Below are 72089 nucleotides of genomic sequence, written 5' to 3'. Positions count from 1 at the left end.
AACATTTCATGTTTGATTTCATTACCATAATATGGTTATCATATAGAATTGTTCACATTAAATTTGTCAGGTGAAAAGTATGAAACCAGTTCTGATCAAAATGTGTGATTAATTTGATTAATTAGATAATCAACTTCAATGTGTGAGTGCTCCGTAAAACTTTGATCAAACCGTTTCAAAAGCTGTAAAGGTGATAACAGTGATGCAAGAGAGTGAATAATCAAATCCTTGAAACCTTCAGGCAGTTTCATTTCTTGCTTTGACATCAGAGGGAAATAATTCAATCAATAATTGAACCTTCTGTGAATAAGGTATGCAACTATTTGCTCCTTTCACTATTAATGAATTCCTAATAATTAACATTACTAAGAGGTCCGTTGACGTAATGAGTTTGTTCACGGATGAGGGGAACCTCAACCTTGAACATTCATAATAAATATTCTTCCCCGTAAAGGACATAATTTACAGCCTGTTAAATAAACTACCTGAAAAGAAAAGCTAAGCCCTTACATCGAAATACCGTATATTAGGTTTATTCGTTTCTCCCACAAAACACACCCTGGCCATAAAAGTAGGGTTAAGCTTCCTCCCTCTACCACCACAAAAGCTCTAATTACAAGAGTCTAACAGCCGACCCCGCAGTAAATTAAGTTAGGCTGTGAACCGCGGCCATTTTACAGCGACATTAAGCCTTTTACAGCAGCCCCGGGCCGCGGTCCGAGTTAACAGCACTCTAATATTTAAACTTTTATAGTTTTACAGCTTTTTTAACGGAGCTATAATATAGCGGTTCGGAGACCCGTGACGACTGCACATCTGGGCGTTGGCACCGCGGCTTTGTGAGGAGGATCTAGGAGGAGAGATTGGTAGAGGTTATACTCCGATAAATGTTTAAAACACAAGGAAGGTGTACGCTACAACACGTGTCGCGTAACAGGATTCAACAGCTTCCAAATTTATACCTTATTTCAGTCCTGAGATCTGTGGGGAATTAGATAAACGTACAATCATACAGAAAAGAATCTTTTACATCCTTCCAAAATTAACTGTTTTATATTTATTCTAATATATGATACTCAGATATAATAATCATCGGTACTTAACTCAGATTGTATCATCCACAATGATATCATCAAGCGGTTACTATAAGGTAGTAGTAGTGCGCCACACAACGTAACCGTCTGAGACTGCATGCAAAATTTCAAGTCTAAAGCTACATGTCATATTATTGTGCGCACTACGTTTGTAAATTTATTTCCTCTACAATCTCGTTGCTATCATATTATTACATATGAGACCAATGTAAAAATGTTTACTGAAGGAAATTCCATGGAGTAACATACACAATCGTCAAACTCGATATTGCTTATATAGAAATGAAGCTTTGTGCAAAATTTCAAGTCTATAGTTCAGTTGGCTTTGGAGATATCGTGCGGACAGACAGATAGAAATGGAATGTTTTCATCCCCTCGAGTGATAGACTTTGCTAACGCTCATCCAATAACTTTTTTAATGACTACAGAATATGAATACCCAATTTCATTTGGATAATTCAACCAAATTCTCAAAACACACCCCAAGGATGGGCGTTGTGTAACAAAATACGTCCACCAATATTGAACTTATTGTGAAAAGCAAAACGCAACGAATTGGAACAATCCTATTTGGGGCTTTTGATACTCAAGGTGTGAAAAATTATTTTACCACGTCGAGATTAGCTCCCCCTATGTTGGGAGCAGCTGGGAGTCTCTTCGGCGTTGACTCCCCACCTGGATCCCGACTATTCAACAACGAGCATGCTCGGTGGCCTGTGGGCGTGGTTTCTTCAGTACTCACACGAGAACAGAACACAGAAAACATCAAGCGGTAAAGAAACGAATTTAAAGTCTCGATTATAATAATTGTCAATATCATTTCCCAGTAGCTATTGTCAGCCATTTCAGGCAGTAGACTCGCAGTCGACGCAGACGTTTTGTTTCCTCGATTCTTTTAGCTAAACAATTAAACCCTTAAAATCGCAAACATATTAATGTTTTCCTCGTCTTATTCCTCGTTTATTTGTGCATGTGTCCAACATTTTGTTGCCAAAATTAGTTGCAGAAATGGAAAAAAAGCATAAAATTTAACTTATTTTTACCTTGCATCAAACTTAAAGCCATCTTTTAATTCCTATTGAAGGCGTAATCACATCGCATTTCAAATTTAATACCGAGCTAACAGGATTATTTTATTTGGAAAATTAGAAATTTAAAGTAATACATTTTGTAGTTTCGCAATGTCTTTTAAGGCCATAAAACTTTTTCTTGAATGCTTGAACTGTTTGGTAATTCATAGTTGCATTTAATGGGGCCAAATATTTTAAAATAGTTTATATTGATATCACGGAAATGATGCAGCAGCTGGACTGAAACGCGACTTCAATGCAAACAAGAGTACAGCTGAGTGGAATAAACCTGACCAAGTCTTCATGAGTTTTTAGCGATTTCTCGAAATTTTTAGCTATTATGCTTCTTTTATTAACTTTCCTTTGGTATAAGTCCACCAAAGCGTTAAAGGGTTATTACAGCATAATTTTAGAAATAAATGTGTTATTTTAGAAATATACAATAAAATTTAGATTTTCAAACGGACCCTTCATCTTTGTCTCACATATTAACCATTTAATATTTGAAAGATCAGTAAATAATGTGAAATATGATGTGTGGGAATCCAAAATCTCGGATATGTATTTAATATCCAAACTTCTTACTAAAATTTGATTCATTTGTTTTCCTTTTTACCAGTATTATTTTTGACATCTTCCTGCAGGTTGGTGTACTCTGATTGATCAGTTATGTTATCTGGTTATAGATTGCAAGCAATGTTTATGATTTATCCTCTTTCTGGTCTTAAAACGAAAACTACTGTAATTTAGGTACTTTCTGATTAAACGGAGGCCAACGATAATAAACGGTATTTAGCAACCTTGGGTGGACAGTTACACAATAAATACTAACGGTTAGATCAGGTTAAGTTATGATTGGTTAGGTTAGGTTAGGCTATTTAAGTTTCTAAATTTATTGCCTAACCAAAACAGCAGCAGCGTGCTTTGAATAGGTGGCCTCCGTTTAATCAGAAAGTACCCTAATTACAAAAGAGCAAGTAGCTCTGCTTGTGCTAATCTTAGTTAATAGTTGTACTAGTTTGTATCCGTAATCTGACCAAAACAAGAACAACCACGAGAGGCCATTAGTAGTCAGGTCAGATGATAAAGCCATAAACCCTGAGATAAGGCAAGAATCGCTTACTTAGGCTACGGGCACAAAATAGCCAGTTGATAGGGCTGCCAGATTGTTATTTAAATCTATTCAAAGCCTGTTGTTGGGTGATAAAGATAAGAAGCGTGGGCCTACACTTGTCCGATTGTTCATAAACTGTGTACAATGTGACTACCGAGCTCTAATCTTATCAGACCCGTGTCTGAATAGTCTGACCATTAGGAAATGGTCCCCTCGTACAGTCTGTTCAGGTAAATATTGCTCATATAAAAAAATCCTCTCTGTAAACACATAACACCTCGGAAAATGCGATTCAATTGTTACACAATGTTTGAAGAAGCGAAATTCACTGTTACTAGGTTTTGACCAAGGTACAACGTACAGGAAAATCGTCTTTTTGAGTTCCATCTGGAATTTAGACACGAAATTTGTGATAAAAGTGATAACAAATGATATGACAACCTATTTATCTTTTAGTCTTCTTCATTCTAATTGATTATTCAACATTATTTCTTGTTGACAGTTCATTTATAAAAAGCACACAAAAGTCCTATAGCCAATTTTAGAAATAAGACATTTCCTAAACACTTTGAGAATAAAATGAGGGAGTAACATTTTTGAAAGTTGGACATTGTTCTTGCAGGGAAATGGTTCACCATGGCTGTACTTCAAGAAGAGTTGTCTAAATAGTATACCGTCATATACTTACCGATTATTTGGCGAACAGTGGTAACGTCTAGTCTTTTTATCTAGTTGTATGTGATGTGATAACTAGGAGGAGTTCGTTTATATTCTATCCTGTTTTTGTGTCTAAAGCTAAAGATAGGTTTTAATAGTGTTAAAGAAAGAAAGATCCGTCCAAGCGTCCATCATCAGTATTTTTGACGACTCGGACTTTTACTTAACGTCATAATAAAAAATGTGGATGATAAACACTCATGTCTTTAAACTCATTTCCCGACGCTAGTACTAATCAAAACGCATTCTAACATATATCATTCGAAAGCCCATGAGCTTCTCTTTACGTTTAGTGGTCTTTTGATTTCTAGTACTCTAATATTAGTTTTCTGTACCAAATATTAGTCTACATCATTTTCATCAGCTGCTGTTTCAGCGAAATGTTGCATAGTTTTTTGTTGCTAAGATACGAATGTGCGAATTTCGCAGTTTACAGTCCTCGTTTTCGTTTATATTCGTTGTTATGTAGTAAATAATTGTTAGAAATTATATTATTGCATGTAAATATTGTTTTTGTTTTTCATTTAAAAATCACTGTTTTGACTTTCCTCTAGATTCGTAAATATTAAGAATCGCTAAATAAAATTACAGCAATTATTGTGTCCACTGCAAAATATTCTACAAGTAGGCTATTCTAAATGTTGTATTACTATTATATTTAATATAATATAAAAAGAACATTGTTATATCAATGTGTTAATAATTCGCAAGTAGGAAAACATTTTAATTGTGCATTTCAATTTCATAAAAATATGTTTAAATAAATTATTAATGTAAACAGTTCAACAATATATATTTCTGTCTTCAGGACAAAATTTCCTACAATGTGGCTATTCTGAATTTGGAATATGTGTAATATTTCAAATACATGTGAGTATTTTATCGTAAATGTTGTTTTAATTTTAATTTTTTTGTTTAACTTTTTTTATTTCCAAACAAATAAATTGTTTTTTTTTCAAACTTATTAGTTACACAGCCTGAAAGCACAGTTCTTTGCAAAAAATTTCGTATATAAAATTTTATACTTAAGTTATTATTTTGATTTATTATAAATTGTACAAGGATGGTCTGCAGAATGTCACAAAACGGATATGCATTTTACAAAATATGATGGACACTCGGAGGGTTAAATAAATTGGTATCCACCAAAGCTGGTACGTCTGAGATTAGTTACTCTCTTAGAAGAAATTCTCCATCGATTCAAGAAAAGCCATTCTGCGTGGTTATATTGTGCGAATGGTATTTGGCTCTTGGACTGTTAGGATTGGTAAATTGATGGCATACATTAAATAAGAGAGAATAATTCTGAGATCGTCAATTTTAGGTATACAGCAAATGACGGATCTTCGTCATCTAGATTCTTTTCGAAACAAATCTCAACTACCAATAACACTACTAAGGCCGGTGTGTGTTCCGTACCCTACTCAGCCCATCTGAGGGCGCCATCCACCACCCAAGCGGCGAGGTCAAACACAACCCCTATAATTGGATTCCACTAAGTGTCTTCAGCTAACAGGATTATCAGTGTTTACCCAGAGGATCGCTTCTGAGAACCCGGACAAAGTGACCGGTGGTTTTGTCACCACGATGTCGGCACGCATCGCTGGCTGTGCCCTAGAGCCCTTCTCGCACTCGGCCCTGAGTGACAGGGTTCAGACCTGCTCTTCAAAGTCCTTCACAATTTCAGCAGAAGAGTTAGCGTTTAATACGTAGGGCCAGAATAGGGCACATACCTTGTCACATTATTTACCGAAACATACAGTGTTTGTTATTGTTGAAATTCAACTGTAGGAAGTCATCGATTTGTTTGAATTGTTCTGAATTTTTAAGTAAACATTTTAAATTTTTACATACATTTTATGCAGGTGCGGTGTGTGCTAATTTGATCACTTAGATTGCTATAAATGATACGAATTCCATAACAAATGTTGTAGTTTTAAAACACTTTGCCTTCAGACAAACGCCGTTATGTTGTGATAACATCTTGTTATATACTAAATAAAAAAATCTTTTCAAAAAAGATTCTGTAAGTTTTCAGAAAATTGTTTGTACTACTACTAAGAATTAAGATTAAAAATATATGTTAAGAATGGCTTTACGGTTTATCACATTTAAAAATTTAAATTGTTTTTTAACCAATATGTATGCAATAAAATCTTTAAGTAAGTCTTTCGGTTAATTCTTTTTCAATAAAATGATTTTTAAACATAATTTCGTAAACAAATTTATATATATATATATATATATATATATATATATTATTTATTTATTTATTTATATACACGTATTCACCAATTACAGTTTTAATAAGCCTATCATCAGTAGGATAATATAAAATAGTTGTAAAATACTTAAGACAAAATAATGTTTTTCTTCTTCCTAAATACTACCTGTTTTTTAAGTTGTTCCATGAAGCAATAATAACTATTTTGGCTATTTTCCCATGACAAAACCTATATAAACTAGATATATTAAACTCATAATAAATTTAATTATATAGATATATATTAAATTTCAATATGGTATATAATACTACTAGTGATAATCAATATTCATTGACACAATTTCTGGTAGACACGTATTTAATGGTATGACTAATTTCAATTGATTAACACGAATGTAATATGTTTAACTTTCTTTTCAAATACGTATAGTATACAAATATTAGCTTTTTGTTAATGGAAAAAGTTTTTAAAGTATGGAATCCATAATTTGTCATTACTGCTAAAGTTTAAGTATAGCTCAATTACCTAACTTTTGTTGAGTTACGGATTGTTTCGAATGTGTAGATTTTACCCATTCATATACACATATTTAAAAAAAAACCCTGCATGTAGTAAGTTCCAAACTTATAAATTCAACTTCATATCTACGAGTATACCATACTAATATAAGAAAATTGTTGTTATTGTGATATTCCAATGGACCATGGCAGCTTTAAGGAGAGGTTGATTCCCTGTGATTCACTAGGAATTTCAAGCGATTTAACTGAGAATTGGTTAGGAATTTCAAGTAATTTCACTATGAATTGACTAGGAATTTCAAGTGATTTTGCTAGAAATTAATAATTCAACGTAATTTTAAAGCTCATTGCTTATACCACTTCAAAATTGAAGAAGAGATTTCTCAAAATAGAATTCGCTATAATTTTTCTAATTCTCATTTTCATTTTTTAAGCTTACTGTCATAAATTTAACTGAAATAATATATAGCCTATAAATAATAATATATACATTTGTTGGTTCCTGTTAGGTGAGGTTCTAACTTACTTATTTTCGTGTGTATAAATAAGTAAATAAATATTCCCTCGATCTTTTCACAGCTACAACAATAAGTAAATACAGACTTACAGAAATACAGAAATAATTCATTACTTTTAAGTTAAACAATCCATTACAAAAAGTGAGTGTTAATTCAGCCTGTTACCAGGCAATATTTCGACATTTAAAATAGACTGATGTCAGATTTAACTTTTTTTGTTTTTAAAGTTTGAAAGAACGACCCGTTTTTAAACGTTATTTTGCCCGTCCCCATGGTGCACTAGCCTGTGCGAGGATCTTATCAAACGGAATATGAGGGGAAGTTGATACAGTACAAGGTCGATAGTACTGATAAAAAATGCTAAGGTAACAGATATGATTTGAACCTGCGCTATCCAAGGTCCAACGGCTTAATCCGTGCAACCATCGGTTCCTCTATTCTTTTAAAATTTGGCTCATGGTAGCTACCGCTTTTGTTGTGTTCAAACATCCCATGAATAAAACTTCCTTTATTTGATACATCGTTTAGGTTGGAGTTAACCTAAACAACATTAATGCTGCAACAATTTTGGTCATACGGTTTGTAAAGAATTATGGCGATTGTTGATAATTAATTGTTAATTTCTCAAAAACGGCGCGTTTGTTCAATATATGTAAGTTCAGAATAAAAATACCTTTAAAAATGCACTCCATTCCATTATGTCTTAAAAATTTACTTTGTTTAATATAAGTTTAATTTATTTTCTTTCGGTTTAGTTAACAAAAACGTGTTAAATTCTTTTCAAACTTTACAACATTTTATTAAGAATTTTTAATATTTATTGCAAGATTACATCTTGAGCACTAACACGTACACAGGTTTACCTTTTCAGTTACTCACAACTTGTTTTAGTAACTTAACCTTTTCTTTCATAAGAGAGCCGGTGGCCGAGTGGTCGAAACGTCTTTCAAATCAAAGACGCGCAGATTCAAATCCTGCCTTTAACCGCAGCACCTTTTATCAGTATCGTCGACCTTATTCTGTATTCCACATTCCTTCTCCCTTATTCTGTTTGATAAAATCATAGAAAGGTCAGTGGTCCATAAGGACGGGCAGAACAAAGTATGAAAAAATATCGACATTTGTTTAAAAGTAAGTAATAATAATGAAAGTTATAGAATCAAAGTTATAAATTTACCGAAACTAATTTATTAATAATGTCGCTTGTGTATGATGCAAATAAAACTAACCCAAAATGGATTAACCTTAACTAAAATATCAACGATAATCAATATGCATATAATGTATTAACAAAGAAATTGCTAATTGGCAGCACATGTGTGTGTAAGGCTCCCGCCTCCAACCTGATAACGTCCTGATAACACCTGCACCTACCTTGCTTCATGGGATAACGGGATACGATTCATAACAGATTGATAAGTGCAAGCCTGTGTAGTTCTCAACATCCCACCTTCCTGACAGGCTGGTTGCCCGGCACCTGCGCTTCTGTGCGTGGGCAACTACCAGAGCTTCTGTTTGCCGGTAGTGAGAGATCATTAGTCCAGGACTTAAATGTTCAGAGCTCAAGCCTCGAACCTGATCACATCATGATAACACCTGCACCTACCTTGCTTCATGGGATAACGGGATACGATTCATAACAGATTGATAAGTGCAAGCCTGTGTAGTTCTCAACATCCCACCTTCCTGACAGGCTGGTTGCCCGGCACCTGCGCTTCTGTGCGTGGGCAACTACCAGAGCTTCTGTTTGCCGGTAGTGAGAGATCATTAGTCCAGGACTTAAATGTTCAGAGCTCAAGCCTCGAACCTGATCACATCATGATAACACCTGCACCTACCTTGCTTCATGGGATAACGGGATACGATTCATAACAGATTGATAAGTGCAAGCCTGTGTAGTTCTCAACATCCCACCTTCCTGACAGGCTGGTTGCCCGGCACCTGCGCTTCTGTGCGTGGGCAACTACCAGAGCTTCTGTTTGCCGGTAGTGAGAGATCATTAGTCCAGGACTTAAATGTTCAGAGCTCAAGCCTCGAACCTGATCACATCATGATAACACCTGCACCTACCTTGCTTCATGGGATAACGGGATACGATTCATAACAGATTGATAAGTGCAAGCCTGTGTAGTTCTCAACATCCCACCTTCCTGACAGGCTGGTTGCCCGGCACCTGCGCTTCTGTGCGTGGGCAACTACCAGAGCTTCTGTTTGCCGGTAGTGAGAGATCATTAGTCCAGGACTTAAATGTTCAGAGCTCAAGCCTCGAACCTGATCACATCATGATAACACCTGCACCTACCTTGCTTCATGGGATAACGGGATACGATTCATAACAGATTGATAAGTGCAAGCCTGTGTAGTTCTCAACATCCCACCTTCCTGACAGGCTGGTTGCCCGGCACCTGCGCTTCTGTGCGTGGGCAACTACCAGAGCTTCTGTTTGCCGGTAGTGAGAGATCATTAGTCCAGGACTTAAATGTTCAGAGCTCAAGCCTCGAACCTGATCACATCATGATAACACCTGCACCTACCTTGCTTCATGGGATAACGGGATACGATTCATAACAGATTGATAAGTGCAAGCCTGTGTAGTTCTCAACATCCCACCTTCCTGACAGGCTGGTTGCCCGGCACCTGCGCTTCTGTGCGTGGGCAACTACCAGAGCTTCTGTTTGCCGGTAGTGAGAGATCATTAGTCCAGGACTTAAATGTTCAGAGCTCAAGCCTCGAACCTGATCACATCATGATAACACCTGCACCTACCTTGCTTCATGGGATAACGGGATACGATTCATAACAGATTGATAAGTGCAAGCCTGTGTAGTTCTCAACATCCCACCTTCCTGACAGGCTGGTTGCCCGGCACCTGCGCTTCTGTGCGTGGGCAACTACCAGAGCTTCTGTTTGCCGGTAGTGAGAGATCATTAGTCCAGGACTTAAATGTTCAGAGCTCAAGCCTCGAACCTGATCACATCATGATAACACCTGCACCTACCTTGCTTCATGGGATAACGGGATACGATTCATAACAGATTGATAAGTGCAAGCCTGTGTAGTTCTCAACATCCCACCTTCCTGACAGGCTGGTTGCCCGGCACCTGCGCTTCTGTGCGTGGGCAACTACCAGAGCTTCTGTTTGCCGGTAGTGAGAGATCATTAGTCCAGGACTTAAATGTTCAGAGCTCAAGCCTCGAACCTGATCACATCATGATAACACCTGCACCTACCTTGCTTCATGGGATAACGGGATAAGATGCATCACAAATTGAGTAAGTGCAAGCCTGTGTAGTTCTCAACATCCCACCTTCCTGACAGGCTGGTTGCCCGGCACCTGCGCTTCTGTGCGTGGACAACTACCAGAGCTTCTGTTTGCCAGTAGTGAGAGATCATTTGTACAGTACTTAAATGTTCAGAGCTCAAGCCTCGAACCTTATCAAGTCCTGATAACACCTGCACCTACGTAGCGTCATGGGATAATGGGTTAAGATTCTTCACAAATTTAGTAATTGCAAGTCTGTGTAGTGCTCACCACTCCATCTTTTTGCTTATTATTATATAATATGGGCTGAGCGTAGCTGTAGCTATATCTTACATGACTAAGCACCTCGTAAATGATATTTAGTACCATGTATCGAAACAATCCCCATGGAGTTCTTCATTAAAACAATTAAACCGCACTTTGTCATATATCAATTGCATATCAATTTTTTCTTATCAAAAAGATAATACTGTACAATTATAAAACAGAATCTGTATCTAAAACAAATTGCATTGATTAAAATGTGTATGCATTGTCATGCACTAAATCCTTTATTCTTGTGATAGAAGGCGGAATATTTCTATGAAGCCTGCTATAGACGTTTTCCAGAAACATACACTGCACAAAGCAGATAACACATGAGAAGGTACCAGAAACCTGTTGAAATACTCGGCTTCATGTAAGTAACAGAACCAACTGCATGGGGAAACATTGACTGCACAAAGCATACAACACATAAGAGGGTACCATGAACCTGTTGAACTACTAGGCGTCATGTAAATAACAGTACCAAATGCAAGGTGAAACATTGACTACACAAAGCAGATAACACATGAGAGGGTACCAGGAACCTGTTGAACTACTAGGCTTCATGTAATTAACAGAACCAACTGCATGGGGAAACATTGACTGCACAAAGCATACAACACATAAGAGGGTACCATGAACCTGTTGAACTACTAGGCGTCATGTAAATAACAGTACCAAATGCAAGGTGAAACATTGACTACACAAAGCAGATAACACATGAGAGGGTACCAGGAACCTGTTGAACAAAATTCTGAAGTGAGATTAACGTTTATAATTTAGTGCTAATAAACGGTTCTGCCAATCGGATAGTAAACAAATTACATTAACGGCTGCTCGGAGGCCGATTGGAAGCAGCCGTTTCATAAATCAGGCCGTCACCGCCCGTTCCTGTCCACACAAGCCGTTTAGTTCCCGCTTTAACCAGCCCGTAATTACACATATTTTATTATATTTGAACTTTCTGGCTTTAATTTGTTTCAAAGCTGTTCTAGAACGGGTCTAACTGGCCCCTTCACTTTCCTCCTACCCTTGTTATTATGATCCTGTGTTCTTTCCTACTTACTGATTATTCCACTGTATTACGTAGATTATGCTGAAATGTCTGTGGCACCTGATCCTTTACTGAATCCTTCCGAAAAGCAGCATTTGTGTATTGCGTCCACTGTTTTCAGTATGGTCAAAACTAATTTATAACTGAGACTACAACAGATGAAATAAATAAAGAGAAAGGTGTACTATTTTTAGCTTACGTTCCGTTACAAGACATCAATTATCCAAGAATGTTTACCTCATCATCCTAATAATATTATAAATGCGAAAGTGCTTTTGTTTATATGTTTTGCTTTCATGGGTAAACTATTTAACCGATTGTACTGAGACATTCTTATGATTCTTGATTTGAATATAGGCCTATTCTTATTTCGAAAATCCCTCAGGGCTAAACCCCTCTGGCCTCTAAATTAGCAAAAATCCTATCGTGGTATCTAAAATTACGAAGTATAAATTGAAAGATCATGCTAAATGTAATTAACTGTTCAGTGTAAGCATTGCTTTATAACAGCATGGCCATATGTTTAAATAATTTATCAATTATTCTATTATAATAACTGTGAATGCTATTGACAAGAATGCCTAGATACTCAAGTCTAGTTGGCTTCCTTGAGTTATTGATGTAGCGTCTTTACACTAACAAGCAAGAATGCCTAGGTACTTAAGTCTAGTTGGCTTCCTTGAGTTATTGATGTAGCGTCTTTACACTAACACACAAGCATGCCTATATACTCAAGAGTCTGGTTGGCTTCCTTGAGTTATTGATGTAGCGTCTTTACACTAACACACAAGAATGCCTAGGCACTCAAGTCTGGTTGGCTTCCTTGAGTTATTGATGTAGCGTCTTTACACTAACACGCAAGAATGCCTAGGCACTCAAGTCTGGTTGGCTTCCTTGAGTTTTTGATGTAGCGTCTTTACACTAACACGCAAGAATGCCTAGATACTCAAGTCTGGTTGGCTTCCTTGAGTTTTTGATGTAGCGTCTTTACACTAACACGCAAGAATGCCTAGATACTCAAGTCTGGTTGGCTTCCTTGAGTTTTTGATGTAGCGTCTTTACACTAACACGCAAGAATGCCTAGATACTCAAGTCTGGTTGGCTTCCTTGAGTTTTTGATGTAGCGTCTTTACACTAACACGCAAGAATGCCTAGATACTCAAGTCTGGTTGGCTTCCTTGAGTTTTTGATGTAGCGTCTTTACACTAACACGCAAGAATGCCTAGATACTCAAGTCTGGTTGGCTTCCTTGAGTTTTTGATGTAGCGTCTTTACACTAACACGCAAGAATGCCTAGATACTCAAGTCTGGTTGGCTGCCTTGAGTTTTTGATGTAGCGTCTTTACACTAACACACAAGAATGCCTAGGCACTCAAGTCTGGTTGGCATCCTTGAGTAATTTATGTAGCGTCTTTACACTAACACACAAGAATGCCTAGGCACTCAAGTCTGGTTGGCTTCCTTGAGTTATTGATGTAGCGTCTTTACACTAACACACAAGAATGCCTAGGCACTCAAGTCTGGTTGGCTTCCTTGAGTTATTGATGTAGCGTCTTTACACTAACACACAAGAATGCCTAGATACTCAAGAGTCTGGTTGGCTTCCTTGAGTTTTTGATGTAGCGTCTTTACACTAACACACAAGAATGCCTAGGCACTCAAGTCTGGTTGGCTTCCTTGAGTTAATTTATGTAGCGTCTTTACACTAACACACAAGAATGCCTAGATACTCAAGAGTCTGGTTGGCTTCCTTGAGTTTTTGATGTAGCGTCTTTACACTAACACACAAGAATGCCTAGATACTCAAGAGTCTGGTTGGCTTCCTTGAGTTTTTGATGTAGCGTCTTTACGCTAACACACAAGAATGCCTAGGCACTCAAGAGTCTGGTTGGCTTCCTTGAGTTTTTGATGTAGCGTCTTTACACTAACACACAAGAATGCCTAGGCACTCAAGTCTGGTTGGCTTCCTTGAGTTATTGATGTAGCGTCTTTACACTAACACACAAGAATGCCTAGATACTCAAGAGTCTGGTTGGCTTCCTTGAGTTTTTGATGTAGCGTCTTTACACTAACACACAAGAATGCCTAGGCACTCAAGTCTGGTTGGCTTCTTTGAGTTATTGATGTAGCGTCTTTACACTAACACGCAAGAATGCCTAGGCACTCAAGTCTAGTTGGCTTCCTTGAGTTATTGATGTAGCGTCTTTACACTAACACACAAGAATGCCTAGATACTCAAGAGTCTGGTTGGCTTCCTTGAGTTTTTGATGTAGCGTCTTTACACTAACACACAAGAATGCCTAGGCACTCAAGTCTGGTTGGCTTCTTTGAGTTATTGATGTAGCGTCTTTACACTAACACGCAAGAATGCCTAGGCACTCAAGTCTAGTTGGCTTCCTTGAGTTATTGATGTAGCGTCTTTACACTAACACACAAGAATGCCTATATACTCAAGAGTCTGGTTGGCTTCCTTGAGTTATTGATGTAGCGTCTTTACACTAACACGCAAGAATGCCTAGGTACTCAAGTCTGGTTGGCTTCCTTGAGTTTTTGATGTAGCGTCTTTACACTAACACGCAAGAATGCCTAGATACTCAAGTCTGGTTGGCTTCCTTGAGTTTTTGATGTAGCGTCTTTACACTACGCTGTAACGAGGCTACAGTGGGGTTAATAAATGATTACTGAAATGTTGCATATACGTTCTACGGATTTTCCCCTTATACCGGAAAATGTTTTTTGATTGTAATGGATTTCTCAGTTCCAGGTATGAATGGATATTTTTCTTCATTGGGACAGTGAGGCATACTCAACTATGGCACTGTAATTATATTAGACCGGAAGTTGATATCAGGAGCTGGAAATAACTGTTTTGTTTTAATTAAAGTATGTTTTTGAGACCTATGCGTATATTTTGATGATCGAGGTAATAATTTAAACTTAACTTTAACTATGGCATCAGAAACATAATTCATTAAACCAGAATTGCTCTTATACACGCAAATCTTTATATAAAAGCTAGCCCTCAATTTATGATCGTTGAGTACTTAAATAATATGTACTACTTTAGTTCTTACGTTTATAAATATCATAGAGAACTATCACAATACACCAGAAGGGCGTTGTCTAAGTAGGCTACGCGGCTTTGATTTTAAACATTGTCGTGTGAAGCCACTGATAACGGCTGATACTTTTAATAAAAATATACGTATGATATCGACGTAAATCAACGTTCGAAGTTTAAATTTAGGAAATTTATTAAACTATGTTCAATTTTTCGGTGTAATGACTGTGTTTATAATGAAAGTGTTTTGAAACTGAATTGTGTGGTGGATATTAAAAGATCCTATTGTTTTCTCAAAGCAAAAGTCAGGTTAAACCTTAAACTTCAATACTTTCAATTAATTCCCCAAATAACTTTTTTAAGGTAATCCATTTAAATTTAGCCTTTTGAAACCCACGAAAGTGTAAATACTCACTTGTAATTTTATTGATGATATATCGAGTTAATCTACGAGACCTCCCCACGTAGATTTTAAAAATTAAATAGGATAATGCAATTCAAAGACAAAAAAATAATATGTTGTTGTCGTCAGATATCAACCGACCAGTATAATAGACGGTACCAATCAAGAAATGCAACACCCAAATTGCAGAAAAATCAGGATTCTCTCCTAGCAGGTTCTTTCTGTTGACACATACATATTGCCATCATGTTCAGTTCATTGGCTTCGAATCGCTGTTAAAACAAGTACATTCATAAACTATTTCTGCTTTGCTGTGGAGTACCAACCATCTTGTCACAGCCGATTGCAAAGTAGTTGAGATTATAAACAGAAAAGTATTCAGATAGAGGAAAAAACTTAAGGAAAGCTCTGCATCGTAAACCACTAAATATGAGTAAAAACGAAGACACAAATTAACCAATAAAAGAGTGCGTAAAATTATCCAAATTTGAATTAACTGTTACGTTATAACACGTAATAACTGTAATTTTTTTCACTATTGAAAAATATTTACTTACTTCAAATTGTATGAATTCACACCTGACGATGGCATCTTCAATGATGAATAACCTACTAAAATAAATATAAAACTATTGGACAGTTGTGCATTTTCTTTTTAGCAATAATTAAACTTAGTGTGGATTAAATTATATGTAGCTATTTAATAACCGCTCATTTCGGATAGTATTTGAATAAGGATTTAATCTTTGGTTACAAAAGGCCTCTTTCCAAAAATAAAAATGTTATTGGAAATACGTGATTATTACTTCTTAAATAATTTTAGATACACATTTTTTGGTTGTTTCAAAATTATTGCCAATTGTTCAGCGTAGGTATGCAATAACGTAGCTACGTTAGGAAGTGTTGATTCAATTTGAGGTTTGCTCCAGTTCACTTTCCTCTTAATGCAGCTTCTGATATCTGACGCTGTCTCACTTTTGACTCCTGGAATCTGGAGTCATGTTCGTCTGAAGAGCTCCAAAGAAAGTCGGCGACGAAAAAGCTCAAAACGAACATTTACATCGACATCAGAGATACCTATAAATAGGTGAAATGGCATTCTAAGTGTCTCGCCAGATGCACAATTGAGTGCACTACGATGTGATAGACACGATCTCCTGCTTCTTTGGACCTCTTCAGACGAACATAACTTCAGATTCCAGGAGTCAAGTCTGAGACAGCGTCATTTACTAGACACTGCAATAAAAGGAAAGTGAACTGGAGCTAACTCAACATTAAGATTGTTCAAGTCTAGTTGTACTTAATAACCGAGTTAAACTTTTTCAATTTTGTAAAATGATGTGCTTATCCTGTAATTTCGTATCTACGCAGCGGGTCCAGAAATGGGCGGTGGGACAAGTAGTCTGTTGTGATGTGGTCGTTGCACACCCGACTAACGATGGCATCGATGTCGACAACGATACGGTCCGGACACACTCCGCCCGTCACCACTGCTCAATGTCCCCGGTCCTCGCCACTTCGAAACCAATTACAAAAAAGGTTACAATAAATTATTCGGACAATTCGGACAGCACGGTTTATCGCCCTAGATGTAGGAACGTGTTTTCCTCGTTTCTTTCTCCCGGATTGTTTTGTTCCCTCTCTCTCTCTCTCTCTCTCACTCCGCCCGCTTTGTTTATTTATCCCACTCGCCCGTATTTATTCTCCCACTTACCGCGTTATTATTTATCGCCGCGCCCGGTTTTATATATCATTCCGACATTATACTCCGATTTTATACATATGTTGTGCTTTAATTTGCGACGCCTCGCCCGCTGGCTGATATTTATAGCTACGGAGAGCCACCACCACTTGTTTTGTTCAAACACATTATGTTTTTCTCGGCCTTTTGAGTTATTGCCGTCTTAATGCAACCGACTACCTCCAGATGGCTCTATTGGATGATTGTTGCGACAATTACCTTTATTACAACACCTGAACTTATTATTCTCGCTAAGCTGAGTTTTGCTGTGTACTAATAAAACGTGTAACTGAGAAGCTAAAGCTTTATGTAATTTTGAATGCGAGTGAATTATTGGATTTTGTATTTATTTTATGTTCTACTAGTAATTTATTATTGAACCAAGACCACAATAATAGCTTTTAGGGATTAAAAACTATTTATAGTACTTCTACACTATAAATAGTTAGTCAAAGAGTTACCTGAACATTTAACCAGAAAGAGAAATTAGCACTTTTTAATAAGTCCCGAAAGAGTTATTGTAACCATCTAGGCGACCTCAAGATGACATTATTTAGTGATTTTGGCGATAATTACCTTAATTATTCCACCTAAATATTGTATTGCTAAGCCGAATTATGCTGTTTACTAATAAAAATGAAACTGAGAAATTACAACTTCGTGTGATATTATGAGATTATTGTTTGGATTTGGTCCAATTTCCTTAAAAATTAGTAAATAAGAAGCTGAAATCCTCTCATAGTACTTGGTCTTAAAAAGACTTTTGCGCTGGATTCCGGACTGACAGGATATCCAGGATGAGTAAGGTTTGGGCAGGGGCCGCCATCTGAAGAGATCCACGAAGAAGGATTGTAGGTACTACTCGTATATATAATTCTTGTCACCTTGGAAGAAAGTTAGGCTAGCTCTGAACCAGGCTTACCAGTCAAGTCGGACAGGGTTTGTACGCTCTTATTTTTAAGCTAGCAACTGCCCTTAACACTAAGGGAGCTCTACTAACTCCAACAGTCACCCTAAGCAGTAGACTAGACTAATAGAACTATACTTACACCTCTATCTCGACATACCGCTCCTGGATTTCCCCAGCGTTGTCCAGATTTAAATGACATCGGTTTTGCTGTACCCAGTGTAGGATCAACTGGAAGGTAAGAACCAGTCAAAAAGGAATCCTCCTGGGGAGTCTTTCTCGCTTAGTTAGTTCTTTACAGAATAACACGTAAATTTTAATTTATTAAACGGACAAACTGTTTGGTTTAGTAAAGAATGATCTTAATTCAATTCGTTAACGATCCAAATTTAGGAGAAAGGTTTAGGAAATTGGTTTTAAAGTTTACTTTTGGAAACTTTTTGTCACTCAGCTAAATATTGTTGCGGGGAAACTACGCTAACATTAAAGTCTTTATATCAATCAGCTTCCTTAACACTTCTATTTAGATTTCGAGGATCGGTTTAAGAACATTACGGTCTCCATGCTACAGGCTTTATTGGTATTGGTCTCGATTAAACAGGGACCAATTTTATTGAAGGCGACATTAGTTGTTTACTTTACATTTTCAACATCTGCCCGATAAAGTCTCCTTGATCATATGGTTTTTTAAAGTACGTGACGAGCATGTATGGATGGAATGCAACTCTAGGAAGAGGCAGGAAAGAAAAAGTGAATTTTTCGTGCATGGAACGTAGAATAAAGAAGGAGAATCGCCGTCGTTATCATCGGTTTTGATTAGGCTCTTTATAAATGTTTCTTGAGAAACGTAACCCAAAAATTTTGGTTTGGAAGTGAAACTCGGTGGGTCAATTCTTTAGCATTTGCTGACGACCTTGTCTTCTACACATACAGTAGCAATAGTGGGTAGGGTTGAATCAACGTGAATATTAATATTAGTTCAATTTTGCCACCCTTTTTGTGCATCCTTTGAAGGCTTAAAGGTGACTTCCGAACCACCACCACTGATCGGGCAGGCGAGTTGCTTGCAAGGGCAGGGTCGCTCAGCGGTCACCCATCCAAGCAGCAGCCACGCTCGCGTTGCTCGATCTGGTTATCTTACGATAACCGTTGTACCCGCTACATTGCGCCATTGGCAGGTTCTTAGACAGAGAACTCGTCCGTATGAAGATATGAAAACATGTCGGTGAAGAAAACGTTCGAAAAAAAATCTTTCCATCATTTCTACATCAAAGACACCTAGGCCACAACATAGTTTTGTCTTTTGTACCCAGCAGCCATCTAGTGTAATCTAGATGAAGAGATCATTGTCTCATCAGATGTTGAAACTATACAGAGCCCGTTTTGAACGTCTCTGGCGTTGTTTTTATCTCTTCAGACGGACGTAGACTCCAGATTACAAAATTCAAGTCTGTGACCGTCTTAGATTCAGACGCAGCACGGATCTTTTCATGTTTGCTGAGTCCGATCAGGGCATAATACTAGTCTGAATCAGGTGCACCTAAAATCGTTTTAGAATAAAAGACTAAGTCCAATTCTGCAATTGTCTCTAGTGAATCAAAATTATGAGGGGAAAATATGGTTTACACTACATGTTGGTAAACTTGCCCTTATCGTGTCAGATGAATCACAGAACTATTATATATTATACTTAATCCTAATAATGGGACGTTAGGCGTTGGGTACTTTATAGTGCTGCTATATGGTGTTTCTTTTAGTTAATTTATTATCCTTTTCACTTGCTTTAGACGAATTACTGTGCTACAACACATTATGTACAATTATAAATTTATTATGATGCAGCAGGCGGTCATTATCTTAGCGAAGCAAATTAATTATAACTGGCAGTGTTACACCTTTATTAATGGTGGGACAGTACAGTTACAGGTGTAAAGTGATGCCGAGTCATCATTTACATCCGCATGTTATTTGCATGAATAATGAATAATGGCTATCACAGTTTTTACATTTAATATGAATGATTTGGATTTACTTGTAAATTTTAAATGCTCTGGAGTTTAAATACTCGAATACTTATGTGTTTCTATTGAAAATAATAATATATACAGTGCATCCTAAACTTCCCAAACAACAAAATCTTTTTTCCCATTGTCACTCAAATTTCGATTAAATTCGATTCGTTACGACTAGAAATCTGCCACATTTTCAACCAATATAATTATTATTATGACTCTTTCACTAAAGATTTTACTTGTTACTCAATAAAATACATCCTAAAATCAATAAATACACCAACACCTTACCCCCATATAGATCATTCAGTGATAAAGTAACGTGCACGGTCAAATAGAAATTGCATGATTCCAAATTACTCTTAATAGTGCTGCTTTCAACTTTAAATGTTATATAATGGCAGGAAACATAAAGGAAGGCGGATCATTAAAAGCATTTCAAAAAATTTTAGGCGTATTTTAGAATAGACCGATGTAGTGCTTGGATAAATAATTTTAATACGCCGTAGTATATGTTGCATGATTAAACTGTAAATGGTATAATCAGTTCCTTTAATAAAAGACATTTAAGCAATTTTTTTTAATTAACCAATTATAAATAATTGTAAATAACCTATTATAATAATAGTTATTATAAATATCTTTTCTTGGACTGCTCAGCTATGAATCAGCCTACTTAAAGTTTTAATAAAGTTATGATATCATTCAGAAAAAAAGATTTGTGTTAAAAAAAATACATTTTAGATTTCTCGGTAACTTAATTCGTACGACTGAATATTAAATACAATAATTTGTATAATAAGAAAGGGATCATATCATAAATTATGCTTGTATTGTTTTTCCTCATTAATGAACAAAAACAATTTAACAACAAGTGGTTTGTCTGACATTACAACCCATTTTTATTTTGATTGTGCTAGCTTACAATGCAAAGTAGAAGAACATTCATAACCATGTTTTCAGTGAAGAAGAACATAATCAATGTAAAATAACAAGGAGCACGACAGAATGAAACATTGTCAACATTGAGACAGGCCATAAATCACCCGTGGTGGGGGGATAATTTATTCTCCTTTCCCAAAGGTAATTTGGGTTGTTAAGTAAAACATGGTGTCAGCAGACACAGGCCCTGCGTGTTGAGACTCACCTCACCTATTAATACACCTTCCATACTCACACCTGGACGTCCACCACCTCGAATTACCGCCTGTGAAAAGTGCTCATTATCACAAAGCCACGTGACCCTCCCCGGGGCAGGGGCTCTACAACTTTCTAGAGGTGAAACTAGAGCTGTTGGAATTTTACTTTTAGCTACATATTTTATTCAAAATCAGCCTATTGTGTCCGCAATTATACACCAACTCGTATACATGCAGAGGGTTGTGAGCGAAATTGTGTAACAATTCAAAATGGTGTATTGAATATAATTTCTTTTAGGTAAATTTAGTACAAAAAATAAGGCTATTTCAATTTTCTTCGTGGTAGCACTTACCCAAAGTGTCTGCATAACTTCGTATATGTAGAAGGCTGTAATCAAAATTGTGTTTAAATTCAAAAAGGTGTATTGGAAATATTTACTTTTAAGTACATTTTGTACACAAAATCAGCCTATTTCAATTGTTCTCGTGGTGGCACTTATCCAAAGTGAAGGTAACAGGGGTTTTCCTGACATGTTCCATCGTTCAGCGATACAAAAAAATCAGTAAAACCACGTTTAGAGATCTGCAATCTGATCTCTTCTTCAGTTAAATAACTAACCTAACACATCATAACAAACTTGGTTTAAAAACACAAATCATACCAGTCGTGGGTGGTTGGAAGTGAACACAAACCTATTGTGACTTTCATTCTGTAGTTTAGTTTGAATGATTAGTGTTGTGTGTTTTTTATTAAGTGCATGTTTTAGAGGTGGTGATGTTGACAAACACCATGGTGGTTGTGATTCGTGACTTATGAGCGTCACAACGGTCTTGTATAATTTGTTTATTTTAACCTATTTTATAATTATGCGTTAGGTTAGTTGTTTACCTGAAGAAGAGATCAGATTGCAGATCTCGAAACGTACTCTTACTGATTTTTTGTATCGCTGAACGATGGAACATGTCAGGAAAATATCCTGCTTATTTCACAAACCCTCTTCGCCAAAAACAAACTTTATCTAAGGTGTCTGCATAACATCGTATATGCAGAGAGCAGAGATCGAAAATGTTTTTTAATTCAATGAAGTGTATTGAAAATTCCAATTTAAAATAGTACTGTTTATACAAAGTGTAACAAAACTCTCTACACAATCTTAAGGGTATTGCTCTATGAACCAACATCACCTAAAAAATAAATGCTATCCCAATAGTTAGTATTCTATCTCTTTTCGTTTACCGTCTGTCTGTATGTACGTTTTTTTTTAGTTTTTATTTTATTATTTTAGAAACCAATAAACATATAGAACTGAAATGAACTTTTATTGTTATTTTTCTTGCCGTCTAAAATCAATAGAAAAATTATTTTAATAATATCATATCCTATTTCAAGATGGCGGACGATTTTGAAGTGTTTAAAGCTAATGTAATATAATTAATACGAACTACTAATATAATTATGAAACTTTTTTAAGAATACTAAACGTTGCTAAATCTATTTTAGAAATTTTCTGACAACTAAAACATAAAAATCGACCAAGAAATAATGAACATGTAAACTTTTAACTGGTATAATGCGCGGTAAAGTTTTCATCGTTTACGAGTTTACGGCATCATGAACCATGCAGTTTCGTGAACTTGGTACTCCACTTCGTTTCAGTGTGGAATTTCAAATTTAAAAAAAAACCATAACTCCTATATTTATTAACCTAGAGAAAACAATATGTAATGCTTAACACATTTCCTGCACTTTTTGTTATAAACAATGTCATTGTATCTCTGACAGTTTACCAGATATTGAAACATTTTAATTCTTTGAGAATAGTATTTCACCTGTCATAAAATCTACTTACTCTTTTCAGACTGACCTGGAAGGACTATTTTAAATCGGAATTTCCAATAAACTTCTTTGCATTTATACACAATCTCGGTGACATAAAATACCCTATCTGATAACAATAAAAACAATAATAATATCTTATGATTACTAAAGTAAACTTTTAGTGATATGCATTTCAATTAGATTTTAGGGGCATCACATACTTAGGTCCAAAAAATCAGAAGTTGGTGAAGTTGTGAATTTTCACAGTTTGAACATAAACGATCAAAGTAATCTTAAAATTTACGCACCGATTCCCAATCTTAAAATCAACATTTCTGAGCATTGTCCAAAAGGCACCTCAAATATCCAGAATATCTGGCTATATTTGACAAGATAGGTATCTTTCGTATCAAATGGGTTCGTTCATTCTGTAGGGCCACGGCAACGCACCATGGTACCTATACTAACCATCGCATCCGTGGCAACATTCATCGATCGATCGTTATTAAACATGCCGTTATTTCCAGGATACATTAAACTGCCTATGATTTTACCTAAAATATGTTCTAAATCTTCACCAATTTTATCACATCAAGTATGGTGTTCCTCATACTTATTTTTTGATTGGACGCACTCCCTCGTTTCCTGGCGTTAAATACTACAAAAACAAGCTCATCATCACCAATGCTGCTACACGAAACTGACGGAGTTGCCATTTTTTCGTCTACTGACCGCAACATCGTGGCCAGTGTATTATTGCACTATCATGACCAGTGTATCATTGCACTATCGTGGCCAGTGTATCATTGCACTATCGTGGCCAGTGTATCATTGCACTATCGTGGCCAGTGTATCATTGCACTATCGTGGCCAGTGTATCATTGCACTATCGTGACAGTGTGAAATGGTAGTCATAGCATACATGCAGACATACTAGTCACGTGCAGTATGGGGTTAAAACATTCACACCTGATCGTCTTCGTTTACACCACATCTATCGCACGAAGGATTCCCTATCTGGTACCTAAAACTACAACAAAACACCTGCTCGGTCACATCTGAGCGTCACATATTCTTAAATCCAATCTAAATTCCCAATTTCTTCCAAACAGATGAATAACTTTTAAAATCCGCAGTACCAAATATTAAAGATATCCTCGAAACAAAACATTCGAAAAAACACGTTTTGCTTCATTGAATACAGCTTTAATTTAAAAAATGTATTTATACAAAATAAATCATGAGTTATATTGAGTCTAACTTGTATACTAATAGAAGACAGAACAAATAATAGAGAATCTCTTAACACAAATGACAAATTGGAAGTTGTGGGCAAAAACTGTTTTGAAACTTTGGATTGTGGTATTTGATTATCACCTAATGACTTAAAAATGGTGTACTTTTATTTAATAATGCTTAAGTGAGATTATAGGACTTTTAAATATATAAAGCATAACAATTTAACAAGTGGGCAGCTGTTCACAAAAATTGTGAATAAAAATTTTAAATTCCCTATAAGTGTTCAAATTGTACTTTCACATAACAAATAAATAATGTTCAGTTGTGTATGAAATGTCGTAGATTTTTTAACGGAATTATCCTTTTAAACTATTTTAAAATATAACAGTAAAATAACAACGAATTAATTTCGGGTTAAAGAAAAAATAAGACCAACTATTATTGAAAACTGATTAAACGTATTCTCAAATATACCTAAAATTCATTACAAACCATTTCATGTTTTAAGTTCAATCATTTTAAATCGAATCATATATTCGTTATAAACAGACGAATTATCGATAAGCGTCAATCTTAGCAATTACAATGTTACAACTCATCACGTGCCGTATAACAGGTGTTGCTCAGGTCGCTTCAAAATTTCAAGTTTATAGCGCATTACAGTCTCGAGATAACCTGTGGACAGAAATAGAGAAACAATCATACAGAAAAATTACATCTATAATCAGAAAATAGAAACTGTCTTGGTGACAAATAGGCTTTGATGGCGCTCAGACAAATATCATGGTTGGACAATATTAGACATAATTCTTGTTTATGTTTATATAGAATTGCCTCCATAAATTGGGGAATTTAAATTCTTCAGATGAAATCTTCCTCAAGACATATTGCCTCTTGATTCGTGCACATATATTGCTCATTGAGTTAGGTTTTATAGCAGTGTTTAAATAGTAAAAGTTGCGGTAAGCTAGGCAGGATACTACAATGGAAGTTCGCCCTGAAATCAAAACTTCATATATTGCTCATTGAGTTAGGTTTTATAGCAGTGTTTAAATAGTAAAAGTTGCGGTAAGCTAGGCAGGATACTACAATGGAAGTTCGCCCTGAAATCAAAACTTCATATATTGCTCATTGAGTTAGGTTTTATAGCAGTGTTTAAATAGTAAAAGTTGCGGTAAGCTAGGCAGGATACTACAATGGAAGTTCGCCCTGAAATCAAATCTTGCTAGTGACCCTTAACATTGACTTCCCACTGTATTACATTTTTGTTTACTCCACGAATCCAATTTACAAAGGAAGTCGACAAAAGATATTGGGATGGGTAGCCTACATGTATTAATATCCAATCTTAATATCTAGTATGGTTGTATTGTTTGTTTACACAATTTTTATTGCGCTATTTTCTAGTTTTCATCATGTTTACGCATATGACGAATGTAAAAAGATCGCTAACGCTCTGCCAAGTCCCATGGGGCGACACACACCACAATCAAACTCAGTGTTGCCTTTATGAAAATAAAGCTTCATTCAGATTTCAAATCTATAGATCAGTTAGATTTCGAGATATGTGCGGACAGACAGATAGCGAAAAATTAAATTTTTCAAGTCCCTCTAGTTGTAGGCTTCGCTAACGCTCAGACAATTATATTCTACTCAAAATAATTCTTGAATATTTTTTTACTTTACAACCAATGAGGATGATAGGTGAAAGCCATCTTCTAATTCCACTAATAAGGGCTAACTTAGTTAAAGCCCTAATATTTTAAACCTCATAAACTTCTACTTTCGTATTTTTTATCGTAAAATTATGGTAGACAACCCATTAAGCTTTAAAGATTAAATTTGCTTTTTTAGTACTATCTATTTTTTAAGGTTATTAAACTAAATTTAAATATGTTTGTAATTATTGTTTAAATAAAAAAATTACAAAAAACGCGTTTGGATGCGGATTTAATTACACCATTAAAATGAGGCACCTCTCACTTTCCTCTTTCCTCCCTGTCCCACAACGCTACGATAAAAACTAAGGGCGTAAAATTGCATAAGGTTCAATGCTGTGCTTAAGGGTAAAACACAAGGTGGTTCAGTACAACCGGCCTTTAATGAAATTATTAACAAAATATCCTATATAATTGGCTGAGCTTCTAGTGACATGAAATTTTGTTTGGATCTTCATTTTAATATGAGGAACACTGAGTTCAATGATGGCGAATGTCACTCCATGGGTTTTGGCTGGGCGTTAATGAATATCTTTACATTGGTCTTATGGGTAATCATGGTGGCATCGAGAAAATAGCAGAATAAATCAATCTCTAAACAATCTGGGCACAAACATATTTGAACACGTAACATGAATGAAGTAGTACGAAAAATATTATAGTGGAATTGCAATGTTAAAATTCGGTGACAAGATTTGATCTAAGTGTACTCTTGCGTTATGGTACCCTTCCGAGCTCACCGGAACGTTGTTAGGAAACGTAACTTAATAAAACAATATGTGAATTTATCACGTGGCTAAATATCCCGAGAAAATTAGGTTTTAAATAGTTAACAATGTTGTGCATTTCTAATCATGAACTTTGGTTAAGTGTAATTTTTGTGGAAAATTCTGTTTGTTATGTCTGTCTATCTGCTCACAGGATATCTCTAGAATGAAATGAGTTATAGATTTGAAAATTTTAGACACGTGGTGTGGCGTACTCACTTTTTTATCAAAAGTCAAAGAATGCCATTTTACCAGGCAAAGTTAAGACTAAGAAGCCCTCGCTAAGACTTAACCTGGGGACCAACGGCTAAAAGGTGACTCCGAACCACCACTAATGGCCGGGCAGGCGGACTGCTTGCAAGGACAGGATCGCTCAGCGGTCACTCATCCAAGCAGCAGCCACACTTGACGTTGCTGGATTCCGTTATCTCGCGATAACCACCATACCCATTATTATTGGTTTAAAGTCAATATATGTGTTAGTAATAGGAAATATTTTGTGTTAATAAGAAAACTACTCGTATATCGCTTTTCCTTCTTCTAAACTGTCTATAACTCTTCAGGTTTACCCTTACAATCACCGGTTGTATCGCTAGCACCACGTTCCGCTTAGCCCACCGCCGCCGCTCCGGTACATCCCATCCTCGCCGCCGCCATCTTGGATTCCTACCGTTCTGCGGCGGACCGCTGCTCGCAATCATCCGATATAATTTACAGTGTCCACGCTCAGCGGCCGGGAGATTATTAAATGATCTCCCAGCCCATTACTATTTGTCATGGCTAAGTGGAAGTGCCATTACAGAATTATAACGATTCCAGGTGGACGCGAACATGGTCCGCAGTTAATCAGTTAATTGCATGCACCTTAGCGGAGACTGGTCTGGGTCTGGTCGGCTGGATCAGCAGGGACGTAGCCGTCGCAGTTTTATGAAGGGTGATAAATCTGGATCATTCGAGTTGTGTTATTTATTACACCGAAAACTCAAAAAAACACTGCTTTCAATCATGTCTCCAAAGATACCACAAATACCACGTCAAATTAAGAGAGCCGAATTGGGCCGATTTGGGCATGAGTTTTGAGGTACTGTACTTAAAGCCGGATGGATCTGCAAGGATCAAAGGTAACGATCCTGAAATCCTGATTATAATTCTTAAGGAACTTCATATATTGAAATACTGAAAATTGAGAATGTAGAGCTACTGAAAGAACACACGTTTTGATATAGAAGAAATGCCTCAGCAATAACATACCAGCAGAAGTCAATAACCCTTGCTGTAGAACGTCCGAGAGAGCTTTGGAAACCCACAAATTGACTTCAATGAGCCTTGATAAGGCGACTTCTACCTCATTACTGAAAGGATCCCACTGCGGAAGAGATTAAATTTATCATCTCATAGAGTGAATTTGATCCCACAGTACAATGGTCTGTTTTGAATTCTCCAAGTGATCGATAAGCAAATGTTATCATAGTGCATAACATTACTACAATCTGCCATCCCTCAATCAATTGAAAGCCTAAATGTACCAAATAGAGACTAAACACATCACGCAAACCTATAATGAATCTGATGAAAAGATTTTCAACCGGCCATTAACTTACACAAATCAGGATATTAACCACCGCGGCCTATCCTTAAGATATTAAACTCTATTTTCTCGAAGAATAGGAACTACTGGTGAGTCTTCCTTGCCACCCTCTTTAGCTTTAACGTTTGACCATGGAAGCCTTCTAGAGATCGCAGAGAGAGACACCCCATGTGAATCTGATATTCCTAGCACTTTCATCCACCGTTCTATGAATCCACCATATCTTAAGTGCGCAGGTTAAGTGTAAGAAAGGGCCACGCGGCCCTAACTTTGCCTGTATGAATAAAGAATTTTTCATTTCATTTCATCTTACGAATCACACAAAGGTGTAAAGTTCTTGCAAAGGTGTAAAGTTTATTTTATTAATTAATTATTAATTTATGCATTCACCTTCATTTTATTTACAAAACTATCTTGTTGATTCTACTGTATTTAAATAAACTGCTATAAGTTAATGGTTAACCCTTTCATGTATGGTAAGTTGGTGACAAATTAATATAGACCTTTAACTGGACACCAGCAATCTCCCTGTATTGCACAGATTCTCTAACGTAGTTTGTTAATTACAAATACTGGGTATTAGAGCTAATTGTTAATGAATAATTTTAAAGGAAGCTAACTAAGTTTCCTTATATTGATACCTCCTGATGAAAATACTTCCAATGCTACTCTTAGAAGTGCCGCCTAGACATGCTGTAAACAGTTTTTCTCTACCTGATTAAAACGTCTTGCTACAAAACTTAGGACATTGAGAGGGCACAGTACTCCTCGATGGTCCTAGATTTAGGGCCAATCTAACAAACCAATGTTAATTTCAAATTATCCTGACCATATTTTTAATCGGATACACACGATTTTCATACCATTGTACTTGTTAATTCATTGTCTTGTCATAATATTAAGATATTATAAATTTCGCACCATGAAATAAAACTACTGGTAGTTTCAACTTAGGCTACCAGGCACCGCTCCGATCAGTGAACGAGATAATTTTATAAAGTATAAATTAATTTAATTCTTACGTTATAATAAAAAAATAAAATACATTACTATTAATATTCTCTGTGTGAACATTTTGAGAAAAGTAATCACTGGATTGATGAGGCAATGAACTAAGGAATACTAGATATAAAACCATGTGTATCTGATTAAAAGTAAGGCCAGGACGACAATTTGAAGTTAACATTGGTTTTATGGGACTAAACCCAAGGCTATCGAGGGGTACTGCGTCCTGATGACTGTCGCACGCTTTATGAGGAATGACATCACAAACTCTCTGCAGGGTGTACCGAATGGACGAAACACACGGGGTTGAATATCAATGAGGTCGTAGTAGTAACTACTCGATTTGCGTATTTTACTAGTAAGTTTAATTGTGGCAATTAAAACCTATAAACGCCATTATTCTAGATGTAAAAATAAAATAATATGTTGCCACGTTGATACCAAATAGTATCACAATGAACTTATATGATATCTTGGGGGTGGGCCTAATGGTTCCAATGTTCTATGGAATTTCGCCTACGAACTTGATAATGTACTATAATTTGAAAATTGACTTCCCTTTACGTCGATGTCGACTCACACGCGCAGATTCAGCATCTTGGCTCAACATTGCAGCTGTAGTCGGAAAAGGTAGATTAGAAGACTACAAGCCTAGAACATGACAGCTGGAAGTACTCGAAGATTCGAACTCAAACTCATAAAATCGCCTAAAACAAAATCACAACGGTATTATAAATTTATCGAGTCAACGTATAATGTCAGAAGGACACCACCACAACTTAATCTCTAATAATCTGGCAAAGAAAACTTAATAAACAGTAAATTACTTTACTATTTACAATTTTACTTTACACTACATTCAAAATAGATGTCTCGCATGAAAGGGCTCATTTATAATACGAAAATGTAAATTTACTTACGGACAAGGCGCGCGAGGCATTGCTCGGTAACACGATCTTTAGCTACAAAGTTCAAGAAAGAAAAAATACCTACGCGTGCAAATTAGGTTATTATTCCGCCAAAAATTTAGTTCTAATAACATCGGAGTAAATTTATACTAACCAGTAACAAGTAGCAGGGTTGCGAATGCCAAAACGGATTATTCAACATTTTTACTCCACTTAAATACAGGGTTCTTCTAACTTTCTTTGCGGTTTTTGGAATAATGAATGTTCAAGGGTCATGAGTCATAAGTAATAATTTCTTTATTAGTACCTGAGGTCAGAAGCGAAAATAGGGCCACATGGCCCTTTCTTACCTTTAACCTTTACCTCAACAAAATCCAAATATTAAACTCTAGTATAACAATTTATAAACTGAAATTTATTTATAATATTTTTAATTGTTTAAAAATAAAAACTAAAACTAATATTACTCTGTATAATAACATATATTAAATTACAAAGAAAATGTATTTTCAAATCCATCCACTCAGACATTCATTCCGCCCGCTTACATTATTATGTTCACGACATCGGTCTCAGCAGCCGTGGTCATCCGATCCATGAAGAGTATTTTCAAAGCTGAATTGAACTGTGCATGCGGTAACAATGAAGGATTGATTAATTATTGCTGTTCTATGACATGGAAGCCACAGCATAGACGATCCAGTGCTGGCATTTCTTGCACCTCCACTGTTACAAATATATTTTAAGTCATTGTAAAAATATTATGGAACCCACTTTTAAGAATGGAATATAATACATCAAAAATTTGAATGCTTCTTAAATCATTTATGCTAGTATTAACATTAATATATTTATGCGAATATAGTCAGATGTAATATGATCATATTTTCTCAAATCAAATAAAAATCTAATGCAATAATTTTTCTCTGGAGTTTGTTGCTCAAAACCATAATCATGTCATTAATTACAGAGTTACAGTATTTAAAGAAAGGAAATACAATTGTCTTCTAGTAACAGTTTCCATATGAACGGTACAACATTAGTGCATTGCGAAAAATACTTTTTACAAGTACCTTCTTGATGCTCAGATAAGTCTATCGTAGAGTTAATAGTACGTCTCAAACTTCTAACGTAACTGCAGTACGGTAACGATATTCCGTTCACTGTTAAATTTTGTATGCTGTTAATGTCAATGTAATTGTGTTTGTAGTTGAGTGTGAGTAATTATTAAAGGTTATGTTGTGCACGAGTTAAGTTTAAGTCCCTGAGTTTATGTCTATTTTATTACTTGTTCAATGTCTTCATTGATACCATAAAGGGTTAGGAACGAAACGAGAATATGATTAAACTAACCCATTCATCTAAATGGATATTGGCTATATAGAAATGAAAGTACATGCAAAATTTGCAGTCTATAGGTCATTTTGTTGAGTAGATCACATAGAGTCAGAAATTAAATTCTTCCAGTCTCTATTTACTAACGCTCAGGCAATAAGATGTTGATGATACATGTTGATATTTTAATTTGAGTCAAAAAAATGTTAATAATAGCTGGTTGAATTTATACAAATTTCTGGACTGATGTAGATGATTGATAAGGTAGGCTGCAATAAAAATAGTTCCATTTGATTTTGTACACTAAAAATGTTGCTTTATTATTTTTTAAGTATTGACAAAATATTAGGATAACCTGCCGTGTTATTATTTGATTGATGGTCAGGGAAGGACCCTTCAAACGACCGAGCTTTCAAGCGGACGAAGTCCGTCCAACCAAACCACAGAGAGAGTTAGGGGAATTACATATTATCACTATTGTTACTGTTGTGTCCTTTGTATAATTAATTTCTTCTCCTATTCTTATCTTTTTTTACTATTTGTTTACGTTTATTTTTCTTTAAATGTGCAAAAAGACTTTGATAAACACAACTCACCAATGCTCAACATCCTTCTTAGACGGTTGATGATTTCATGGAGATTGATCGACGGTGATATCATAAATATTCAGAAATCGAATTTTTTGTTGATTTCATTCAGAAAATTCTCTTTGTACAGAACAACTATATTTATTAAATATTATAGGAAATTTTATTAGAACACATCAGAATACGTGTAAAAAAATAAAATTTTTAAGAGCGCGTAAAACATTCTACGTACAAACAAATCTTCAAACTTCTTCCATGTAATCAACTACTGTCGAATATCCTCAAGTTTCAAAAAAATAAACAAAAGATATATCTGTGCAAGCAGAAGTACGGAGGAGTCAGGTGGTGGTTATTATTGCCTAGAGGACTCTGAAGTCATAAATAACGCCGCGTGTATATGGACAATTAGCCTGTATGTATACACCAAGCTTCTAATGGACCCGTTGAGTTATTAGCCCGCTATTAAATCATCCTGTTCCCTCGCCAATCGCCAGCGATTATTTAATGTTTTTCTTATTAGTTTTTCCCCGCGGGCGGGTTTTGAGCTGTTTATTTTTGAGCGGTGGACTCGGTGTTAATGAGAGTTGGACAGCACCGTCCACGTTCAGGACGGATCATTTCGTCCCCCTTCACCACCTCCTGTCGTTGTTACTTGAGTGGGGAGTATCTTTTACATTCTCTATCGTTGTCCTGTCGATATTCACCAAAGAATAAAACACAGAATACAGATTTCATGTTAAAATCTACGACTATGAACTCTTGCTTGTGATATTTTCTCTTGCTCACCGGAAACGAATGGTCGTAGGTTCGAAACCTAACAAGTAACGCCATTTTGAAATACATAGATATTTAAAATCGATAACACCAAGATTTTTAAGTAAAATTATAGTAAGTCATGAAAAATATTAATAAATAAGCCGCATATTTGTGATAAATGTAGCTTACAAATTATTTATAACCATAAACGTTGGTATTTTGAAAGTAAAAAATATTCTTTATCACTCAAGAATTTTAACAGCACTTATGCATACGTCATCATATATGCGTTGTTGGTGTTTCTTTTTATATGTTTTGATATTTTATGTGATAGACTATACTCTGGAATGTGCACAATAACGATTATATGGTCTAGATCATAATTTAGATTCACTTTAACAGTACAAACAATATAGGAGCGATGACTAATTATTTTAGAAACATATATTCTGTCATGGAGTTAGAAAAAAACATAAAAGTCTGAATGTGTTGCGTTAAACTCATTACAATAATACTGTTACTTTTGAAGTTTTTAATATTTCAGATACTTTAGTTTATTACAAATTATTAATTACTTCATTAAGTTATTAGCATAATTTCCTTGCCTAAGGTGCGAGGATGTAATTTTTCAAACAGAAACTACGTTTCAAATACATATTTCCGAATGACGTCCTTGTGCGCTATGCAAAATACTGTTTGGAAAAACTTCATCTAATGAAATAAGGAGTAGCAGAAATGTCTCACTGCGAAGGTGAAGTTGCCATATTGGACACAAACCTCCAGATCTGCTTCAGTCATAAAGGTTGTTATAGGAGATTGTCATGAGAGAGGACGAGGGCAGGTGTGAGGCAGCAGAGACTGTACCAGGTATAACACACAGCTCATGACAGTCTAGTTTAACTCTTGATTTATACCAAAATGGCTGGGGAGGTGTGGGCTGTGGTGCCTTGGCAGCGAGAGCACGAGGGCAGGTGTGAGGCAGCAGAGACTGTACCAGGTATAACACACATCTCATGACAGTCTAGTTTAACTCTTGATTTATACCAAAATGGCTGGGGAGGTGTGGGCTGTGGTGCCTTGGCAGCGAGAGCACGAGGGCAGGTGTGAGGCAGCAGAGACTGTACCAGGTATAACACACATCTCATGACAGTCTAGTTTAACTCTTGATTTATACCAAATTGGCTGGGGAGGTGTGGGCTGTGGGTGCCTTGGCAGCGAGAGGACGAGGGCAGGTGTGAGGCAGCAGAGACTGTACCAGGTATAACACACATCTCATGACAGTCTAGTTTAACTCTTGATTTATACCAAATTGGCTGGGGAGGTGTGGGCTGTGGGTGCCTTGGCAGCGAGAGGACGAGGGCAGGTGTGAGGCAGCAGAGACTGTACCAGGTATAACACACATCTCATGACAGTCTAGTTTAACTCTTGATTTATACCAAAATGGCTGGGGAGGTGTGGGCTGTGGGTGCCTTGGCAGCGAGAGGACGAGGGCAGGTGTGAGGCAGCAGAGACTGTACCAGGTATAACACACATATCATGACAGTCTAGTTTAACTCTTGATTTATACCAAAATGGCTGGGGAGGTGTGGGCTGTGGGTGCCTTGGCAGCGAGAGGACGAGGGCAGGTGTGAGGCAGCAGAGACTGTACCAGGTATAACACACATCTCATGACAGTCTAGTTTAACTCTTGATTTATACCAAATTGGCTGGGGAGGTGTGGGCTGTGGGTGCCTTGGCAGCGAGAGGACGAGGGCAGGTGTGAGGCAGCAGAGACTGTACCAGGTATAACACACATCTCATGACAGTCTAGTTTAACTCTTGATTTATACCAAATTGGCTGGGGAGGTGTGGGCTGTGGGTACCTGGCAGCGCGGACACGGTACCAGGGTCATTAACATAATTACCTGCTCTGACTGAGGTAACTGCGCCTGCGCGCGACGGACGCACAAATTGCTGGATTGTCGTAGACAGTAATGTACCCTTCCTTAGCCTTAATGTTGCCAGCGATCAGACTCTGAGACCTTCTAAAATGTATATGTTTCTTCACACTATTGTATCAAATTTAATACCAGCGGTAATGTACCCGTTCGTAATCAGGATACGTTTCGGAACATAAATACACTGGTACAATGTACTTAAGAGAATTGAAGAACCCAACCGATCGCTTATTTTCAATTTTTCCTGCTATCATAGTAAGGCTACTCTTAAGAACATTGTAAAAAATTAGGTAACGCCCAGCTAAATGTCATGGAGTGACATTCACTTCCATTGAACTATGTTGGTTATATAAAAATGAAGTTTCATGAACATTTTCAAGGATTTAGGTTAGAGATATACAAAGAGATAACGCATGGACGGACAAACAGACAGACAGACATATAACAGTATGATTGTAAAAGGCTTTGATGTGTCCTAACTAAACTATTAATCCACAGCCTATTGTAGCATAGGAACAAAATCAAAGTGTATTGCAATTATTTCTTTGATATACAATAGCTGTTTTTATAGCATACGGACTTCGAAAATTTTGTTTGCATTAGTTTTTACATTATAGAAAAAACGGTGATGAAGATTTTAGATTGCTAACATATTTTTTATTATTCCCCGAAGAATTTGAAACATAATTTAGGACATTTTGTAATCAGGCAGAAAAGTAAAATCATTGAAGGTTGAAATATGATTTGTTTTGTATGTAATGTGAAAAACGACTATATAGTGATACATTTATTAATGATTATTGTTATACACAACTCATATATATACTGCAGATGTACATACTGTAAAAAGTTTACATTTTCCCGTAAGCCGTTTTTAAATTAGATGGATTACAAAACAAAATAGCTCATAGAGTTGAAACTTTGCTTGAAGTTTTATTTCTACATAAGCAACATTAAGATCTATGAAAGCAATAATGTTAACATTTGCTTTATGGGTAAGTAAAGGTAACAAGAAAGTGGACTATAAATAAACATAAGCAACACTGTTAAACATGCATACAACATTTTAATATATGACATTGTAATACATGTAGCCTAAATAAATGAGCAATAGACTTAAAATTTTGCATATAAATTCTGCTAAGCTTGTTACACGATAATGGTGTGGCGTACTTTTACATTGCTATAATAGTATAGTACAAATAGTATGACAGTCTATATAGTATTTACGGTGATTTAGTTAGTAAAAAAATACGTCCTGTCACCTGTGTACACACAGTACGGGCTTTGAAAAGAAAACACTTACTAAACAAATTACCAATACACATTTTTAAACTTATAATAAGGCACTTCGTATACTGAAGTAAAAAATGTATTGCAATAAACATAAACAATTTCAATGTATTTTAGATTCCAAATTGTACGTGACGTAAGAGAATGCATATTATGTGCATTAAACCTATTTACAGTTATTGCTGTTTTGCCAGATGCTATGGAGAGTTGAAGATCCCGGCGAAGTGTATTGTTCTTAAGGACTTCTGATAGATAAAGTATACAAAAGGACGGTTGACGGTGAAATCAGAAGATAACATCCGGTTGCCAATGAAAAGGGTAGAGGCAGCTGCTCTTGCTCCCATCTCGTCCAACTCAATTTTGGCTTTGTGAAGTACATTATTGAGCATTAAAGAAGAATCGTGTTTAAAGAGATGTGAGAAGTCGGCGGGTTTGTCGAATAGTTCTCCAGCACCCAATTCTTTGAGGATCTGAAAAATAAAAATTCTTCTGTAAAAGTAGAGAGAGATATACATTTGAGAATATGAAACAACTCTTTTATTAAGAACCCGACAGAGTTTTATTGAAACCGTTTCGCTGTCTGTCCGTCAGATCGCTCGTCCGTATGTGACAAAACTCTTGAAAGGAAGGTCATAGAGACTTGGAACCTGGAACACAGGTTCCTAAGGGCCAAGAAAAATCCTTATCGATTTTTAGATCAAAAGGTCAAAGAGCAGTTCCTTGGTCATTCCGGACACTTAAAACTTGGGCAATAGTTCCTCAATAGTACCTCAAAGTTCAAGAACAATATCTATTAATGTTTAGATTAAAATGTCAAAGAGCAGTTCCTTAGTCTGTCCGGACACTTAGAACTCGGGACATAGGTTCCTCAAAGTCGGTCAAAGGGCAGTCCGTTAGTCTGACCGGACACTTGGAATTTGAGAAATAAATCCCTCAAAGTCCAAGAAAGGTGTCTAGTAATTTTTAGATCAAAAGGTCGAAGAGCAGTCCCTTAGTCTGACCGGAAATTTGGAACTTGGGAAATAGGTTCCTCAAAGTTCAAAACAATATCTAGTAATGTTTAGATTAAAAGGTCAAAGAGCAGCCCCTTAGTCTGTCTGGACACTTGGAAAAGGGTTCCTCAAGGTCCGAGAAAGAAACTTATTGATTTTGCGATCAAAGGTTAAATAGCAGTCACTCGGTGTGTTCGCCTGCGAGTCTTTGGGGTAATTCCTGATATAGAAATCCTAGGCACTTGAAACCTGGAATTGACTTTTCTTGGTCCAATAAAGAACTGGGTTGATTTTAGGATAAAATAGTAGTGGGGCAGTTCGTCGGTGCGTTACTTCTTTAGGAACTATCTGTCAGGTCCTTCAATATTCCTTTTACACATGTGTTTAGTAACGAACTCACCGGAACCAGCTGGTAGCTCTTCTCTGAAGTAAACTTTGGCACATTGATGGTCACCTCTCCGGGTTCTTTTTTGGACATGCGAGTGATGATGCTCTTCACCTCTCCTCCAGTAAGATTGGCCAACAGCTTTGGTATGGCTTCTGATGAATGTTGTGTAGGCAGCACAATAAACATGGTGACGTCATCTCCTTCGTAAGGCATCTCAAGAACACCGTACATGCTTCCATGATCTGCAAGAATGCTAGCAATAATAAAAGTACGGAAGTCCCACTTCCCTTCCCCCCTATTTAAAATTGTTAAAAACGTTCAGCCTTCTTCCGTGAAGTGACATAAACAATCATCAAACGCTGATGTTATATGTTTTAAATGTAAATGAAGCTCCATGAGCACTTTCACAGGTCATTTCTTTCAGGGAGAAATTAAATTTTTCGAACTCCTTGAATAATTGGCTTCGCTAACGCCCAGCCAAATAAAAAAGTATCTCCTAATGGAGAGTCATATTTTCCATCATTACATATGACAATATATATCAAACAACCAAATTTCCTAACTTTGGTTACCCAATTCTATTTATAAGTTCAAAAACACCTTCCCAGTCTCATAGTGGCATACATTTCGAAATGCTGAAATAAAGTTAAGAGCATGGGGAATATGAAAAACGGAATTTATTTATTGTTTTATATATAAAATGGTGAATGAGATAATGCACTGTAAATATTGCCAAGGAGTGTCAATTCAAGCGCAATTACTAATAATATAATACGATAAAAGATGAAAATATTATACTCAACTACCTGTTATCCGAATATGATAAATGGATGTAACAAAGGTTTTATCTTTCCAAGCGACGGTATCAAAATTTCTGAAAAAACGAGTTAACTTTTTTTACTTTTACCACTAAATTAGGTCATAATAGCAAAACATTTTTCGTCATAACGTTTTCATTTAAGTCGTTCACATTTAAAAAGATAAACTGGTTGTCGTATACAAAGCAAGGAGAGATGAAAAATAGAGATAACGGTTTACCGAAGCCAGGAGCAATAAACAACTGATAACTCTCAACTATGACATGGTTGGAGCCCCCGGCTTGTGCGAGCGCATCTTTAAAAAGGACGTGCTCGCTTATGCGTTGATGGAGTTCGATGGAAAAATAGCATTGGAATTGTTATAAATATATAAAAGTATTTGGTATCTTTTAAAATGTTTATAACCAATGTAAAACAGCTGATACCTATCAAAAGACCAAATGTTCGCTGCTCACAGCTTATGCAAGCTTATCTTTAAAATGGTTGTGCTCGCTTATCTTTCCGTTAAAACAAGTACCAAAAAAATAATAAAATTCTCAAAATAGTTGGTGCCTAGTACATTTTTTATAACTATACTGCTTTTTTGTGACTTGACGTTAAAAGTTTTCAAAAGACGCCTTTTTTTAATATTAAAGGAAATAACACAGTTTTTTCCTCTAAACCTATTTGTCAAATTTGGTTTCTTTAGTTATACTAGTTTTAGAGATAATAATTTGTTGATAAAAAATACAAAATGGCGGTTAGCGGCTAAACAAAGTGGAAATTGGACAAAATTCATTCTTCATTTGTAGCTTAAAATCACACAAAAATTTTAAAATACATAGACAGCCCGACCTTTTTGTTACAACCTGTATATATATATAAATTTATTGAAATATATATATATATATATATATATATATATATATATATATAATTGTATAAATGGCAATTGCCTTATTTAATTTCAATGTTGCGATTCAATGTTTATTTAAAATTATATATATATATATATATATATATATATATATATATATATATATATATATATATATATATATATATATATATATATATATATATAAATGTATATATATATACAAACACATTTCAGACACGTACAACAAGACAAATTATTCTTTCAAAATAATACAAATCCTATCTTTGAAAACATATTAAAACAAAATTAATACTGTTTCATATACATTTAACATCTGTTTAAATGGTGCACATGTGTGTATGTAGTTGTTTGTTTATTATTTAGTTAGAGGTGCAGACTGAAGATGGTTTATACCGAAACACGTGTCTAAAATAAAATAATGTTCAAAAAGGGTTTTAGTTCACGTTTTAGTTCAAGTTAAATAATGTTTTGATTTTGGTTTAAAAGCCAGAAATTTGATGTTTTCAATCCCTCTGACAATCCACTTTATTTAACACCACTGAACAGTATTTTGCATTTTTTTATATACAAACACAATATATGTTGTGTAAAAAACTCACATTACTGACTCGGTGAGTAAGTCTGCTAAACATTCAGCTGCATACGAGTATTCGTAGTATAGGTATGAAAAGAGTACTAAATAATAAATGTTGGTTAAATACGTAGTCAAATGTTCACTTACACGTTTTAAAGTCTGCTGTATTAGACATCATTTCCACATCTTTTTTTGAGCCATCCGCCAAGGTAAATTCCCAAATTTGGGTATCTTCCGTATCAAATTTTATCTTCCAGTTCCCCTTGAAATAAACTGCATTTACCTAAATTTAAACAAATTTATTCAAAACTCAACAAATAAAACGAGTACCGTAATATGTATTATAAATTATACAAATTAAATTATAATAGTTCGTAGAAATGAATCATTACGTTAAAATAGTTCTAATACGTTTTAAAAAGAAACAAAGGTATCCTTCGGTTTTATGTACCTACTAAAAGGTACTTAATGTCTCAATTAAAAGTATAGTCTTAGCTTTTTTAAATATACTTTATACAAGTTTACTTTATAAATGTTGTAACAAGTATATTTTTAAATTCAAATGTTATCCAAAATCCAAACTCATCCTCAATATTTATTTTAGGTTGTGTTATCAATAATATATAAATATAATGCATTTATATTTATCATATTAACTCACTTTGTTTGATATTTGTAAATTATTTTTATTCGTTTCCTTAATTGTATGCACTGTATGGAGGTCAAGTGTAAGGGAGAACTTTATAGTCCTAGCTTCGCCTCCAATAAAGCCAAGTTTCATTTCAATTTAACCTTTCCTAAATAATTTTAAAATGTTAAAAATGTAATCAAAATTGGCATAGATGTTTGAAAAATTAAATGCCAAATGTCTTTATTAAAGAGGCGGAGTTAGGGTTATCAAGTCCTCTCTAACACTCTACCTTGTATATTATCTAGTAAATTTACAATCGTTTGATATAATTGTAATGAATTGTTAACTTATACTTTAAATATAAAATTTCTGAACCTATTCAAAATTAAATGCACTTAATGTAAAAATCTATAATATATTGAAATTTCTTGTAGTTTAAGTATCAAATTCATTTTAATATATAGATATAGACATAATATATAATTTGTAATAAATTTAGGATAAATTCAAAATAAAGAGCAAGAAGATACATCCAACCACTCTAAACACCGACTGACCATATGACTGCAACAAGCAGCACTACCCGGGACCCCCACAGATCCCCTAACCACCGCCCCGAAGCGAGCGGTTGTTAATGAAGCGAACGAAAACGAAGCGAAAAACGAAGCGAGCACTGTTTACAATACATCTAATGTTTTGGGGAAAGCGTTCAAAAATTTTTGAACGATCGATTGGAATTGATAGTAATGTGGTTACCTTTCTTGTAGGTCGTTCACAAATATCAGAGATAAAGTTTAAATGATCGGACAGATAAACAGGACATTTGGTTTTGAATATTAAATGTAGAATAGAGAGTACGTGGAATTTCCGTAGTTGATGAAGTTTCATGAGTGACAATTGATGAAAATATTGTGTAACATGCTCATGATGTCTAAGACTAAAAACAAATCTAATACAGTAGTTCTGAGCACGTGAGAGTTGGTTCAATTGTTCATCGGTAATGTTTGTTAGCTGGTGTTTAGATATAAGCATATTCGCTTCAGTAATACATTTTAAAAAATTAATATGGAATAAATTTCGACTTACCATCGCTATACGGTCACGTGAGTCGAGGACACCTTCGGTAAGAAATGGATTTATCATATTTCTTGTCACTCCTGCGACCCAATCATTTATTGTCTCAACAGCTGTGCCATCCTTAAAATTTATTCTTTTGTACTCATCTGTGAGCAGATGTTGGACACACTTCCTGAGAGGTAAGTCTTCTTGCACGTATATTCTGTTGGCACTGTCTAATTCATATGCGTTATGATCATGTTTAGCATTTTTCTTGGACGTTTCCTTTTCTCTTGTGTACAGTCCCACTACTGTACTTTTGGTCTGAAAATCAAATATAATTAGGAAAGTGTTTTAAATAGGTGTTTATATATATATATATATATATATATATATATATATATATAACGACATATATATATATATATATAAACGACATATATATATATATATATACATATATACACACATATATATTTATTTATTCATACATACGTATACCAGGTGCCTTAAACGTCCCACCCCTCCGCCACCTCACAAATAACTTTATTATGAATATACATGGAGTGATTTACTTTGGGGGATGTTTATGTAACAAAATGAGAAGTTTTTATGTATAAGCATTTTTGAATCCGTCCTTCCCCCCCCCCTCAAATTGAGTATTTCGAAGTGTCGACACTTTTAAATACAAACCCCGAGCAAGTGATACCTTATTTTAAAGGTGTTAAAAAACAAGAAGAATGACAAAAATTATTGTATTACTATAATTTACACAGTAATGGACTGAATGTGTCTCACATACTAACTGGTAACCGTTAAGAGATAATATTGGTATTCCCAGGACTTCCTAATGGACTTTGGCCAGACTTAAATAACCTAATAAATGCTACCTTGATCATGGTTAATAATAATTATTGTAATAAGTCGTTTTATGATTTTTTTCAAGTTCTCAAAATAACTAGTCAGTGAATGTTTTATCTACTTTACAATAACTCTAAACGTAACTTAAACTGTGGAGCTTTTATAAAACAATCCAAACTTTAATTGGCCACCAAATTTTATAGAGTAACATTATATACCTCTAGTTTGTGCCATTCTTTTCCTTTTTATAATAATTTGGGGGAGGGGCCAAAAATTGTCGTCCATCAAATACTCCTCAATTGGTCATATTCATACCCCCAAAGTAAATCACTGCATCTCTATTCATAAGAAAGTTAATTGGGAGGGGGGAATAGGACTTTTCAGACACCCGGTATATAACACATAAGTTAAATGTACTTATGTTTATGACTTATCTCAATATTTTTACATGAATGGTGTAATTTTTTATTTTAATATCACAACACTCTTCATTTGCTATCAATTTCTTGCATCCAATCGATTTTTTATTTGGTAATAAATTTGAAAAGAATGCTGGTCTTCTGAATTAGACATAAGCTAGATAGTTTAAGTACTGGAGATTTACAATGTACTTTAAATACATACTTTCGTCTTAAAGAGTTAATGTTTGAATGGAATAAATGAGTCTGTTCTTCGTGCGTTCTTCTAGTATATATTTTTCAATTCCTACTATTAGCTTGCAAATTCTGTCCCTCTCGGTCTTTATATTGTCAAGAGCAAAAATATATCACTTAAATTAAACCACGTTTCTTTACTCGATCGAGTTGAAATGATGTATATAAAGACAAATCCCGTGATATGTTATTTTTTAAATTGGAATGATTACATTTCCATGGCTCTGCCTCACTGGCCTACGCATTTGAATAAATCTTATAAGAAGTACATCCTAATAATATTACAAATGCGAAAGTGCCTTTGTTTATTTTATTTCCACACCTAAACTATTTACCCAGTTGTACTGACATTTTACATTGACATTCTTAAATTCCCTGTGATGAATATAGGCCTACTCTTATTTCGAAAATTCCTCCAGACTACGTCCCACTGGTCTTTAAAGTATCGAAAAATCCCATCTTGGTCTAAAGTTGTAAAATATTATTTTTTTAATTATGTTTAAGCCACAGCTCTTAGGCTAAGCTGGGTTGTTTAAATCACTGTGGCTATTATTCCTCTCATGATTGGACCTCCCCGGGGTTTGAACCCGTGATCTCTCAGTGAGAGCCGTGATCCACTAGCCTACTGAGGAGGACAAAATATTAGTTAAAAGAGCCTGTCAAATTAACCAACTGTTCTGTGTAAACATTAGTATTATACCTTAGAAATATACCTTAGATAATATCCTAAACCTTAATATGGACAGAATTTGACTCAGATTACTGCATTTTAAGGAATCGACAAGTACTATGCAAGATGAAAGTTCGCTGAACTAACTTGCCGATTCCAGCTCTAAATGTTCTAAAATATTAAAAATATTTTTAAGTTTATAAAGAAATAAACACTTAAAAGTGTTATTATCAATGTACTTTTAATTGCACATTTTAGCAAATATTAAGAATTATATATTAAAGACAAAATTACTATGTAACTTTTACTTCAAATTTAAATACTTATAAAACCCATCTTTGTTCTCTTTTGACAGACGTTAGCTTCTCTAATCTGTCATGTATATTTTCCTGATCGTGGCAACAAGACAAACTAAATATTGGGGAGGTAATATAATTAAATTCACTTGAACTAGCAGTCCTCATACACGTTCTACGCCTTCTAAATTGCGTGATAAACCGCGGGTAACTGCTAGCAGTGCAGATATAAAAGATAAGGTAGTCTAACTTTTACTGTACATTTAAAGACTGTTATGACATCTATCTTAGCTGTCTTATGACAGAAGTAGGTTTCTCACAGCTGTGTATGTATACTCGTACATATTTTCTTGAACGAAAAAAATATTAAAGCCGGAATAAATTACAATTGCCATAAATGAACAATTTAAACATATTTTCTGGATCATGGCAAGAAGGCAAACTCAGCATTGGCGTTGGAAATGTAATTAACTCGAACTAGAAGTGCTCATACAGGTGCCGTATGCCTACAAAGTTGCGTGCGATGCCGTGGGTAAGTGAATCACTCCACTGCTCTGGCATAATTAAGTGGTTTCATTAATAATCTGTTTTAAATACACCAGATGGAGTGAACAAAAGCTGAAGTAAACACTGCGTATATTATTGTTTCTTGATTTTATTCTTGTGTTTTTAATGGATAGGACAAGAAGTGAATTTTGTTATTAACGATGTAAGGTTTGAAAGGATAGCAAATGGAGGTAAAAAAGGGTTTTAGTATCCCACTGTAGCCTGTTCCAGTGTGATTGTTATCCTCGTAATTGTGATTTGTGCTCGGGACTTGCATCCTATGCAGTGACAACGCCTGGACTGGACTCCAAGCAGCGTTTGGGTATGTTTGAACCCATTTCATTCCCTTCTTTACTTTTTCTCTTCGTTATTTTTGTATTTATCAACACCTCCCTTAACTGACGAAGAGGATAGATTCCAATCATCGAAACGTTGTTTTATACCTTTTATAATGTATAACGACGGAAAATGTTCAAAAACCTGTTATCCTTTCAGGAGGTGAAGCTTGCAAATTAAACAGAAACTGAGGAGCGCTTACGCTTAGGAAAAAGTAAAAGCCTTTCACAAAATAAATATAAAGAGGAACGGAAAGAGTGATTAAATGCTGATCATTAGAGATGCATTACAGCTCGCTCACCAGAAACTCTACTTTAACAAAATAGGAATTGTTATATTTTAAAATGTAGGTTACTTACTTTCATTTCCACTTTCATTAATCAACATAATGAAGCTTAGTTGCGCAATTCTTTAGACTTACTGACAGGTTATTAAGCATTAAGTTTGCATTATCTAAGAAAAGTAAAATATTGTATACCAGATTTTCATGTTGGTGTCAGTCTTATGGAAAACAATAAATTATAGATTTATTATTGCTTCTAATCTTTATCTCTTTGTTGTTTACGTCATTGTACAGACAGTTATAAAGAAATTATAATAGCAAAGTTGAAATATGCGCGATAGTGCTGAAGAACCTATATTGCACAAAATGTTAAATATCAAGTGGCAAAAAGTAAATACGAAACTAGTACAGTACAAGGTAGGACACCACGTTTGCAAAACAGGCTTCGTTCTAGTTGCATGCAAATTTGTAAGGTAATAACTTATTTCATTCTTGTCACCAGACAGACAGGGTAAATATTATACATGAAAGAAAATACACCTCCCCCAGCATAAAAGAGAACTTGTGTCAGACCACTAAATGATAGGACTTAATGGCGTTCAGCCAAATTCCATACTTATACATTCTCGGTATTGCCTGCATATAAGTGAAGCTCCTCGCAAAATTACAAGTCTATAGGTTAATTCGTTCTCAAAATATTGTGCAGACAGCAGAAATAAAGTTTGTCCAGTCCTTCAAATTATAGCCTTCGCTGACGCTCAGCCAACTACAGAACAATACTCGGTAGTCTTGTTTACGTTAATAGCTGATTTTGACTAATGAAACTATCCAATAAGATGTATAAGCAATCCAATTAGATATTTCTTGTTCTTTTCGTGTAGCATTTCCTCTATTGCGTGTAACATCATGCTATGTATTATGAGCGTCTATTAACCGAGGAATACCGTACACTAACAATCCTTATACCCAATACTATAAGGGAGTAATTAAATACCTCTCAGAGCTTTCACTATTGAATAACACATTGTGGCAATGGAGACTGGGTCAAAAAACCGAGGAGAGGTTTATTTAAATTTGTGGGAAAATAAGTTACCCAAACAAAACACGTTTATATTGAAACGATAATATAAAAAGTTGGTCAGATTTTCGTCCGAACTTTTAAACCAAAAAAATTATTAAAATAATTTTCATTTTTTTTGTGGTGATCACTTAATTTAGAATCAAGTTGAGAGTGAAATATGCTTTACATTGTGCGTGAAACAATCCAGTCGGTGTAGCCCATACTCGTACGATACACAACACAACAATACAGTCTGTGTAGCCCATACTCGTACGATACACAACACAACAATACAGTCGGTGTAGCCCATACTCGTACGATACACAACACAACAATACAGTCGGTGTAGCCCATACTCGTACGATACACAACACAACAATCCAGTCTGTGTAGCCCATACTCGTACGATACACAACACAACAATACAGTCTGTGTAGCCCATACTCGTACGATACACAACACAACAATCCAGTCTGTGTAGCCCATACTCGTACGATACACAACACAACAATCCAGTCTGTGTAGCCCATACTCGTACGATACCCAATACAACACAACAATACAGTCTGTGTAGCCCATACTCGTACGATACACAACACAACAATACAGTCTGTAGCCCATACTCGTACGATACACAACACAACAATACAGTCTGTGTAGCCCATACTCGTACGATACTCAACACAACAATCCAGTCTGTGTAGCCCATACTCGTGCGATACACAACACAACAATACAGACTGTGTATCAGATAGTACGAGATTATATAGTGACATGGTGCGAGTTACGTGTTAGTGTGTGTATGTAATCTCTTTCACCTACTCTCAGTGAATTAGAAAATTGAAGCGTAATTAAAATACCAGATTCTCCGGAATGTGAAGAGTGTCCCTCAGGAGATTCTGCGTGTTGCCGGCGGCCCCGAAGTACCCCAGGAGCAGGGCCGAGTAGATGCTGGATGGCGAGAGGAACACGTTCTCGGTAGGTTGTTGGGAGGCCACGGTTCGCAGCAGGTCCACGGCCACATGGAGGCGACTCTCCTGCAGTGTCGACTCCTGGGAAGGACTCACAGGACCAACGGAGATCGGACAATGGTCCGCTTTCAGAGGCAAGATCATGCATGCCAGCACGAACAGGTTCATCTCTTCCTTAGACTAAAATGCAGTTAAGAGTTAACAAACGGCTTGTACTTAAGTAAACCTAAGTTAAATTGCTGTTCCGGATCTAAAACTAAATACAGGTTCGTTTGATCACAACACTCCAGAGGCAATTTGCATTTTATAAGCACAGAACCTGGTTTTCCTTTAAATCGATACAGAAATCCCCCCTATGAAAGAATTAGATTGTCAGCCACGCTAGTGTTGGTGTACGTCGAAATAGGACGATATTAAAAGGATTAAAAATATGAAATGATAACCTTTTCAACACTTGGATTTTTTAGCTTGACGCAAAGAGGCCGATCCCCTTTTAAGCCATATTCTGTCCGTCCTCATAGGCCACTGGCCTGAGCGAGGATCATATAAAACAGAATAAATAGGAGTGTCGATACAGTACAAGATCGATGGTATTGATAAAAAGTGCTTCGGTCACAGACAGTATTTGAACCTGCGCTATTTCTAACTCAGATCCAAATTTCAACGTCTTAGACCGCTCGGCTATCGGCACTCCTCCCCCCCCCCCCACCAAAAAAAATTAAAATCTAATCGTCAGATACGTTAAGTAAATGTAAACTCAGCGTCAGCTTACCATATACAGACCCTTAAAGTTGTGAATTTCGGTCTCTTTATGTAGTTATCTGGCGATGATCTAACTTTTGTTTATGCATCTTACACTCGGTTATAGTTAGTATATGAAGCTAGGAAAAACGCAATGCAAGACAAAATTATAATTTTATATTTTTAACCGTCTTGTTAGGTTACCATTTTGAACATGACCAAAATCAGCGTACCTGGCGAATGATTTCTATCCTTAACAATTTGGTTGTGTGCTTATAAAATACAAATTGGCTCTCGTCTCTTAAACTGTAAGGATCTGATTTTGAAGGATCGAGCTAAGAACTTTAATTTTTGCCCTTATACTCTGTATGCCTGTAAAAAAGTACAGTGATTGCCAATCGTAGCTGGTATTTCTAACATTATAATTAATAGTAGTAATCAATAGTTGGCTAATATAGAACTTGAATCAACCGTTGTATTCTTTCTTGATATAACATCTTTATTATAAAATGGGGTAAAATATAAAGCACCAGACCTGAGTAAATTTTTAGAGAAGCGATGAAACAATTGACTAAAGTGAACCTGTATTTCAATGTTGAGAGACAATCTATTTAGGTAGTTCCTAGACTAAAAACTAAAGAAGTAGGAGATACAATAAAGGTATATGAACCAATGACATGCATTGCATCGCGGGCTTATCGCGTATTTATGAACGTTTCCAAGAATGAACACCAAAGGTACAAACGAGCCTATAGAACCGTGAGGGCGCATGAAATAGATAGGGGTCATTTTACAAATGTACTCTAATCTTAATATCATAAATTAATGTGAAATGTGAGATGTTTGGAGCGTTATAAAGCGATCGTGAAGGGTTCTTTCAAACATGTTATATCGCATTGTGGTTCAAGAAATCAATAGCTACGTTTCGAGGACTGCAATTTCATATCTACCAAACGTTGGTATTTATCTGTTGGAAGATCTGAAAAACGTTTCATGTAAATATGTAGAGTTAGGGCTCCGTCCAAATTGGCCTAAAATGATTCAATAGCAACTTCCTAGCCTACTAGAATTCACACAACTGAATTCGTGGTCGATCTTATAGAAATTCTAGTGATCTCGTTGCTATTCATAGAAACTGCTTCGCATTCCGCTTCGCTCGTCTTTTAACCTAAGCAAGGTGGGAGTATGCCACGTCACGTGTCGCTGAGGCTGCAAACAGCGTTTTGGTAGCCAATGGCGCAGTGTAGCGGGTACGACGGTTATCACGAGATAACCGAGCGTGGCTGCTGCTTGGATGGGTGACGCTGAGCGATCCTGTCCTTGCAAGCAGTCCGCCTGCCCGGCATTTGGTGGCTGTTCCGAAGTCACCTCTTAACTTTTAGTCCCAAGGATAAGTGTTAGACACAGCTTCTTAGCCCTAAGTTCTCCTGGTAAAATAAGACATTACTTAACATTTTGCTGTACTTAATTTATTTAATTCTTGAGACGTATCGACAAACAAACCATCTGTGAGTAACATGCATCAATAGTGCAGCGAAATCCAGTCGATGGATATTCATCGATATAGAACTCATCCTTGTCATGTAGAAATAAAGTCTCATGAAAAATTGAAAGTCTACAGATGAAAACTGTTATCAGACATCTTGTTGCATGATACATTCACATTTTTATTCATTAGTTTAAGTGTCTAAATAATAAATGTCCGCACTGTCACCAAACGGCGATGTTGTATACGTTGGGGTAGTTAGGCTACATGTGTCAATAGGACACTTATATCATCTTGGTTACCCATAAGTGCAATATAAACATGTTCGTTAACGCTCAAAAAGTGGCATGCGCCATCATCGAACTCGGTGCCTATATAGAGATGAAATTTCCTGTAAAATTTCTAATCTGTCGGTCAGTTCGTTTTTCAGATGTCGGGATTGACAGACAGACATTTGCCCAGCGCTTTGTTATTGGTCAGTCAATATCCAAATGACCATCTTGTAATACTGCATAGAAATGGAAACCGAGCGACTCTACTGAACCACGCGAGACCAGTGGTATCTTAGTCTTCAGTGCTTGTTAGAGTACAAAATCCATATTTCAGAAATACACAATTTTTCTTAGATGATTCAATTCTGCTTATCTTAGAACACGTCATTTCTCCAACGCCTGGTGTTATGTCACCTTGAGACTCTACAACTATAACAAGCCGTGCTTTTTTATAAAGTTATAAAAGGGTTATTACAAGTCGATAATTACGTGGCTGCAATGAAGTTGAATATTAAATTTTACGAGGTAATGAAAAACTAGACTGGAACATTAACATCATTACAGTTCTGGCATGTGTTATCTGTCGTACACAATTATCACTTCTTTGTTTCCAGCTGTAATTTGCAACTCAGCTGTTTGATTGGGTGGAAGTGTAGTAAACGTGTCAATGACGGGAAACACGCACATCATTCACCAACCCATCTCATAACTTTAAATGATAAAACATAGTACATCTGAATAAGCTCAAATGATTTTGTACTACTGAAAAATATCTAACATAAATTGCAGAAAAACTACATAAAACCAATCAATTCTCATAATTATTTTCCCGTTGCTTTTGCCCATGATGCCATGAAGTGTGTGACTTAAATAGATAATGAATCCATGCCGAATACGCCCTTACTTTATCCACTGTGATGCCTTGGCTATGCCGCGACGCCTTTTCTGAGCCAACCCCAGCCTAGTGTGTCAATGATTTTTTTGGCCTTCGGAAAATATGGTACAAGACAACACATAGGAGCCTTCACCTCTAACTATTCACGCAATCGGAAAATATTTTTCTCTCAATTATCAAATATAACAACTCAAATGATGTTAAATTATAATTTAAGCTATACAAATTGTGCAGCAAAATATTCTTTACGTAAATATTTCACGCTCAAAATGTCCACTCAGCCAAAAAACTCTCAAAATCGTAGTTAAAGCCCAAAATATCGGTTATGGTTTTGTATTTACCATAGAAATTATATTTCTAAATAGTCCTGGAGTTGGTTTTAACATACATTTTCTCTCAATACGGTACTATATACTGTCTTAACTTTGATTCACAAAATGTTGTGTTTTATTCGAAAGTGTTATAATTTATAAACTAAATCAAAGTAAATATATGATAATAATAGAATGGACGATGGAACATGAATTGAACAATACCGTGAACCATTATTTCACCGTTCAATATGAATATATTATTCTGTTTATTTAACAGAATACTAAAATGTATTTTAGTTTAGAACGTGAAAATATAAGTTTTTTTGTCCATTTAGGACACTTGACAATACCATTTGTAATTTGTTGAAGATTAGAGCCGACTCAAGGAGCAGGTAAAACGATCCTTTATTGGTCGGATCTCACTTTGTATCTTTAAAACAGTAAGGAAAACACATCAGGATTGTGACTTTTACAATTAAAATTCACGGTCAACATACTTTATTTGCAGTACTTTTACTGTGGCAGTATAGAGTTTAGCCTTTTTCCAGTAGATTTGATTACTTAAATCTGAATCCAATTCTGATATTTTATGACTTCTTAGACATCTAGAAATTGAATTTTAAATGAAAAAGAGACAAAACCACGAATTTCTCCATCTATTTTCCTTAAGAGTAGGGTTATACCAATTCTGTATTTTCTACACATGACGTAGCTATGGTGGAAGGGATGATCAATGTGAATGTTGAGTGTAGCTCCGGTTCACCTTCCACTTAAGGCAGCGTATGGAATCTGATGCTGTCACAAACTTGACTCCTGTGGGACTCTGGAGTCTTGCTCGCTTGAAGGGATCCACAAGATGTCGGCGACGAAGCTCAAAACGAACTCTTTATAAAGTTTCAACATCAGAGACACCCAGACTACTAGATATAAAAATAGTGTAATCTAGGTGAAAAGGCTTCCTGATTGACTCAATTGTGCACTTGATTCTGTGCCAAGAGGATAGTGAACTGGAACTAAACTTAGCATTCACAATTCTGCATTGAAATAGTAGCAAGATACAATTAGTTCAATCTTATTACAATCTATAATTAGTCACTCTCAAAATAAACTACTTGGTAAACCTTGGGTCACCATCAGAAAGCAAGTTTTGTAAAACACCTGACACGTTAAAATAAAGATAAGTTCATGAGAGATCAATGAGGCACATTCAAAGAAGAAAGTATGGAATAGAAGATTCCTGAAGAATGCCTCACCGTTAGACTACATACATGATGGATATACAGGATGTCCCAAGAGTAACCCGAAAACTTCGCAGGTGGTTTCCTCTCATCAAAATAATGAAAAAAGTTCCTATAAACATATGTCTTGAAACGCTTTGTTAGCGAACTACGGCTCGCCAAAGACTTCACCCGATTTTCTAGAAAACGACGGAAATAAAGCGAACTGGTGTTTTTATGACGTAAGTATAGGTTTTAAATTAATCGGACATTGAATAAACGGAACTGAACAATTGAATAAAATAGTCCCATCCATATCCATAATAGTAAGTCCATATCTGCGATATCACACAAAATATGCAAATTCGGTTTCGAAAAACATGCTTTGTTTAGATTTGGAGTACATTAAATGGGTAATAAACACGCACTTTTTAACAAAAACTTGTAGAGAATTTAATTGTATATAGAAATATGTAAATAGGCCAATAGAAACAAACACAGTTTAAAAAAAAAACATGACTTTTTGTACAGCTATAAACAAAAAAATATACCTTTCTCAACGTTACAAAGCTTGTTTTCGCCCTGAATTCGGTAACTAGCGGTAAAACTATTAACAAACACAACTCATAAATGATATTTTGGAGAAAAGGGGATATTTCAATAAAACCTTACTTGAATAAACGAAATTGCTTGTGGTACACTGACTCTTATAAAAGTCAAAAAATCCTTACAAAATACAAAATACCTTACCTTTCAATGCAAATCTGGCCTCCAAACGTACACCTACTGACAATACCTGCTGCACTGAATGTTTAGAGATGAAATGTCTTTATTGAGAGACGAATTTAAGACTGCTCAGTACTCGCTAGCACTTAAATTGCTCATAGAACCTGTTTTATCGCCATTTTCTCAGGCCATTGACAAGATAATGACTTGCTCTTTGTCTCCACAACTGATAACGAATAATTACCAACGTTACTGAGTTCTTGCAACCTTTACAACTTCGTCATTCTGACGCTCGTGATGTTATATTAAGCGTCATTTCAATCTTTATAGCCATAGCGTGAAATTTCGGTTCAGAGATAGTTCTGGTGATCAATACAATTTTACTCTCGGTGTAAATCAAACCGTGCCAAGTTGTAACCAATATTTTTAGAATCCGTGAAGTACTAAAGGTTATCAACTACCAACGAGTGTTAACACAGGGTATTGTGTTAGTTAACAGGATGCAAAGCAAATATTTTGGCATCATCCTCTTTCTTTTGCGGTTATGCATGATTTTGTGTTTGTTATTGTTACGGTCCAGGTAACAATTTAACGCAACACTACATGCCTGTGGGCACAGCAGGGACCACTTATGGCTGGTTTATATCTTCCAGTTGAACCTACCACTGGGCACAGCAAAAACCGATGTGTCACTTAAATCTGGGCAACCGTATGAATTTCCAGGAGCGGCACATCACTAACCGCAAATGTTGAGATTGTGGAGTTCAAGGCAATTCGATAGGTCTAGTCTGCTGTGGGAGATGACTGTTGAGTTTGTGGGGTTTGTTCCCTAACCTCAGGTTGTCTGAAGGGACATGTCTTTTAAATTTAGTGCCCTAATTCTTCCTCTTGGATCTCGATGGGATAGGCGGCCCCCACCCCCACCCCCTAACCCTACCCATCCTGAATATCCTGTTACTCCGGAAGCAACGCTAAGGTTCTTATAGGACTAAGTGGAATTTATAAGCTTCTTGACCTGAGAGAAAAAACTACATGTCCCGTTACATGCTTCTCGAAGATTGCATGCGAAATTTCAAATTTATAGCTTGTGTATGTAACAATCATGTTAATAATTCATTGTCATATGATTGGACTCAGTTTGATTACACATTTATTTATTCTGGTTTTTCCTCGATGGTACTATTACAAAAGGAAAACATGTTCTCTAACGATCAGCAAAATTCCAAACAAACTCGTTGTTCCTATATACAGTAGATGTGAAGCTTCATGCCTATAGGTCTATAATAGGTAAGTTCATTCTCAAGATATCTTGAAGACAGACATACGAAATTCTCCCCTCCTCGAGTCATAAGCTTCGCTAACTTTCAGCCAATAATAAATCTCTCTTTATTACAGTAATAAAGACAAACTTGCGCAAAAGAAATGAACGTCTGTAAGGATTAGCACAACTAGAGTTGAATTGAGAAGTCCAGAACTGTGATCAGGTTGTTGTATTTAACCAGACCTTCTTCAATTTCCGCCATTCCAATGCCCTGGTCATATCTAATGAAGGTTTGACCTAGACTCTTCTCCTAACCTATGTCACAAGTATGTTCTCACCAAATGAAGTCCTCGAAGTGTGCTCCAAAATCCAAATCCCAAAGTCGTGTATACAAACTTATCTATTTTATTTCTTATGTATAGATTCAAGTACAGTTTTACGTCCTTGTTTTGATAGTGGTGTTATAAGAGATGTGTCATTTTGAATATCTATCAGTATTCAACCAAATACAAGATTGTTTGTGTGTATTATTTGTGGGTTTTAAATATTTATAACTAAAGTTAACAAAGATTTTGAGATTTCTTTTCTGAATATCCTATAAAAATATCGAGAACTATTGGATGCATATTAATACTATCTTTACAATGAGACACCTTGAATAATTCTATGACTACAAATAAGGACATAAAAGTGCATTAAAAACATGTGTGCTACAATTAATACGGTTTCAGGGAAAGTAACTCTGAGCGGGAAAAAATCATCATTACTGATGTAATTCACTGTTCTTATGGGCTCAAATTCACATGTACAAATTGTAATGTTAGGCTTATGGATTAACATCAGGAGCACGGCTTACATCATTTTCCACTGATATGTTGTACTGTATCTTACATTCTTACGGTCTCAAATATACAAATCCAAATCGTAATGTTAGGCTTATGGATTTAATCAGGAGCACGATTACATCATATTCCACTGATATGTTGTACTGTATCTTACGGTCTCAAATATACAAATCCAAATCGTAATGTTAGGCTTATGGATTTAATCAGGAGCACGAATTACATCATATTCCACTGATATGTTGTACTGTATCTTACGGTCTCAAATATACAAATCCAAATCGTAATGTTAGGCTTATGGATTTACATCAGGAGCAAGGCTTACATCATATTCCACTGATATGTTGTACTGTATCTTAAGGCTCAAATATGGATTATATTTACATCAGGAGCACGGCTTCCATCATATTCCACTGATATATTGTCACTGTATCTTACGGTCCCAAATATACAAATCCAAATCGTATGTCAGGTTTATTGATTTACATCAGGAGCAAGGCTTACATCATATTCTACTGATATGTTGTACTGTATTTTACGGTCTCAAATGTACAAATCCAAATCGTAATGTCAGGTTTATTGATTTACATCAGGAGCACGGCTTACATATATTCCACTGATATGTTGTACTGTATCTTACGGTCTCAAATGTACAAATCCAAATCGTAATGTCATTATTGATTTACATCAGGAGCACGGCTTCCATCATATTCCACTGATATGTTGTACTGTATCTTAAGGTCTCAAATGTACAAATCCAAATCGTAATGTCTTTTATGGATTTAAATCAGGAACAAGGCTTACATCATATTCCACTGATATGTTGTACTGTATCTTAAGGTCTCAAATATACAAATCCAAATCGTAATGTTAGCTTATGGATTTACATCAGGATTCCATCATATTCCACTGATATATTGTAGCCTACTGTATCTTACGGTCTCAAATATACAAATCCAAATCGTAATGTTAGGCTTATGGATTTAATCAGGAGCACGAATTACATCATATTCCACTGATATATTGTACTGTATCTTACGTTACGGTCTCAAATATACAAATCCAAATCGTAATGTCAGGCTTATGGATTTACATCAGGAGCACGGCTTACATCATATTCCACTGATATGTTGTACTGTATCTTACGGTCTCAAATATACAAATCCAAATCGTAATGTTAGCTTATGGATTTACATCAGGAGCACGGCTTACATCATATTCCACTGATATATTGTAGCCTACTGTATCTTACGGTCTCAAATATACAAATCCAAATCGTAATGTTAGGCTTATGGATTTAATCAGGAGCACGGCTTACATCATATTCCACTGATATGTTGTACTGTATCTTACGGTCTCAAATATACAAATCCAAATCGTAATGTCAGGCTTATGGATTTACATCAGGAGCACGGCTTACATCATATTCCACTGATATGTCGTACTGTATCTTACGGTCTCAAATATACAAATCCAAATCGTAATGTCAGGCTTATGGATTTACATCAGGAGCACGGCTTACATCATATTCCACTGATATGTCGTACTGTATATTACGGTCTCAAATATACAAATCCAAATCGTGATGTCAGGCTTATGGATTTACATCAGGAGCACGGCTTACATCATATTCCACTGATATGTTGTACTGTATATTACGGTCTCAAATATACAAATCCAAATCGTAATGTTAGGCTTATGGATTAACATCAGGAGCAAGGCCAGACGAGTTACGGTGTCTGCAGCCAGATCTGGGCCACTTCAGCAAATCTAAGATACCTCGAGAACCCAGTAGGACCGGCCAACACATTTCACTAATGAACCCAACCGAACGACCCGAGTTTCATTACTCACCTGTCATTTCTCAAACCGACTCTCGGTTCTTAACTAAGATGGATCGCGCCATTCTGTTTTGACAGCGCCGATTGCCTAACTACTGCTACCCTACTTGCCGATTGGTCCGGCCGTTTCGACCCGTTTAATTAACACGGTTCAGGCGGTGTCGATTACCCGACTGACACGGTAATGGCCGCTAAACGATTTGAAAGATTATTTGGTGGGCCTATTAAGGTCACCTATTGCCTCTTAATATCCTGCCAAGAGTAGAAAGTTTATACTCAAGAGAGTTTCAGCCACTACTGCATTATTTATGTATTATACAAAGCAAAGATTATCTTACCCTTTTCCGTTTTAATAATTTTATTTATTAGTTTACATCGTTTTGCTACTACCTTTATTACTATTCCCTCTTCACTGATAATCCCTGTTTTGGTAATAAACTTAATAGAATTCCTCTTTAAAGCTAAGTTATGGCCTTACTACTTGTCTTAGCTTACTAAGATTAATTTAATAGTTATTTCAAGTAGTTCATTTCAAATTTGTAAACCATGTTAAACAAATTTACCACTTAGTGGTTGGATACACCATAAATACAAAGCGAATATTTTAAAAACACGAACATTATGTTTTTAATATTCCTATGAGAAATTATTAGTACGTAAATAAGGTAAATAGAGTGATTATAATTTAATAAGAAACTCAAAACAGGCGAAAAATTTAACCGATAATGATACAGTTCGAGGACTTTAGCTGTGCGCGTGACCTTGAGTGTGTGGTGATAGGCGGGAGGGTGGCGGGGTAGCATTATGCGCTGCGTCCCGAAAACATTTCCTGTGACTCATGGGTAAAACCCTTCTTTCAGGAATCGTATTGTCCCAAATAACTCATCACACTCGCTACAATCAGGCTGTTTTGTAAAAGTGCTGATTGTGGTGGAATTAAATAATAAGATAAAACCAAATAATAGGAATAATGGGACTTATCCTTGTTTTTCAGTTGTTATAGTGTTGTTTAACGTGTTTTTTAAAATAACGTATTTGACAATTTTATCTGCAAATCAAAATCGTGAGTTTAAAGTCGTTAAAGAGATTGTTGCGCCTTCATCTCAGCGGCTAGCACGTAAACGCAACCCGCCACACAGATAGCGTTTATTTGTTGAGAGGGTAGTATCTGGGCCCTATGAGCACAGCTAAATTCCTCCAACTGTATGTTTGTTTAATACCCTATGTGTAAACGTCTTCTTAACAATCACTAAATAACTTATTTTTATCCGGTGTTTTGTTAAAATTTGAAAATATTTGCATTTATGTATTTGTTTGTTGTTTTCAAAGTAACGCCAATATATTTTGTGTGGCTTTTCAGTATCTCAACAGGACTTACGATTTTTTGTGGTGGCCTACAAAATTTAGACTTAAAACCACTATTTGAAAATACGTCCACAATCACAAATACATCCACTTTTATTTGGTGCTATTCGCAGTTTGCTTTAAATATTTCATATTTCCAAAATATTGAAAGTATTCCAGATTTTTATGAATGAGGTAAATATTTTGGATTTGATTTAGTACTCGATTTGTCGATGAGCTAATGTTATATTACATGATACCCTATTAAATTTATTTTTATTTTGGTAGTAATCTACAATTATTGTGAAATTTTAATTATTATTTACAATTGGATTTTTTTCAAAAATCCAATGATTTTAGTATAACTTTTAAAGCTGTATTAACTCTTTCGGGTATTTAAAACTTAACTTTCTATTACGAGAATTTCAATACAAAATGTGCTACTTGTTTTTAATTTCCCTGTTTCCAAATTTAAGATCAGCAATCTGAATTTCTCGTTCCTAATTAATGAACATTTTAATTTGTTAACTTTTTCTACTTTTAATGAACTTATGGAATCTCCAAAATTTGGACATAATATTTTCTTTAGAAACATTGGTAACTACTGCCATATTCATTACATGTAATACACCACATAGGAATTATCTTCCTCTGCTATTACAATGTAATATTTGTTAACAAGTCGCTCCAACCGAAACTATCTTAGAATGTTTAATTTGTTTAATGCATGCGTTTATTTTCAATTTAAATTTGAAGCACTTTTCATACTTTAATCTTTTTAACATCATTAAAAGAGTGTTTATCCCTTTCCCTGCTATCCTTCGTCCTTAAATATGGCAATTATTTTATTTAGTCATTCCACGTGAGGGTCGCTAATTTATGACATAAAATAGCTTCATCTATGTAACACAATCTGCGTTCTATTTGTTTCAAAGCATTAATAATATGCAACGTAGATGGAAGCGGGAAGAGGAGATTGTGCGAGAGAGAGAGAGAGAGAGAGAGAGAGAGAGAGAGAGAGAGAGAGAGAGAGAGAGAAACCAGTTCTCATTAGATTACGACTACTACTATTATTCCCCTCATAAACAAACCTGTTGTCAAAATAACAAAGAGAGTCTTTAAAACAAACAATACATCTCCGATCGAAGGAGTGGTTAATGCGAAGAGAACACATTTTGTGTGTTGCCGTACACCTGTTAACGACTCCAGCTGGTGCTGAAGGACCTCGGGTATCGAAAGATTGGTCAGATGTTTGGACGCCGGAGGCCGCTATTTACATATATATTGGTGTAGCACGTCCTGTATGGTTACTCTGAGTTCCGGTACCGTTTCATTCTCGTCTCTTAAGATTAGGAATACAATGGATTCAGTAAATTATTGTACTACGAATAAATATTCTATTTTTCCTAATTATAGCCTTAGGTTGAAACAAGCTTTTTCAGATCAAGTTACTGAATAGCCATTCACCAGAACTAGTTGATAAGCTAGATTATAAATAGTCAAAACAGTAACCTGATATTGGTGGGGAGTATATACCTTAATGTAATAAAAATTATTTTTAACATCAAGTATTACATAACTCAAGCTGTAACCTACAAAGAAAGATATTTGTGGAATGTTCATGCTTTACGGGGGTTTCTCATACAACGCGGAGCTAAAGTGTGAAAAACATTGTTCTTCTACTACAAGCCTTGTTCTGTTCTCTTTGAACAAGAAGCTGAGAAATTTCACTTAATCCAAAAGGATCTTTGCGCTTCTTATGGAGTGACGGGATTAGGAGCCGCCTCCTGTCAAGATCCATGAGGAAGAATTTTGAGCATTAATCTCAGTCATGTGTCCTTGAATGAAGGGAAAGCCAGCTCTGTACCTCTCTCCAGTGAAAGGAGATTGGGGGTGGCACGCCCTTACGTCTAGACTAGCAACCAGGGCCGGGGAGAGCTAGCTAGTAAGGGCTAGACCACTCAGCCGGTGTAACTTCACCCGCCGCTTGGCCCTGTGACGTCACGTGGTTGCCAGCCGCGCCTGTTCCGTAGTATGACAAAGCAATCCTCGGCAGCGCGCATCGACCCTTTCACGGCCCTTACATATTATTCCACAAAAAACCCTATGCTATATATTAACTCCAATGTTGTGGACAAGGATAAAAAAAACTACGCAAAATACATTAGTTATATAAAATGTGTATTATCAGTATGTAAAAACATAAATGCATTGTCATAATGCTATTAATATAATGGACAGCGTATTTCTTACTTGTTAGACTTTGTCCATTTTGTAGCTTTTTTCGTTTGTTTCCTCTTACTGTTGCTGTGCTGCCTGTTTACCTCTCTAACTCTAATAAATGTCCTGATTCTTGAATAAACATGAACAGCTTCCTTACACACATTAGGGAAATTGTGCACTCAGTCTCTCTTTTAAAACTTTAACCACTCCGAATTCAGTACTAAACTTAAACAGGGGACCATGCAACTCTATAAATACCTTTTCAAATTCTTTAACAAAAGAAAGCCACTGTTCACTAGGTTCTGTAAGGGAGCCGTGAGATAGAGTTCTAATCCATGAGGGCTGCGCCTCCTCAGGAACAGAAACGTTTTCCACAATTTTTCCAAGACTAGGGGTTATATTGCGCACTCGGAAAGCGAACGTAGCCAGCTATGTACTTTACTGCCTCTTCCTCAGCCCACGTAGTTTCACTTTCATCGTTGAGGTCGTCTGAAATAAAAACAAAATATTGAAAAAGAGTATTGACTTGTTGGGGATGTAAGATCTATATAAAAACGTATTTATAATCTAATTTTTATAATTTGTAGTCTATTAATTTTTAAAAACACCATTTATGTAGTTGACCCTAAAAAAATACGCCTTTGGAAAAAGATTGAAGTTCATTTTTTTTCAATGCTAAATCAATGAAAAATGCATACGATTATAACGTTTAAACCATTCAACCCGATAAAAATTCCTGTATTATTCTTTTATCATTAAACACTTGGCTATAGTATATTAGTTTTTCAAAATTATTAGGGGTGTGCGAAGTATTGGTTTTTGAAGTCGAATCGAGTCGAGTTTTGAAAAATACTCGTATGTTTTGAGCTGAGTTTTTTTAAGATTAAAATATACTAGTCATCTTGTTTCTACATAATCGTCATGACAAAAATCATTGTAATACAAATAAAAGTTTCAATTTTAAGGAACAGTAATTAAAAAAGGAAGAAAACTTTCTACACTTTTTAAAACACAACAATTCTTGACATTTATATTTTTAAGCCTAGCTTGTCTTTAGACTTATCTGGTTTTTAAATTAAAATGAAAAACACAGCCCTTCTATACCTGTCTCATTTCATGATTATAATATTTCCTTTGAGTTACTCACACAAGTACATTTTCCACTCATGTAATTGTCGACAAAAAAATTGAGTTTGTTATTTATTTACTAGTTATACTATTTTATTTATTTATACTATGTTAGAAGTATATTTTATGAAGATTACCTGACAAATGTATTGTTCTCCTGCAACATGTCAACGTCTGAACTTGACTCCATGGATCCTATTTTCTTCTGTTGTAAATGCCATTTGCAACAAGGTCCCGATGTTAGGTAAGCTGGAATTTCAGGACATTTCTCCTCAGACGATACTATGTTAGTCTTCCTTGATGGAATAGGCATTTTGTTGAAATCATCAGTGTTCTTAGGGCGTGATATTAACATCTGAAGGGCTAGGATGATCGTGGAAACGCCCCAACCCACGAAGCTGACCAAACAAACTTTCAAGAGCGTCTTGAGTGAGACGGGTAGTAAGTATGTATTTAATTCCATACTGCGCTTGGAGCTGCGTAAACATGTCCCTCAAAGATGTAATCGACACTAAAATGCCTTTCTGAAAGGGAAGCAATTTAGGTTTGCCTTTAACTCTCATTCTTTTCACTACATACTCAACTTGATTAAGTATAAGATTCTGCTCCTCTGCGTGTTCAGTCACACCAAAAGCAATCTTAAGCGGGTGCGCTGAATCTAACTGTGGGCTGCTTGAATTCATTATGTCATAAAAATCATCCATTAGCTCAAAAAAATTTGCAGCTTGGTGGTTTTTTGTCAATAAGGCGATTGCTTTAGCTGTCGTTCTTGAAAACACTGCTTTTTGCAGGTCCCAACTTTCTGTCTATCATTGCCTTTCAAAGAAAGATAAGCTGGATTCAATCTATGGCAAACAACTTAATCTCGCCACTGTCCTTCTCTAGCACTTCCCTTAAAATGGAGGAATCTAATTCAGTGCCATTTCCCAAAACTATGCCGCTGTCTAGAAAATGGTTTCGGAGCAGTTTGAAATAATGTGGCATGTCAGCAAAAACAAAAACCTGCCTCTGCGAGTCGTTTGGATTGGCAAAAGAAGTTTTTTTCAACAGAAATATTCAAGGAAGTCCACAAAGAAAGAAAATTGCTCCCTCCCATATCCGACACAATGGAGGTCACCAACAATCCAGATGACTCTACAGCTTCTATTATTGTCATCAGCAACGATTTGTCCATTATAGTGTCAAACTCGAAGTAGACAGGTTGTTTCCAGTTAGATATTAGCCCTCTCACGATTAATACCTGTACTTTAGACGAAGGACCGAGTATTCTGTCCATCCCTGAGTCATAAACCACGCTACTATCAATGTGCATTTCGTCAAAATTAATAACACATAATCTGTCAAAATCTGATAGCCCTCAAACCTTTTTTTAAGTAGGCAAAGTACATTCCGCAGAATACCTGGGAAGCAAGTAAACTTAGCGCACCATCTTTTAAGGGTTGAAGCTGATGGGAGAGGGAATGTCAATTTTTCCCTCCAAAAATCGTAGGATTTTGGAGACAGAGCCCCCTTATTATTACACAACGAGATATATCATCGCTTGTCCATCGCACTTGCTTTTCACCCTGTATACTTTTTATTTGCATAGTAGTCATATTTTTCTCAGCCCACTTAGTTAGAGCTTCTTGTTTTTTAACAATTTTTCTTCAAAACACATAGTTCACTTTGTAAAGATTTTATTGTGCTCTTTAGGCTTTTTTATTGCTACAAGATAATCTTTAAATTTCTCCTAGCTAAAATTTTACTTTTACGCCTTGTTGTTTTTCAGGTGCGATTTTAAGATTACTATACTTCAGTTTGTAGTTTTTCAGTTATTTTCGTTTTACTTTCACAGTTTTTGCAATTGATCATGTCGAGTGTTCCTTCGCGATTCATCTCTGTACCAGTGCCACATTTCTCCGGGATCTTGTCCAGGCCTAGCTTGCTTTTTCCTTGGACTTAATTGTTTCAACCTTTCTAACGCTGATGTTCTAACTGATCTGGCTTTGTTCCTGTCTGCTCTAAATTCAGAGTTTTGAGAAACTACATGTGCATTATTAGGCAGCTTTTGGGAAGGAACCGCAGATTTTCTTAGTATTTTTTTTAACGGAAGACCCAAAAGCCTATTTTTCATGTCATCCTCATAATCATGGGGCAAGAAATGCTCACTACAAATACGAGCATTTTTTGGGTTAATTTCGTCTTTTCTGTAACATTTGGCGATCCATTGTTTTTAAAATGTCACTGTCATTTGGAAAACGATGGTAGAGAACACCTACCTCACAGTCCTTCGTATTTCGGTGTCTGTTATTACACCAGCAACAGCACAACTCATGTTTAATATAGATAATAAATAATAATACTAACATATAGTCCTAAATCACATTTCATTATACAAGCGATAGTTCCGCAGGAAAAACGTGAAAATCATAAACGCACTGTATAACCCCGCACATGTTACTTGACTTAAAAACACTTGTCACCACAGCTAACTCTCGAACTGAACTGCTTAGCGCAAACGATTGCATAGAAAACATGTGTGAAAGCGTGGGAGGGTGGCAACCAGTTGACGTCACGCGGCCACCGACCCCTCCACTCCCTGGCGCGTCGGTATCTGCCAAACATCAAAAGAGTGAACGAGCCCTTTCTAGCTCTCCCCGGCCCTGCTAGCAACAGCCCTTAACACTTAAGGAGCCCCACCGACTTCAACAGTCATCACCCATAGCAGACTAACCTTAACGATATACCCTTGCACCTCAATATCTCTACATTTGCGTTTAGTAATTTACCACCCCTATACATCCATAAGGTTATCCAGATTTAAGTGACTCTTCTGATTTTGCTGTACCCAGTGTAGGATCAACTGGTAGTTATAAGCCTCAAGTGAATCCTACTGAGGACGTTCATCCTTGCTTTGGGTGAATGAAAGCAACTCCGTCCAAACATGAGGGTCCACAGGGTATTCTTACTTGTAGACCTCCAGTACAGTCTGTCTTGTGTGGATAGGAAGGAATACAGTAGATGATTTGAGAAAGAAATCATTCCTTCCATTACGGCACTGATAGATCACAAAAAGTTAGATTCCACCATTAGATAAGACAGCAACTCCATCCTCACTGAGGGTCCACTGGGTATTCTTACTTGTAGACCTCCAGTACAGTCTGTCTTGTGTGGATAGGAAGGAATACAGTAGATGATTTGAGAAAGAAATGATTCCTCCCATTACGGCACTGATAGATCACACAAAGTTAGATTCCACCATTAGATAAGACAGCAACTCCGTCCAACATGAGGGTCCACGGGGTATTCTTACTTGTAGACCTCCATTACAGTCTGTCTTGTGTGGATAGGAAGGAATACAGTAGATGATTTGAGAAAGAAATCTTTCCTTCCATTACGGCACTGATAGATCACACAAAGTTAGATTCCACCATTAGATAAGACAGCAACTCCATCCTCACTGAGGGTCCACAGGGTATTCTTACTTGTAGACCTCCAGTATAGTCTGTCTTGTGTGGATAGGAAGGAATACATTAGATGATTTGAGAAAGAAATCTCTTCCTTCCATTACGGCACTGATAGATCACACAAAGTTAGATTCCACCATTAGATAAGACAGCAACTCCATCCTCACTGAGGGTCCACAGGGTATTCTTACTTGTAGACCTCCAGTACAGTCTGTCTTGTGTGGATAGGAAGGAATACAGCAGATGATTTGAGAACAAATCATTCCTTCCATTACGGCACTGATAGATCACACACAAAGTTAGATTCCACCATTAGATAAGACAGCAACTCCATCCTCACTGAGGGTCCACAGGGTATTCTTACTTGTAGACCTCCAGTACAGTCTGTCTTGTGTGGATAGGAAGGAATACAGTAGATGATTTGAGAAAGAAATCATTCCTTCCATTACGGCACTGATAGATCACACAAAGTTAGATTCCACCATTAGATAAGACAGCAACTCCGTCCAACATGAGGGTCCACAGGGTATTCTTACTTGTAGACCTCCAGTACAGTCTGTCTTGTGTGGATAGGGAGGAATACAGTAGATGATTTGAGAAAGAAATCATTCCTTCCATTACGGCACTGATAGATCACACAAAGTTAGATTCCACCATTAGATAAGACAGCAACTCCATCCTCACATGAGGGTCCACAGGGTATTCTTACTTGTAGACCTCCAGTACAGTCTGTCTTGTGTGGATAGGAAGGAATACAGTAGATGATTTGAGAAAGAAATCATTCCTTCCATTACGGCACTGATAGATCACACAAAGTTAGATTCCACCATTAGATAAGACAGCAACTCCGTCCAACATGAGGGTCCACAGGGTATTCTTACTTGTAGACCTCCAGTACAGTCTGTCTTGTGTGGATAGGAAGGAATACAGTAGATGATTTGAGAAAGAAATCTTTCCTTCCATTACGGCACTGATAGATCACACAAAGTTAGATTCCACCATTAGATAAGACAGCAACTCCATCCAACACTGAGGGTCCACAGGGTATTCTTACTTGTAGACAACCAGTCCAGTACAGTCTGTCTTGTGTGGAGGATAGGAAGACATATAGATGATTTTGAGAAAGAATTCTCCTCTCCTTCCATTACGGCACTGATAGATCACACAAAGTTAGATTCCACCATTAGATAAGACAGCAACTCCGTCCAACATGAGGGTCCACAGGTATTCTTACTTGTAGACAACCAGTACAGTCTGTCTTGTGTGGATAGGAAGGAATACAGTAGATGATTTGAGAAAGAAATCTCTCCTTCCATTACGGCACTGATAGATCACACAAAGTTAGATTCCACCATTAGATAAGACAGCAACTCCGTCCAACATGAGGGTCCACAGGGTATTCTTACTTGTAAACAACCAGTACAGTCTGTCTTGTGTGGATAGGAAGGAATACAGTAGATGATTTGAGAAAGAAATCTCTCCTTCCATTACGGCACTGATAGATCACACAAAGTTAGATTCCACCATTAGATAAGACAGCAACTCCGTCCAACATGAGGGTCCACAGGGTATTCTTACTTGTAGACAACCAGTACAGTCTGTCTTGTGTGGATAGGAAGGAATACAGTAGATGATTTGAGAAAGAAATCTCTCCTTCCAGTACGGCACTGATAGATCACACAAAGTTAGATTCCACCATTAGATAAGACAGCAACTCCGTCCAACATGAGGGTCCACAGGGTATTCTTACTTGTAGACCTCCAGTACAGTCTGTCTTGTGTGGATAGGAAGGAATACAGTAGATGATTTGAGAAAGAAATCTTTCCTTCTAGTACGGCACTGATAGATCACACAAAGTTAGATTCCACCATTAGATAAGACAGCAACTCCGTCCAACATGAGGGTCCACAGGGTATTCTTACTTGTAAACCTCCAGTACAGTCTGTCTTGTGTGGATAGGAAGGAATACAGCAGATGATTTGAGAAAGAAAATCTTTCCTTCCATTACGGCACTGATAGATCACACAAAGTTAGATTCCACCATTAGATAAGACAGCAACTCCGTCCAACATGAGGGTCCACAGGGTATTCTTACTTGTAGACCTCCAGTACAGTCTGTCTTGTGTGGATAGGAAGGAATACAGTAGATGATTTGAGAAAGAAATCTTTCCTTCCTGTACGGCACTGATAGATCACAAAAAGTTAGATTCCACCATTAGATAAGACAGCAACTCCATCCTCACTGAGGGTCCACAGGGTAATCTTACTTGTAGACCTTAAGTAGTGAGAGACTACGAGAACCACAGCGCACTTATACCCGTGGAGTGTGTAGTCCATTGTATCTTTCAAAGTTAATATGACAATTAAGTTAAAGTATAATGGATATAATACTGTACATACTTCATAGTCATCTGACGAAGTGTGGTTTGCTCAAACTAAACAAGTAGTTCCAAGCAACTCCCTTAATGGATACCTCGTTGTCTAAAGAAGCATTCAGAAATCTTACTCCGAATCCTGGTCACCTGAAACATATCACTCACTTATCAACGTAATCATACATTTAAGAACAATACCACAAAAGCCAAATTGCTGCATCATAATTTCATTATAATTTTTTCTACGCATAGACTGTAATAACTTTTTGACAAACCTTATGACTGATATTTGACAACCGTATGGTAAATTAAGAAAATAATATTTAATTGATTTTTAGGGGAGGGAGCCGCCATGGCTGAGCGATCTAAGACGTCAAACTTTGCTAGGGATAGTGTAAGTTTAAATCCTGCCTGTGACCCTTGCACTGTTTATCAACCTCGAACTGTGGCTATTGATGACGGGCAGCACAAGGCTTAAACGGCCTCTCCTTAAACATGAAAATTTATTAATGTTTTTATATTACACTTTGAATCTTGTTGACAAAATCTTTCTGAATTTATAAAGCTGCTATTTTTTACGCGTAATCGCATGTAATTTATCGTATTTTAACCTTCCATTGATATTGAGATTGCACTAAAAATATTATCTTATTATTTTAGTTGAATTATTTTATTTGAATTAGGATTTACTGTATAAAACTAAATTTTCAAAATAAATGTCTTTTCGGTATCAAAGATATTAAAAATTATCGTAAGAAGGAATATAAAAACGAATTGCAATACTCGCGTCTATTTGCGCATTACATAGTCCTTGAACGTCCAAATACTTAAACCTTTTTTGGCTGATGATGTATAATATTATAATGTAAACAATCTTTCGTTATCCCTTAGAAAATAAATGAAAATACCAAAGGACGATAATAGTTTATATTATTCTATATAATTTTAACGTACTATTCCCTTACGCAAGGGAAGAAGGGACATAATGTTCCATCCTCACCCAGGTAGAGAGGCTATGTTGTTATAATATTACAATAATAAGGGTACAAGTAGAGACATCAATTCGAGCACCCCGCAGAGCGTCGGACAGCCGTCTAACAAGCTGAGAGCGGGGCAGAGCCGCTTGCCGAGGCCAGGACTGAGGACTTCTGCCTGCATCTGCATCCTCTGGCCTCAACTCTGAGTCCTTCATTAGTCGAGCGAGACAGATGGTAATGACATCGTAATGTGTAATGTGCGTGAGCTATCGACCTTATGTCAATAAGACGAAGTCGTGGTGAAGTAATGGCGGAGAGTGGGAGGGTCATATAGCCTACGCAGGAGTAGAAGTATTTGTACAGTTTGTGAAGTCGGCATTTTAGATTTTTCTTGTAATTAAGGACTTTTATTAAGCATCCTTCATTAGGCAAGCGAGACAGATGGTAATGATATCGTAATTTTTAATGTGCGTGAGCTATCGCCCTTATGTCAATAAGACGAAGTCGGGGTGAAGTAATGGCGGAGTGGGAGGGTCATATAGCCTACGCAGGAGTAGAAGTTATTTGTACAGTTTGTGAAGTCGGCATTTTAGATTTTCTTGTAATTAAGGACTTTTATTAAGCATCCTTCATTAGGCTAGCGAGACAGATGGTAATGACATCGTAATGTGTAATGTGCGTGAGCTATCGCCCTTATGTCAATAAGACGAAGTCGGGGTGAAGTAATGGCGGAGTAGGAGGGTCATATAGCCTACGCAGGAGTAGAAGTTATTTGTACAGTTTGTGAAGTCGGCATTTTAGATTTTCTTGTAATTAAGGACTTTTATTAAGCATCCTTCATTAGGCTAGCGAGACAGATGGTAATGACATCGTAATGTGTAATGTGCGTGAGCTATCGCCCTTATGTCAATAAGACGAAGTCGGGGTGAAGTAATGGCGGAGTAGGAGGGTCATATAGCCTACGCAGGAGTAGAAGTTATTTGTACAGTTTGTGAAGTCGGCATTTTAGATTTTCTTGTAATTAAGGACTTTTATTAAGCATCCTTCATTAGGCTAGCGAGACAGATGGTAATGACATCGTAATGTGTAATGTGCGTGAGCTATCGCCCTTATGTCAATAAGACGAAGTCGGGGTGAAGTAATGGCGGAGTAGGAGGGTCATATAGCCTACGCAGGAGTAGAGGTTATTTCTACAGCTTTTGAAGTCGGCATTTTAGATTTTGTTGTTATTAAGGACCTTTGTTAAGCGTTCATCATTAGGCTAGTGAGACAGATGGTAATGCCATTGTAATGAGTCATATGCGTGAGATATCGCCTTTATGTCAATTAGACGAAGTCAGGGTGAAGTAATGGCGGAGTGGGAGGGTCATATAGCCTACGCAGGAGTAGAGGTTATTTCTACAGCTTTTGAAGTCGGCATTTTAGATTTTGTTGTTATTAAGGACCTTTGTTAAGCGTTCTTCATTAGGCTAGTGAGACAGATGGTAATGCCATTGTAATGAGTCATATGCGTGAGATATCGCCTTTATGTCAATTAGACGAAGTCGGGGTGAAGTAATGGCGGAGTGGGAGGGTCATATAGCCTACGCAGGAGTAGAGGTTATTTCTACAGCTTTTGAAGTCGGCATTTTAGATTTTGTTGTTATTAAGGACCTTTGTTAAGCGTTCTTCATTAGGCTAGTGAGACAGATGGTAATGTCATTGTAATGAGTCATATGCGTGAGATATCGCCTTTATGTCAATTAGACGAAGTCAGGGTGAAGTAATGGCGGAGTGGGAGGGTCATATAGCCTACGCAGGAGTAGAGGTTATTTCCACAGCTTCTGAAGTCGGAATTTTAGATTTTGTTGTTATTAAGGACCTTTGTTAAGCGTTCTTCATTAGGCTAGTGAGACAGATGGTAATGCCATTGTAATGAGTCATATGCGTGAGATATCGCTTTTATGTCAATTAGACGAAGTCAGGGTGAAGTAATGGCGGATTGGCAGGGTCATATAGCTTATACAAGAGCAGAGGATATTTCTACAGCTTTTGAAGTCGGCAATTTAGATTTTGCTCTAATTAAGGACATTTATTAAGTGTCCTTCATTAGGCTAGCGAGACAGATGGTAATAACGTCGTAATATGCATGAGATATCGCATTTATGTCAATAAGCGACATAAATATATATATATATATATATATATATATATATATATATATATATAATATTTTAATTTATTAGCACTATTTATTTATTTATGTTCGCTCTTATCAATCTTATACTTTCGTTAGCTAGTTGATTGCTTGTTCCTGTAGCACAAAAAGTTTGTATAAATGTTTTTTCCTTTACGTAATTATTTATTATTCTACATTTGTTGATATCTACCTATACTTTAGTTGTTTTTTTTATTGTTTTTTATGTAAAGTACAATTTATTTAAATCAATTTTCTGAGTTGTTTCCATACTTGAGTAATTATTGTTGTTTGTTAATCTTTATTTTTATTTTTTGTTATGTTTTGGATATTTCTAACTTGTTATATTCTTTGGATACTTATTATTTATTATCAAATTTTTGTATACCTATTTTGTTATTTTATGTAGATTTTTTATCTGATTGTATTAATTTTTATTTTCCGCTGTATTCTACCATCTATGCTTGTCTTTGTAAATTGGCTGCTGCCGTTGGAAATAAATAAATAAGACGCAGTTGGCGTGAAGTAATGGCTAAGTGGAAGAGACATGTAGTCTACACAAGAGTAGAGGTTATTTTACAGCGAGATTAAAATAACAACAGAAATAAGTGGAATTTAACGCATAATGATCCCATTCCTTTAACCAAACGCATGCGTATTAATTTATTTTATAAGGCACATAATTAATTCTTAAATGGGTATACAATACAATTATATAAATTGTAGCAGTTGTTCATGGTTTCTCTCAAAATGTCCTTATTTAAAATGAGGAACACCAATTTTTATATTTTTCAAAATTACATTCTTAAAACTTCTGTTATAATTCATTGTGACTGACAATGTCAATCAGATATTTCAGTCTTCTGATCCATTTTGATTTGTTTAAAGAACAGAGTTTTTGAATCCTGAAATCAGAAAGTGAAACAGATTTTATAAGTACTTATGATATAACTTGAATTACTCATTGTATTTGATAGAATAGCTCCAACGATTGTAGTAACAACTGTAGGTACTATATTAGGCCATTGTGTAGGAATCGGTATTAACTTTACAGTTAATATGCTGTAAAAAATTATGAGGCTCTGAGTAGTTTAGGAACGGAAGTAAAAGTAAAGTAAAGATGTCTTACTTTACCAGGCAAAGTTGGGAATAAGAAACTCTTTCTAACTCTTAATCTGGGGACCAACGGCTTAATGATGAATTCCGAACCACCACCAATCGCCTGGGAGGCGGGCTGCTTGCAAGGACAGGATCACTCAGCAGTCACCCATCCAAGCAGCAGTCATGCTCGACGTTGCTTGATCTAGTTATCTTGCGTTAACCGCCGTATCCGGTACACTGCGCCATTGACAAATAGCAGACATATTTAGGTACACATTATGTCGGTTTTTTAGGAAACAGTTTCATAATTAATAATAAGTGAAATTGTTAATGGCTCATATTTTAGGATTTTCATGTGTATTAGCACTTCTGGCTCGAATTAAATGTATTTCAGAGACCAAGGTTGAGTTTGACTAATGCTCCGATCGAGGATTGAGTATTGAAAAAAGTGTACACTAAATTACTTATAATTAGTATGAAATAATGATTGTTTACGGAAGCAACAGTTAGTAGAGTTATTTAGTACCTATTACTTTGTCGAGGCAACCTTCAACAAATCGTTAACCATAAACTTGTGGTGGCGATAAAAAAGAAGTTGAATAAGCTGTTGATTGTG

General features: G+C 36.1%; 1 protein-coding gene across 1 annotated transcript; it reads right to left on the bottom strand.

The window, feature by feature from the left end:
* Nucleotides 1-35844: 35844 nt before the first annotated feature.
* LOC124358957 (serine protease inhibitor 88Ea-like) lies at nt 35845-52935 on the bottom strand. Its single transcript, XM_046811243.1, has 6 exons — nt 52784-52935; nt 46998-47288; nt 41463-41756; nt 39893-40028; nt 37486-37715; nt 35845-36563 (listed from the first exon to the last, which is right to left on the bottom strand). Exons 2-6 carry the CDS (start codon nt 47274-47276, stop codon nt 36291-36293), a joined length of 1212 nt encoding a protein of 403 aa, XP_046667199.1. The 5' UTR covers nt 47277-47288; nt 52784-52935; the 3' UTR covers nt 35845-36290.
* Between the last annotated feature and the right edge of the window lie 19154 nt (nt 52936-72089).

This window comes from Homalodisca vitripennis, chromosome 4 (genome assembly GCF_021130785.1).
Source record: "Homalodisca vitripennis isolate AUS2020 chromosome 4, UT_GWSS_2.1, whole genome shotgun sequence".
Classification (NCBI taxonomy): Eukaryota; Metazoa; Arthropoda; class Insecta; order Hemiptera; family Cicadellidae; genus Homalodisca; species Homalodisca vitripennis.
The sequence above is the reverse complement of the archived record's forward strand: the minus strand, read 5'-3'. Positions and strand labels throughout refer to the sequence as shown.

What these genes read in the sequence shown, in the direction of transcription:
- LOC124358957 (XM_046811243.1), bottom strand. Translation starts at nt 47,276, where the DNA reads ATGAACCTGTTCGTGCTGGCATGCATGATCTTGCCTCTGAAAGCGGAC. An exon ending in TTCACATTCCGGAGAATCTG is followed by an intron (nt 41,757 to 46,997) that starts GTATTTTAATTA and finishes TTTGATTTTCAG; the next exon opens with ACCAAAAGTACAGTAGTGGG. An exon ending in AGAGCTACCAGCTGGTTCCG is followed by an intron (nt 36,564 to 37,485) that starts GTGAGTTCGTTA and finishes TTTATTTTTCAG; the next exon opens with ATCCTCAAAGAATTGGGTGC.